General features: G+C 45.2%; 1 protein-coding gene across 1 annotated transcript; it reads left to right on the forward strand.

Annotated features, from left to right (window-relative positions):
• The first annotated feature begins 33,338 nt into the window (after positions 1-33,338).
• FMOD (fibromodulin) lies at positions 33,339-43,558 on the forward strand. Its single transcript, XM_043484728.1, has 3 exons — positions 33,339-33,645; positions 36,322-37,309; positions 41,956-43,558. The coding sequence occupies exons 2-3, from the start codon at positions 36,331-36,333 to the stop codon at positions 42,105-42,107; spliced, it is 1,131 nt and encodes a 376-aa protein (XP_043340663.1). The 5' UTR covers positions 33,339-33,645; positions 36,322-36,330; the 3' UTR covers positions 42,108-43,558.
• The last annotated feature ends 28,531 nt before the right edge of the window (positions 43,559-72,089 follow it).

Genomic DNA, 72,089 nt, shown 5'->3' on the forward strand with positions numbered 1-72,089 from the left:
AGGCATAAGGAAAAAAGGACATGCACAGTGAGAGAGAGAGAGAGAAGTGACTGAATCCCAATAGCCTTCTGGTTTCAGAATAACCACCAGCTTGTCTTTGCCCTAAAGTGGCTTGAATGAACTCTCTGCTATTGAAAGACCTCTTAGAATACCAAAGTTTTCAAATTATTTACATTTGTAATATTATGGTAGAATTAAAACACAGAATCAAATTTTTCCTATAATAAGTCTTTTGTTGATTTCTGTTCCAAAATGCCATTTTGGGTGGGGGAAATGTTAGTAAAAGTAGGCAAATTTCATGTAACATGAGATTTATCTTATCTGTGCTTATAGTAACTACATCTCATACACATTAATAGTTGTGACAAATACAGTTTATTGTAGGGCTTTATTTCTCTGAAAAATTGTTTTAGGTATTATAAAAATTTGGTTTATCACTCATTAAAATGTCATCCATTACAATTTGTAGAGTGTGGCAGTGGGAAATGGATGGGAACCACTGAGGGGTATTCTTACATGCCTTTTCACAGACAGTCAAATTGGAACTCAAAAGGTTAAGTTTCCTACCCAAGATCATGCAGCTAGAACATGTCAGAGGCAGGACACAAATTTAAATCTTGACTTCATATGGACTAAAAATTCTGAAGGTTTCTGCTACAAAACAACTAGATCCTATACAAACACAGTTGTTATTTTATTGCAGATTCATGATGAATAACTCTACAAGGACCAAAGCAGGCCTTAAAAGTCATGAACTAAAACCAATATTGTGAATGGTAAGCATAAGTAAAAGGTTGTCCAGAGGACAAATGCTGGTATGATGGCTTCAGTTAGGAGACTAAGTCTTTGGCCATCACCAGAGTGTGGGAGCTGAACCTAAGACCCCGCAGTTAAGCCAAGGATCCACTAGGGTATAAAGCTTTCCATGGTCAGGAGTGCTTCCAGTAAAAGCCCAAATGCAAATTCTAGTTGAGGAAAGAATAATTTTAGTTCTCCAGGTTTTTCAGAAATAAAAATCAAATATGACCTCACTACCAAAGATCTAGAGATCTCTTCAAGAAAATTGGAGATATCAAGGGAACATTTCATGCAACGATGGACACGGTAAAGGACAGAAGGAAGACAAGGACATAACAGAAGCAGAAGAGATTAAGAAGAGGTGGCGAGAATACAAAAGAACTGTACAAAAAAGGTCGTAATGACCCTGATAACCACAGTGGTGTGGTCACTCACCTAAACATCTGGCAGTGTGAAGTTAAGTGGGTCTTAGGAAGCATTACTTATGAACAAAGCTAGTGGAGGTGATGGAATTCCACCCGAGCTGTTGAAAACCCCAAAGATGATGCTGTTAAAGTGCTGCACTCAATATGTCAGCAAATTTGGAAAACTCAGCAGTGGACCCAAGACTGGAAAAAAGTCAGTTTTCATTCCAATCCCAAAGAAGGGCAATGTCAAAGAATGTTCAAACTATCATACAATTGTGTTCATTTCACATGCTAGCAAGGTTATACTCAAAATATTTCAGCTAGGCTTTAGCTGTACAAGAACTGAGAACTTCCAGATGTACAAACTGGGTTTTGAAGAGGCTGAGGAACCAGAGATCAAACTGCCAACATTCATTGGATCATGGAGAAAGCAAGGAAATTTCAGAAAAACATCTACTTCTGTTTCACTGATGATGCTAAAGCCTTCAACTGTGTGGATCACACCCAACTGTGGAAAATTCTTAAAGAGATGGGAGTACCAGACCACCCTACCCATCACCTAAGAAACCTGTATGTAGGTCAAGAATTAACAAAATCAGACATAGAACAATGGACTGGTTCCAAATTGGGAAAGTAGTTCATCAAGGCTATATATTGTCACCCTACTTATTTACCTTATATGCAGAGTACATCATGAGAAATGCCAGGCTAGATAAATCACAGGCTGGAATCAAGATTGCTGGGAGAAATATCAACAAACTCAGATATGCAGATGATACCACTCTAATGGCAGAAAGTGAAGAGGAACTGAAGAGCCTCTTGATGAGGGTGAAAGAGGAGAACAAAAAAGCTGGCTTGAAACTCAACATGCAAAAAACTAAGATTATGACATCTGGACCCATCACTTTATGGCAAATAGAAGGGAAAAATTGGAAACAGTGACAGATTTTTTTTTCCTCAGGCTCCAAAATCACTGCAGACACTGACTGCAGCCATGAAATTAAAAGACACTTGTTCCTTGGAAAGAAAACTGACAAACTTAGACAGCATATTTAAAGGCCAAGACATCATTTTGTCAAAAAGGGTATACACAGTCAAATCTATGTTTTTTCCAGTAGTCATGTACGGGTGTGACAGTTGGACATAAAGAATGCTGAGCACCAAAGACTTGATGTTTTCAAACTGTGGTGCTGGAGGAGACTCTTGAGAGTTCCTTGGACTGCAAGGGTATCAAACCAGTCAATCCTAAAGGAAATTGATCCTAAATATTCATTGGAAGGACTGACACTGAAACTGAAGCTCCAAAACTTTGGGCACCTATGTGAAGAGACAACTCATTGGAAAAGAGCCTGATGCTGGGAAAGATTGAAGGCAAAAGGAGAAGAGGGTGGCAGAGGATGAGATGTTGGATAGTATCACTGATTCAATGGACATGAATTTAAGCAAAATCCAGGTGATAGTGGAGGGCAAGGGAGCCTGGTGTGCTGCAGTCCATGGGCTGGAGCAAAGAGTTGCAAAGAGTTAGACACAACTTAGTGACTGAACAACAATGAACAACAACAAATCAAGGATCAGCAAACACACAAGAAAATAAACAACTACAACAGATGTAGTCCTCTGCTTCCCAACAAAGGCTTCAGGTATTGAAATGATCAGATACAGAATAAGAAGTCATGATATATGAAATGATTAAAAAATTTTGAAATAGAATGAAAAATATGAACTAGACATTACCAGAAATGACAGGCATACATATTTGAGGGCATTCCAGGGCCTAAACCCTTAGCAACTGTCCTTCATGGAAGTAAAGAAGTAAGTGTACCTATCTCCTAGCGACAGCCTATGCCTGAGTGGGAGCTGATACTAAGCAGAGGGGAAGCAGTCACGGAACTCATGGTGAAGGCCTTCCAATCCCTTCTAGACCTTTCATGCTCCCTCTGAAGCTACAGCTTGGTAAAGACTATACCCTTAAAATATTGGCGTGAACAGAACCTGCAGGCACAACAACAATCAACTCAGTGTTCCCTCTAGGCCTGGGGGCAGGGGGAGCCAAAATTTGCCTTCCATTTTCCCAAGGTCAGAAATTACTTTGTAGTTCACTTGGCTCAATTCCCTTTGGATAAGCACTAAGACAGTGTTTAACTAAAAGTTTTCTCTCCACTGAAATGTACCAAACTCAGCTAAGACTCTTGGCCTTAGATCACAAATCCCTTCCTTTTCCTTCCCTGAGAACCAGCCTTGAAGGGTGATTTATTTGCTTAACATTTGTTGGTGCAAACGTGAAAGGCAGCTGCCTCTCTTTAGCTAACATTTGCATCAATGTATGCTGTTCATGACCCAGATAATCACAATGGTGTGATCAGTCACCTAGAGCCAGACATCCTGGAATGTGAAGTCAAGCGGGCCTTAGAAAGCATCACTACGAACAAAGCTAGTGGATGTGATGGAATTCCAGTTGCGCTATTTCAAATCCTGAAAGATGATGCTGTGAAAGTGCTGCACTCAATATGCCAGCAAATTTGGAAAACTCAGCAGTGACCACAGGACTGGAAAAGGTTCGTTTTCATTCAAATCCCTAAGAAAGAAAATCCCAAAGAATGCTCAAACTACCGCACAATTGCACCCATCTCACATGCTAGTAAAGTAATGCCCAGATCACCAGCCCAGATTGGATGCATGAGACAAGTGCTCAGGGCTGGTGCACTGGGAAGACCCAGAGGGATGGGATGGAGAGGGAGGTGGGAGGGGGGATCGGGATGGGGAACACATGTAAATCCATGGCTGATTCATGTCAATGTATGGCAAAAACCACTACAATATTGTAAAGTAATTAGCCTCCATCTAATAAAAATAAATGGAAAAAAATAATTAAAGTTAAGTAGTTAACTGGAAAAAAAAAAAAAAATTCTCCAAGCCAGTCTTCAGCAATACGTGAACCAAGAACTTCCAGATGTTCAAGCTGGTTTTAGAAAAGGTAGAGGAACCAGAGATCAAATTGCCAATATCCGCTGGATCATCAAAAAAGCAAGAGAGTTCCAGAAAAATATCTATTTCTGCTTTATTGACTATGCCAAAGCCTTCGACTGTGTGGATCACAATAAACTGTGGACAATTCTGAAGGAGATGGGAATACCAGACCACCTGACCTGCCTCTTGAGAAACCTGTATGCAGGTCAGGAAGCAACAGTTAGAACTGGACATGGAACAGCAGACTGGTTCCAAATAGGAATAGGAATACGTCAAGGCTGTACATTGTCACCCTGCTTATTTAACTTATGTGCAGAGTACATCATGAGAAACGCTGGGCTGGATGAAGCACAAGCTGAAATCAAGATTGCTGGGAGAAATATCAATAACCTCAGATATGCAAATGACACCACCGTTACGGCAGAAAGTGAAGAAGAACTAAAGGGCCTCTTGAGGAAAGTGAAAGAGGAGAGTGAAAAAGTTGGCTTAAAGCTCAACATTCAGAAAACTAAGATCATGGCATTCAGTCTCGTCACTTCATGGCAAATAGATGGGGAAACTGGCTCACTTTATTTTTCTGGGCTCCAAAATCACTGCAGATGGTGATTGCAGCCATGAAATTAAAAGATGCTTACTCCTTGGAAGGAAAATTATGACCAACCTAGATAGCATATTAAAAAGCAGAGACATTACTTTGCCAACAAAGGTCCGTCTAGTCAAGGCTATGGTTTTTCCAGTAGTCATGTATGGATGTGAGAGTTGGACTATAAAGAAAGCTGAGCGCCAAAGAATTGATGCTTTTGAACTGTGGTGTTGGAGAAGACTCTTGAGAGTCCCTTGGACTTCAAGGAGATCCAACCAGTCCACCTAGAGGAGATCAGTCCTGGGGTGTTCATTGGAAGGACTGACGCTGAAGCTGAAACTCCAATACTTTGGCCACCTCATGCGAAGAGTTGACTCATTGGAAAAGACCCTGATGCTGGGAGGGATTGGGGCAGGAGGAGAAGGGGACGACACAGGATGAGATGGCTGGATGACATCACCGACTCGATGGACATGAGTATGAGTAAACCCCGGGAATTTGTGATGGACAGGGAGGCCTGGCCTGCTGCGATTCGTGGGGTCGCAATGAGTCAGACATGACTGAAGGACTGAACTGAACTGAACTGAACTGAGCTGCTGCTCTGCCCCACCCTCATGTTCCTGGTCCTCTTCTTCCTTTGTTCCTGGACCCCTGGACAAGAAGGCTATCCTTATGTAACCTAGACCTGCCCACTGTCCCTCCTCCACGTTTAATCAGTCTCTCAGGCTTGGGTCTCTGAAGTCCTACTCCGACTCCTAAGTGTTGTAACAAATAAATTCTTTGTTCAGATGGTCCACATCCCTTCCTGATTGCTAACAAGATGCAAATACATTCAAATCCCCTCCTCAGGTATGTTGCCCTAGGTAACAAAGTATACAGTTAAGCCAGCCTTGAGGGGCAGGAGCAATAGGACAAGAATACCCAGTGCCTAAACCTGAAATAGGCAACAATCAGCCTCGCAAAGTTTAGAGTCCTTGCTATTTGTTGGAAGCACCCAAAGGGATTGATAAAAATTACAAATTCCTGAGCCAATTAGAATATCCTGAAATAGACTCTCTGTGGTGGCACCAATAGCCCTTTGGTGATCCAGATACACACAGAAGTTTGGGGGCTACCGGTTTAGGGGTATGAGTTCTATGGAATCCGGAATGAGAGATACTCCAAAGAGCCTCTGAGATACATAATTTAGAATCCTGTAACAATATTATTAGAGGTGGAAGTAGTAATGATTACTAGCATTTACAACTGCTCTTCACATGCCAGGTGCTATTTCTAAGTGCTTTATATGTTATTTCCTTCCCACAGAAACCCTCTGTAAGTTAGCACTGCTATTATCTCCATTTTATAGATTAGGAAACTGATGTCTAGAGAGGGATTTCCTAAGGTTACATAGCTAGTAAGTAGCAAAGCTTAAATTTGATCTCAGGAAGCCTTACTCTAAAATTCTCCTCTGAGCATTTATGCCGTACGATCACCCCATCCTAACTGTCCCTCTCTCCTTTTTCAGTAGGTGTGGGGTTGAAAAGGGAGAGGGAGTCTAGAGACTAACTGAGAGGAAAGTGGAGAGCCCACTGGGCCCCCTCCCCACCTGTCACCAGCCCCACCACGTTAACAAGAGGAGGACAACGAGGGGGTCCGGGGGTCCGAGAGGGTGAGGAGAAAGAAAGGCCTCCCCATCCAGCCTGAGCACTCAGCTAGTGACTTCCTGCTAGCCTGTCCATGTGTCTGAGGAGTGGCCAAGTCTGCTCCCTCTGTCTGCCTTGTCTTTCTCTGCATCAGCATCTGATAAGATCCTCCTGATCCTTCAAGGCTCTCTGGAAAAGCCTTCAGGAACCCTCCACCCTGACCAGGCTTATGATGACAGCCATTTCTGAGATGATAAACGTTCACCTCTTTCTCTAGGTGTGTATTCCTTAAAAGCAGGGGTCCACAGTCCTCTTCCTCACTGTAGTTCCCATCCTTGGCGCTTACGGACACAATAATGTTGAGCAGAAATGAATGAGGGACCTACGATGTGCACACACCACTAAATCCCACGCATCTAGGAGGACTTTGCATCGTCCCTGATTGCAGGGAACGTGTGACCCCGGTAAGAGGAGCAGCTGGGCTCCTAAATGCTGCTGGCCAGCTACATCACTGTGAGTCACCACTGCCTGGGAGAAAGTCTTTCCTGGTAGAAAAAGATTTATAAAACCTCTGGAGATGTTTTCTGCAGTTCTGTTACCTCTTGTTTCCACGAAGAAGAGACATCTCGAATAGAAAGACCTAGAAAGACCTGTGTGCCTGTGGTTTGCAGGTGGGAGGGAGCCCGAGAAGGGGATCGGGGATGGCAGCACCAGGAGGGGAGGGCAGCAGGTGGCCCTCTGTGGAGGAGAGGGGAGCTGACGGCCCTGGGAAGAGAGGGGGCCGCCTCAGGGGCAGCCTGGGTGGGGGCCATGCCCCTAGGTACGGCCGGTCTGGGTGCCAGTCAGAGGCGGCTCTGCACAGTCTGGGTCTTGCAGTGGGGTGGAAGGAGCTAGCTTCCTATTGCCCCCTCTCCTCAGCCAGCCCGACTCAGAGTCTGGGAACCCTCAGGCCACACTGGCTCCCGCAGGCCTCACAAAACATTAGTTTGGGCCTTGCATACTAACTGGGTTCCAGGGCTTAATTGTGAGCCCGTCACGACCCCTTCTGTCCTCAGATAGGAATGTGCACAGACTGTCAGCAGAAACTGGGGCCGCACCAGTACAGGAGGCTGGAGCGGGGCTGGCGGGGATCTTGAGTGTTAAGCTTTGCCCGAATGGATGAGTGGCCATCCCCTAAAGGGTGAGAGGAAACAAGATCAGGAGACCCAGCCAGCGCCACAGAGGTCAGGAAGGAGGCAGTGGCCTCCTGTGAATTTCCCTAGTGGAAAACCCAGGGTCAGAACCCAGGGTGGAGAGTTAATGCATCTCCCAGATATGGGCTACTTTCTCTCTCTTCTGATCCTAGATGTTTCCCAGATGATTTGTCCAGGCCTGGCCGGCAAAGCCTGGCCTCAGCAGAACCTGGATGGATGAAGTTAGGGCAGAGAGGTCAGCACTGCCAACAGTATTCAGGAGCCCCAAATCAGCCTTCTTTCCAGAGTGAGTCAGTCCAGGCTGCCCTAGCAGACTACCTCCCCTGGTCCCCACTGCAGGGGCCCAGCACCGTCTGGGGTTCCAGGCCTGGACCTGGGCAAGAAGGACTAAAGGTGTTGAAGCTCTGAATTTGCGCATCAAGCCCCTGCCCGTTCATCTACCTCTAACTTCAGACCTTAGTTCTGACAACAAGCTTTCTCCCTTATTTTTGAGGCCCAGTTCCTCACACCCTGAAGATCTCGGCCTCTCTGCCAGTCTTTTAGTAAAGACCTAGTCGGGTAAACCCCTGCCTCTGGGGAATGCCAGCTACCAAATCCTCCTGTTCTTGTCCAGGCACAGCAAATCTTCTCTAGGCACCCACGGTAGCCACTGTTATTGAATTGCATTACTCTCTCCTACTTTTTCTGCTGAGGTCAGACTTAAATCCCCCCCTTGACTCAGAACGCCAGATAGGCACTACCAATTCATCAGATCTGGCATGGGAATTCCCATTCCCTCCTAATCTCAGAGAGATACTGACATTATTCTACCTAGTTTAGGAAGAGGAGAATTTGGGAAAGAAAGAGGATACAAGAATCTTCTCTGGTTCTTAATCCAAAGTGGGAAATATGCTCTAATGAGACTGAACAAAAGTTCCAGAATGTCACAGGGACCACTAGCTTTATCCAATGTTCCCCTCATTAAAAAAGCAAAGTGCATGATCTCCATTTACCTCAGGGGAAGTCTTACCTTTCATTCAGCAATAAACTCTCATCTCACACCTCTTTTATGCTGTTTGTTGTCAAGTACATACAGAGATGTCTATGCATATGACTGTCTTTGCCCAACTGGACTCAAAGTCCACTTCCTCAGTATTCCCTGAGTGTGTCTTTGGGAATCTTAAGCTCTGACTTGCAACGTCGATCTAAGGCGTTGGTTTCCTAAACCTTGCGCTTCAGAATCACTTGCAAGTTTGTTAAAAATACAGATGCCTGAGCTCTACCTTATTCACACTAAGAATCTCCTGGATTAGGGCTGGAGATTCTGGTCCTATACCAGTATTTTAAAGGGTAGCCCACAGAGCGCTGGCATTATGAATACACGAGAACTTCTGATAAATACAAATTCTCCCTCTCTATCACAGACTCTGGAGATGGGGCCCAGCAATCTGTGTTTAACAGCCCTTCAGGTGATTCTGGTGAATACAAAAGTCTAAGAATCACTGCATTAGGTGGTTCTGAGATAGATTCAAGTTTGAGCACCATTGATCCAAGGGGACTTCCAGAATTCTGACTCAAGCTGCTATTCCTTTGGGCATATCTGGTGCAGCCCAATGGATAGGGAGGAAACACCGGAGGATCTTTTGTCTTTTCTAGGGGACTGGCATGTTGCAAGGGAGAGGCTGGAGGAGACAACTTCTCCAGGCTATTGCTGTACCTGGCATTAGTTTCTACTGGCTGTTAGACCACTAGCCAGCCAAAGGCCCTTCTGAAAGGTTCTATTCAGAGTTGTTAAATGAGTAAACACCATCACTTTTTTCCTTTTCCCTGCACCTGGAGCTGTGACCAGAAGTGTTGGCAACTGTACCTGTGGCCCCAGAAAAGGGTCAGAGCAAAAGAAGATGAATCCTTTCCTGTGGGGGAGCTGGGTTGCTGGGAAGGAGCTAGCCAGCGGGCTAGGAAGAGAGCATGTCTACTGGAAAATTGGGGCAATTCCTTGGAGTGGGAAAACCAACCCTTAACTATATAGAACTTATAGGAATATTCCCAGCACAGTATGTACATTTGAAAGGTGCCTGAATGCTGGGCTGTGCTACACACTTAACAGACGGTCTCTAGGGGTCTCTCAACCTGAGGGGGACACACGGACAGGCCAACCCCCACAGACAATCCAACAGCAGCGTTAAAACCAAGGCTGGAACCTGCGCCGCAGCACAGTCAGAGGTCAGGGCACTGGGACGGAAGCTGCGGACCCTTCTAGCTGCAGACAGCACAGAGGTTTAAATCCATCCTGTCCTCCACGGCCTGCATCACAGGGCCAACTCGGGGCTCTGTGAGGAGCCGGCCGCTGAGTGGAGGGATTACATAGCCATGCATCCTCTCTCAGGGGTCCACACTCATAATCATTTCCACAGTGCAGTGTAAGTCCATAGTTTTGAGGTCAACTACAGTTAATTTTTTAACTTCCCATCCTTTGATTCACTCAGGACCAGGAACAAATCCTCTGGTATTCTATAAAATCATACAGCTTTGACTTGTTGATTCTGAGCCCCAGAAGGGGTCAAATGCCCTTCCTCTCCACTCCCGAAATCTCTTCTTACTAGCAGTGGCATCAGGAAACTTCCATGCCCTTTCCCAGCCTCAATCTTTTTATCAGCAAAATAGGGACGACATTGTCAACCTCACAGTGCCCTTATATCATGCTACAGGCAATGAACAAATTCTAATTTCCTACTCACTTTCTTTGGGCTGAAGAAGCTGATACCCAAGCCCCAAAGTGGTAGAAGTGAGGCTTGAGTTTGGTTTCTCCATCTCTCCATCCAGGATTCCATTGCAAATAGTTGCACATACCCTCAAAAGGAATGTTGTAGTCCTAATCCCTGGTATGTGAGTGCGTGCATGCTCAGTCACTCAGGTGTGTCTGACTCTTTGCAATCCCATGAACTGTAGCCCACCAGGCTCCTCTGTCCATGGAATACTGGACAAGAATACTGGAGTGGATTGCCATTTCCTCCTCCAGGGATCTTCCCTACCCAGGGATCGAAACCACATCTCCTGCAGTTCCTGCATTGGCAGGTGGATTCTTTACCACTGAGCCTCAAGGAAGCTGAGAATACGACCTCAGGGTCTTTGCAGATGTAATCAAGTTAAGATGAAGTCATATTGGACTAGAGTTGGCCCTAAGTTCAATAATTTATATCTTTATAAAAGAAAGGAGACTGAAACTTGGATTCAGAGTCACACACAAAAAAAGATAGTGTAAAAATGAAGGCAGAGATGGGAATGATGTAGCTATCAGCTAAGAAATGCCAAGAATGACTGGGAGCCACAGGAAGGTAGGATGAGGCAAGGAGAGACTCTTCCCTGGGGTCTTCACAGGGACTGCAGCCCTGCCAATACCTTGATCTCAGACATCTAGACCAGAAAACTGTGGAAGAATAAATTTCTACTGTTTTAAGCCAGCTAGTTTGTGGCAGTTTGTTCTGACAACTTTAGGAAACTAATACCTGCGTCCTTCCCTCAGACCCTAAGCATGGCTGCTGACCTTCCCTTGGCTGGCCCAGTTCCCGTCAGCAGTCTCTGCTCTCCTGCTCATCTCCACCCTTATCTGATTTTCCATAGGAATCTTGCTGCATAGTTTACAGGGCATCAACAACATACAACTTTTCACTCAACTCTCACAGTCACCCTGAGAGATTTAAGGTTGTTGACTTAAGATATAGTCAAACCTAACAGTTGAGAGTTATATTTTATTCAGTGGGAATTTTTAGAAGCTCAAGCCTGGGAGACAGCCTTTCAAGTAACCCTGAGAGAACCTCTCTGAGGCAGTAGGGGTAGGGGAGGAGTCAGGTTATACGAAGTTTGCAACAAAGGGCAGGTACTCTGAACATCAGAAGATTATTGTTAATTATGGAAAACCAGATATCTCAAGTTAAGGAATTTAGAACTTTTCTATCCTGGGATGATGCAAGAGTCTGGCTCACTGAAATCATTCCTTCCATATACATTTCAGCTCTCTGGGGCCAGTATCCTGCTATTATTTTTCACATCCTTAGTTCCTTGCTCCCTATAGGGAGTGGGGGCAGCCTCGTGGCTGCCAGATAACAGGCATTGATCTTCCTGTGTGCCCTTGGGGCTCAGAAAATCACATATGGATGGCTAGAATTGCTGATGACTATGATATCCTTGTTTATGGCAGGAAATACTACATTTCTCAAGGTTTGGTGAATCCATTTTATAGATGTGGAAACCGAAGACTAGAGAGATTAAAAATGACTATATTATGATCTCTTGACAAATAAGTGGAAAAGCCAAGGATGAACCTCTATATTCTGATTCTTAAGCCAAGACTCTTTAAGTTTGTTTGTTGTGAAATTTAACAATATACATAAAGATGCACAAAACACAAGTGTATAGCTCAAGGTCAGCAATATCCACATAACCATTAAGTAGGTCAAGGAATTGCCAGGTCCCAGAAATCCTCTGCCAATCACTCCTCCTTCCTTCCACCCAAGGTAGTCACTGCCCCTCTCCAGGCCAGTGCTCTCTGTTCCATTCTGACTTTTGCATCATTAAGAATCAACAGAAAACACAGGAAAAGACAGAAACCTATGTAAGTCCTCTCAACTTTTTCCCCAAGGCCCAGGAGTTCCCTGACACCAGGACAGTCTAAGGCTTTTCCCCATCCTAGTCTTTAGGTGAAAAGCAAAAACAAAACTCCCAACTGGCCTTGACATTTCAGAACCACAAAATCTGGGAGTGGTTGCCACTTTTTGAAAGCAGTCAAACCACAGACTTAACAGAGAGAGGGAGGGGGGAAGGCAGAGGACAGGCTCAAGAGCTGTGATCATAGACAAGTTAAAGAAACAAAACATAATTAGCCTCCAATTAAAATAAATAAATTAATTTTTAAAAAAGCAAAACAAAAATTACAAAGTCCCCCAGAACCCTCTAACTGGCACTGCTCTCTCCCCATCCCATCAGAGATGCCTCTGCTATACTTGCAGAGGTTAGCTAGATCCACTGGATTTCAACCTAATCTTACTTGGAGTCAGGGGTGAATCACATGGATTCTTGAACCTTTCCTGCCTGAGTTCATGACACCTCTCTTCTCCAGAAGTCTGTGCTCTGCTTCTTGGTATCATCGGGCAGGGCAGGATATGAGGAGAGTAAGAGAATGGGGGCTGATCAGAAAGCTCCAGCCAAGAATTTGTACTGTCCTTCCCTTTCCTGACTTCTGGAAATTCACTTAACGTTTCTGGGCTGCAGATCCAGTCTTCTGATGTGAGAGCACCGGTCAAGTCCCTTTGGGGAGTTAATGTTGATGCAGACATGAAATGCTCAAGCAGGTTCCCAAATGAGGAGGGACAGGCAGAGGGATTCTCTGTGTGGGGTGAGCCTCTGGGTCACCCGCACACCCCCTCCCCGATCTGTGGAGGTCCATTGTAACTATTTCTGCAGAGGGACTGAAGGCAGGAACACCAGGGGCTCTGGAGGGACCCAGGGGCTCAGGGGAAGCCGCAGCACAGTGGCTGTCAGCGACACTTGGTGAGGCCCCCTCCCTGCCATCAGGCCGCTGCTGCAGAGCTGAGGCCCTGGCGGAGGCAGGACAGCGTGAAGGGCTGGGAGCGCAGGGTGGCGGCCTCCCTGCTCAGGGCTCCTGTCTCTTTCCTTGGCCCAGGGCAGGGCAGGCCCCTGAGCCCAAGCGGAAATTCACACTATTAGATTTCCCCCCCCTAGGGAAAAGCCATGGCTTGAGTTCCTGAAATCTGTTTGAAAAAGACTGGCTCTGTGGTCTAAAATTGGAAGCCCTGGGTTTACTTAAAATCCTGTGATATATAGGGAGCTTGAGCCAGTCGCTTGAACTCTCTGAGCCTCAGTTTCTGCATCTCATAATAATAATAATATTTTAAATTTATTGAGCACTTAGTATGTGCTAGATAATGACCTAAATGCTTAATATGCAGTCTCTCTGATATCTGCGCTGTCCACCTCACAGGGGAGTATCAAATAAAAAATATACTTCCTCAAAAAGTTAGGCATAGAATTGTGTTTACCATATTGTTGCAGGAAGGGGGGCCCCTTCCAGGGCCTGGAACTGGGCTCTTGTCTAACACTCAGAAATGAATTGTCCGAAGAGACACATGTGCTGACAAAGCAAGAGACTTTATTGGAAAAGGCACCTGGGTGGAGCGCAGGAGGGCAAGGGAACCCAGGAGGACTGCTCTGCCACGTGGCTCGCAGTCTTGGGTTTTATGGTGATGGGATTAGTTTCTGGGTTGTCCTTAGCCAATCATTTTGACTCAGAGTCCTTCCTGGTGGTGTGCATCTTGTTTAGCCAAGATGGAAGCCAGAGAGAAGGATTCTGGGAGGTGGTCGGACAGGTGGTGTCTCCTTTGGACCTTTCCCGAACTCTTCTGGTTCGTGGTGGCTTATTAGTTCCATGTTCCTTACCAGGACCTCCTGTCATAAAATAACTCATGCAAATGGTTACTATGGTGCCTGGCCAGGGTGGGCAGTTTCAGTGTGTTTCCCCTGACAACTCCCCTCTGAGAGACTTCATACTCAAGATACTTCTTGGGAATTGGGGTTGAGGTCTCTTTCTCCTGTAACTTCTTCCTGCTGTGCATGGGCATAGGCCTGCCTAGCAGAGCAGAAGTCTCTCTCTACCTAGTCTAAGTCAAGGTATTTTTTGCCTTGACTGAAACCAGCATTCACCCTTGTAATAGTAGAACTTTAGTTTGAAACTGTTGACTCCTCTCAGAGAGGAAATAGACAGGGGCCAAACAGGAGACCTAACAGGATGATCATCATTGGTCCCCAGAAACAGGAGGCAACATTTGGGGTGATGGCTGCAGGGTCTGTGACTTTTTTTTTTTTTTTTGATTGGTTGGTGGTGAAGCAAGAGGGCTGTGCTCCAGGAATCTTGTGTTTAGTCTGAAGTTACCATCTTCCACCTGGGTGGGCACTCCAGTTCTGTAGAAGAACTCAAAGACATTGTTATACATATTTATTTGAGTAGGAACCAGGACCCTGTCTCAAGGCTGTACCACCATTTAATTGTTTCTCCTCTGTTTCTGTATCCCCTCCCTTCCCTGATTAGCAATTGTTTGAATCCACCCTTTGGAACTCAGGAAAGGTCAAGGAGCTGAATGAAGCCCATATCCTACAGACAAGAAATGGAGAACACAGAACAGATCTGTACTCCAGAGCCCCACAGAGTCCTGCTCAGTTTTAATTTGGGGGATTGGGCAACTATGACTGTGATAACTTCCTGTGAAAATGGGGCATAGGACTGCCTCAGATTGGAGAATAGACACTGAATTGGAAGTGTTCCTGAGTTCCAAGACCTAGATCTGAGCCTTGTATGATTAGAATCTCAATCCCTTGGTCTGCCATTTTGTTGTAACAGACCCAATTAGAAGTAGCTGGAGGAGGGATAACTGGAATTTTAATAGACAAAATAAATCTCATTTCTTTTTAGAAGAATAGGCCTGAAACCCAGTCTGGACCTGGCACCTTGGGGAGACTTGTAGCCAGGTAGCCAGTTGCCTAGTTTTATAAAAAGTAAGGTTGCAGTTACTAGCTTCCAGCAGACATTGTTTTGAGAATGGTGGCATCTAAGACTGCCATGACCCAGAAAACTCAAGTGTTTAGCAATACAATGTCTAATCTAAAATTACACCCATAGTATCACCTAGTTATTTCCCAGGATGTCTGAACCATAGCTATTCTATTTTGACTTTTAATTGTAAAATTTTCCTTAATAACCAAAGCAGATGTCACCATTAATGACATCAGTGTTTCTCTAGGTATGAGAAGATGCAAGAATTGGAACTCATAAAATCTTCTCCTGAAGAGATCTAACTATCTGAAGCCCTGTTCTGCCAGTTTTTCCCAGAGCACAGAGTGCCTCATTCCTGATTTTCACCCTGAACTCCTTTCAGGGGCATTGAAAGTCAGCAGTTGCTGTGGCCATGATTTAATCTTTGTAGACATAGATGGCAAGTGCCAGTTTTCAGTTGGCAGAGCCCCTTTTTGCTCATAAACTTGACCATGATTTTGAGGGGGGCATTTCATGACCATTTTATCCCCTGGTGCTGAGAGTGTCCATTCTGAGGTTTGGCAAAGATTTTGCTGATAAGGCACTCAATGTGCTGTGACTGGACTAGGCCATAAAATAGTATCCAAAATTCTCTGGACCACCTGTCTTACTAGCCTCTTGGTCCAGGAAAAAATTCCCTCTTGTTGCTTCTTTCCATATGTAGAGTTACACTGTTACCATCATCAATCTCATATGGAACCATATATTATTCTATCAGAGGCCTCAACGCACATTTGGCAGTGTTCAGTTGAGTTCAGTTCAGTCGCTCAGTCGTGTCTGACTCTTTGCGACCCCATGAATCACAGCACGCCAGGCCTCCCTGTCCATCACCAACTCCCGGAGTTTACTCATACTCATGTCCATTGAGTCAGTGATGCCATCCAGCCATCTCATCCTCTGTCGTCCCCTTCTCCTCCTGCCCCCAATCCCTCCAAGCACCAGGGTCTTTTCCAATGAATCAACTCTCCGCATGAGGTGGCCAAAATATTGGAGTTTCAGCTTCAACATCAGTTCTTCCAATGAACACCCAGGACTGATCTCCTTCAGGATGGACTGATTGGATCTCCTTGCAGTCCAAGGGACTCTCAAGAGTCTTCTCCAACACCACAGTTCAAAAGCATCAATTCTTCGGTACTCAGCTTTCTTCACTGCCCAACTCTCACATCCATACATGACTACTGGAAAAACCATAGCCTTGACTAGATGGACCTTTGTTGGCAAAGTAATGTCTCTGCTTTTTAATATACTATCTAGGTTGGTCATAATTTTCCTTCCAAGGAGTAAGCGTCTTTCAATTTCACGGCTGCAATCACCATCTGCAGTGATTTTGGAGCCCAGAAAAATAAAGTCAGCCACTGTTTCCCCATCTATTTGCCATGAAGTGATGGGATCCAGATGCCATGATCTTAGTTTTCTGAATGTTAAGCTTTAAGCCAACTTTTTCACTCTCCTCTTTCACTTTCATCAAGAGGCCCTTAGTTCTCCTTCACTTTCTGCCATAACGGTGGTGTCATTTGCATATCTGAGGTTATTGATATTTCTCCCAGCAATCTTGATTCCAGCTTGTGCTTCATCCAGCCCGGCGTTTCTCATGATGTATTCTGCATATAAGTTAAATAATCAGGGTGACAATATACAGCCTTGACATACTCCTTTTTCTATTTGGAACCAGTCTGTTGTTCCATGTCCAGTTCTAACTGTTGCTTCTTGACCTGCATACAGGTTTCTCAAGAGGCAGGTCAGGTGGTCCGGTATTCCCATCTCTTTCAGAATTTCCAGTTTATTGTGATCCACACAGTCAAAGGCTTTGGCGTAGTCAATAAAGCAGAAATAGATGTTTTTCTGGAACTTTCTTGCTTTTTCAATGATCCAGGGGTTGTTGGCAATTTGATCTCTGGTTCTTCTGCCTTTTCTAAAACCAGCTTGAACATCTGGAAGTTCATGGTTCACGTATTGCTGATGCCTGGGTTGGAGAATTTTAAGCATTATTTCACTAGCGTGTGCAGTAGTTTGAGCATTCTTTGGCCTTTCCTTTCTTTGAGATTGGAATGAAAACTGACCTTTTTCAGTCCTGCAGCCACTGCTGAGTTTTCCAAATTTGCTGGCATATTGAGTGCAGCACTTTCACAGCATCATCTTTCAGGAGTTGAAATGGCTCTACCGGAATTCCATCATCTCCACTAGCTTTATTTATAGTGATGCTTCCTAAAGCCCACTTGACTTCACATTCTAGGATGTCTGGCTCTAGGTGAGTGATCACACCATCATGATTATCTGGGTTTTGAAGATCTTTTTTGTACAGTTCTTCTGGGCATTCTTGCCACCTATTCTTAATATCTTCTGCTTCTGTTAGGTCCATACCATTTCTGTCCTTTATTGAGCCATCTTTGCATGAAATGTTCCCTTGGTATCTCTAATTACTTGAAGAGATTTCTAGTCTTTCCCATTGTATTGTTTTCCTCTATTTCTTTGCATTGATCGCTGAGGAAGGCTTTCTTATCTCTCCTTGCTATTCTTTGGAACTCTACATTCAAATGGGTATATCTTTCCTTTTCTCCTTTGCTTTTTGCTTCCCTTCTTTTCACAGCTATTAGTAAGGCCTCCTCAGACAGCCATTTTGCTTTTTTGCATTTCTTTTTCTTGGGGATGGTCTTGATTCCTGTCTCCTGTAAAATGTCACGAACCTCTGTCCATATTTCACCAGGCACTCTGTCTATCAGATCTAGTCCCTTAAATCTATTTCTCACTTCCACTGTATAGTCATAAGGGATTTGATTTAGGTCATACCTGAATGGTGTAGTGGTTTTCTCCACTTTCTTCAATTTCAGTCTGAATTTGGCAATAAGGAATTCATGATCTGAACCACAGTCAGCTCCCAGTCTTGTTTTTGCTGACTGTATAGAGCTTCTCCATCTTTGGCTGCAATGAATATAATCAATCTGATTTCAGTGTCGATCATCTGGTGATGTCCACGTGGTCGACCAACTGGTGATATCCAGGTTGGAGACAGTCCCTTAAATTATGTCTTTTTCCAGTCCTGGTTGCACATCCTGAGGCATCTGATTTTCATCCAAAGATACATTATTGAGATAAACTTCAGAAACAAACTTAGGGTGTTCTTTAAGAATACAATTAAATTTTACATTAATATCACATAACAGCAAAGAACTATCCAAGAAATTAGTCTTACTAGATGCAGACCTCCATTAACAAACTGGGATTTAACACTTATTGAAACATCTTTTTCTCCCTAAAATTACCCTCATTTTCATCAAATAAAACCAAATTAAGGCTAGTTTGTTTGCAAAATAGGTCTGTTCTCACTAATTTTGTTCTGATGATTTATATAACCATAATTGATCTCAGTCATTTTATTTTGCATTTATAGTCTCAGACTGAACTTTTAAAATAAAACAGGGCTGGGAAACTCACACCTAAGGCTTATCACAGATTTTGTCTAACAAATCTAGGTGAATTCTTCCTTTTTTAAGGTCTGAAAAATTCCTTGAGATTTTTGTACCTGTTAGTGAGATAACCTTCCTAACTCATTTGATAAACTTACTGGAAACCTAAGAGTTTCAAATTTCTGGAGGAGTCAGATAGAGAGAAAATATAATTGCTTTGTTTATAACATGTAGTTTTATCAAACTATTGTCATAATTAGTTTGAGAGGAAGGTTTTCCCTACTCCCAGAAAACACAAGTTTCAAATCTGTACTTTTTCAGATAGAAACCATAAAAGTTATAAGCATATTATCTGGTTCATTCAATCCTTTGTTAACTTTTGTGAAGTCATCAGGTTTTTCATTAGAATATCAGGATATATCAGAATGTTAAGAGCTCCATATAATTTCTAAGATGTCTATATTAGTAATATTTACAATACATTATAACATGAGAGGATTTATTACTCATTTGATAATATTTTTCATGTAATTTAACCAATCAAATAATACAGTTTAATATCTCTCTTTGGGATATTTCAGGGGCCCTTTGAAGCACCCCAAAGTTGGTTAGAGGTCAAAGGAACTTCAAAAGAATTCGATTTAGAAAGTTTTGTCAAAAAATCAATTAAAAGGATTTAGAACATTTGGTCAGATTTAGTCAATGTTGATGGGTGTATCATTTAGCTTGTTGATATGTCACGATGCACGATGTACGTATATGCTGAGGTCAAGGTCTAGTGAAAGTTGACTCTGCCATCTTGGACCTAACCAGTTTTGGCTCTAACCAGTTTTCCTATGGCTGTGTCATTCCTAACAAAATCCATTTATCTAACTAATTGTAATCCAGTTTTTAAAAAATCCTGATCATGCATAACTCTTTTTAGTATTTTTTCATAATTTCTTTTACCGAAAGCACACTTCCTACTTTCCTTCAGCAACCAAGAACTAACTTAGCATTTTATGGATTGGTGAGCATAAACACCAGTGATAATTTCTTTTCTTTTCTTTTTTTTTTAACCAGTGATAATTTCTAAAACCCTTGTTTTCTTAAAACATTTTAGGATGGCACCAAACATTATTCATTTATAGTCCCAAATCTGTTTAGTTTTTCTGTAAAAGGAAATCAGTGTTTAGTAGTAAATGTTTCAAAATCTTATTTTATTTGGAAATGACCTAATTATTCAATAGATTTCCAATACTTAACTTAGCACAACCCTTAGAAATTCATGTTACCCCAATCTGGAGAGACTATTTTAGACAGATATTCCTAAAGCATAATTATTCATAATAGAGCTTATCTAAAAGCTCATATCTCATTTACATTTTTTTAGAAGTTTCTTCACTAGAGGTAATGTCCTTGTTGATAAACTTGTAACAGATATGATAATAATTAACTTATATTAAACCTAGGTATAATGAAAATATTCTACTTAATGTTAATTACTCTAGGACATGTCTATATTAAATAGGTCAACAAACAAACATTAATATCAGGTATTTAATACTGAATATTTACCAGTTTACATGAACCTGGAATTTATTGTTTACTTTAGAATTATTTGATTTGTAAGTGCTTACCTTACTTCAAGCTGATTAAATAGAGCTCATTTACAAATTAACCTCAAAAATATTATCCAGAGACAAAGACATACCAAGACATATTTAGACAGACACAGTGCAAGATCTAGCTTTATTTTCTAAGTTTAGTCATGAATTAGATATTATAATATAAAATTTACTAGTTTATAAAAACAAGTTGGAATAAATAAAAATTTTAAAGGCTTTTTTCCATTTTCCCTCAGTCTCAGGAGTTAGAGATGGTCTAGATAAGTGTTCCTGAGAGCCCTGGTCTCAAGGCACAGGGAAAGAAAATCAAGTTCTTAGAAAATGGTGGCACGTCTAAAACAAATGGTGGCCAGACAAAGCAAAATGGCCGTCACGAATCACAACACAGAACACAGAGTTAAAACACACACCTACGTACCTGGCAGTCCTCATCAGACACTCTTTTACATACAAGGTTACAGCCTCTCAGAAAACCTCCTATAGGACACAGAACTTTGGATCCAAGTACTAACAGACTAAAGGAAAATATCTCAGATCTTCAAAGATTTCAAAGGGAGGAAAGGAAGCCAGGTTGAAAGAAGAAGGGGGAGGAGGTGGGAGAGGGGGGCAAAAGGGGTGGCCTTACAGACGTCTCCTGCCACCTGCAGATTCCCAGGCATTATAGGACTTTACCCTGGGCCTCCAGAGAAGGAAGGACTGGAACTCAGCCCTACCAGAAACCAGACCAGAACAGAATCAGAATTCAAACTAGAAACCAGACCAGAACAGAACCAGAATTCAAGTTCTCTGCCAAGAGGAGGTGATCAGTCTCCAATCTTCAGCTCAGGCTGAGGCCCTTCAACCAGAGTCCTGCGTCCAGGACCAGGGGACTAGAAAAACAGGGAAGGATAGGAACGGCTAAGGAGAGGAAAGAGAGAGGGAAGAAGAGAAGTCAATAAAGTCTCTTGTTCCTTACCGGTAGGGGCACTCTGGCCAGTTGTTCATGTCAGGAGGAGATCAGGGACAAAAGGGTCCCAGTTGCGGCCACTGGGTCTGGTCCATTGGCAGGCAAGCTGGCCCTTGAGTACCCCAAGTGGTCAGGATGTCAGTCTCAGCAAAGAAGAGTCCTGCCAGAATCGCCATTTGTTGCAGAAAGGGGGACCCCTTCCAGGGCCCGAAACTGGGCTCTTGTCTAACACTCAGAAATGAGTTGTCCGAGGAGACACACGTGCTGACAAAGCAAGAGACTTTATTGGGAAAGGCACCTGGGTGGAGCGCAGTAGGCAAGGGAACCCAGGAGGACTGCTCTGCCACGTGGCTCGCAGTCTTGGGTTTTATGGTGATGGGATTAGTTTCCGGGTTGTCTTTAGCCAATCATTCTGACTCAGAGTCCTTCCTGGTGGTACACGTCTTGTTCAGCCAAGATGGAAGCCAGAGAGAAGGATTCTGGGAGGTGGTCGGACAGGTGGTGTCTCCTTTGGACCTTTCCCGAACTCTTCTGGTTGGCGGTGGCTTATTAGTTCCATGTGCCTTACCAGGACCTCCTGTCATAAAACAACTCATGGAAATGGTTATCTGGCCAGGGTGGGCAGTTTCAATCAGTGTGCTTCCCCTAAACAATATGATCCAGCTATCCACTGCTAGGTATATTCCCCAAAGAACTGAAAACAGGTACTCAAACAAATAATTGTTCACAAACATTCATAGCAACACTATCCACAATAGCTAAAAGGTTGTTACAACCCAAATGTTTATCAGTGGATGAATGGATAAACAAATTGTAGTATATACATACAAGGGATTATTATTCAGACATAAAAAGCAGTGGAGTCCTGATAGATGCTACAACTTTGGATGAAACTTGAAGACATTGTACTAAGTGAAAGAGGGCAAAGAATCACACATTGTATGATTTTTTTTTATATGAAAAATTCAGAATAGGCAAATCCATAGAGATAGAAACCAGATTTTTGGTTGCCAGGGACTGAAGGGGAAGAAAGAATAGGGAGTGATTGCTTAATGTGTGAAGGGTATTCTTCAGGAGTGACAAAAATCTTTTGAAATCAGAAAAATCTTTTGAAATTAGCTTCATAACGTTGCAAATGCACTAGATGACACTGCATTGCACATGTAAATGGCTAATTGTATTTTTATTTCAATAAAATATGTACATATTTATGGAAGTCTGGCAGTGTGTGAAGCCTTTGGTGTTTATGACCACTGACTTACTTTCTCCTCTAAAATGAGAAGAGATGAGGGCAGCTTGCCTTAACTCTCCTCTAAAGCATATTGCAACCACACTCCACTACATATGGTTCAGTTCAGCCTCGCAGGTCAGTGTTGCTGCCAGACTCTGTGGGCATATGTTATCATGCATGCACTGATGTGCCCACAGGTGGTGGGGCTCTGAGGAAAACACAGTTCCTGCCTGGAGCACCCATCCCTCCGCAGCAAGCAAATATGTCCTAATTTACCCCTCTCAGGTGGAGAATTGTCAGCGAATCCAATGAGTTCCTATTTTCATTGAGCTCTTCACACATAGCAGTGCCCAATAAAGGCAAGAGAGACTCCAGAGGCAATAGCCAGAGGGAGACTGTGGGCAGCTGAAGGCAATGTGCAGGCGGGGTTTGCTTTTCGCTGATGAATAACACACCACACTCCTCTGAGGCCATCCCCAAGCACGTAAACGGTGCTGCTTTCCTTCGGGAGGGCCCCTGTAGAGGCAGGGGCCAGCAGGGACCCTGAGCCTGTAGGGTTGGATGTGCACCGTGTTGAAGGAGTATGGCCAGATTGCTGCTGCTCCAGGAACTCCGGGTTGGTACCCAAGCCTTGTGTGCTGTTAGGGCTGGCCCTTAGGCCTGGGCTTATTACTCTGTGTGAAGATCCCAGGAGGGCTGGGTGGGTAGGACAGTGTGTGTGAGGTGGTGAGAGAACATTCTTGGGTGCTGGGTCCTCAGCAGGAAGGCTGCTTGCTTAGCCTCCCAAACAGGAGGGCCTCCAGCTCTCCTCATCCACCCATGCCCGGGGATGCAGAGGTCCAGCAGGAGCATGATCACCAACCTCTAGAGGAGCCGCCTGTCTGCCCTTGAGGCCATATCCCTAATGACCTCAGGTGAGTGGAGCCAGGTGACCTCCCTGAATCCCAGAGCTTAAAGTGGAAGTGACTTCATGCTGCTGGGCTCCTTTGCATTGGTTGGCGGGTTGGAGGGGCAGTTACTACGTGAGCTGCCAGAGGTCCTGCCAGGAGCACTCAAGGCTCTCTCTACCTGGTGGCCTGTCTCACCCAACCGCCGGAAGCCGGAAGTCTTAGGTAACGGTTCCTGGCTGTTTCCTTGCATTTCCCCAGTCCTGAGATGTACTGGGCTTTAGGAGAAGCTGCTGGCAGCCCAGGACACAGACAGCAGTCTGCAGGAGGTTTTGCGGGAAGTCAGAGGGAGCCTGGACAGCCAGGCAAGCCATGTGCAGCGATCGCTCTCCCAGGGCACATGGACCTGCTCATACATAGGCATTCATGGGCATAAGAAGCAAGAGAGTGAGTAATGCAGAAGGGAGGAGGTTTGTCAGAAGTTGATCCTCTGTAGTTGGAGAGGCATCCAGCCAGCAAAGAAAGAAAGAATGGCAAAATCTGACTTTCCTTTACCTACAACCAGCTGGTGCTCTCTTCCTATCCCCCCGCTACGTTAAATTAGGAGAGGGCCTCATGCAGCGGAGGATAGGACACTAATTAAAGCATCACTTTGCACCTGAACCCCGGTCACTTTTTCCACTCACTTAAAATGCCTCCTGATGAAATCCGTACACAGTTCAGAGCCTCCATGGGGCTCCCAGCCCTGGGCTGCAGACATAGGTCTCTAAGAACAACAGTACGACTAAGCAAGAACACGTCTCAGCTACTAACCTTTCAAACCTTCCTTCCCTTCCAAGTAGCAGCACTTGTTCACATCAAATCCCACCAGCTGCTGACACTAGCTGCTCTGCTCCAGCGAACCCACAGCAGCCAACTGCAGACCGAAGCCTGACTGACTCTGGGCCCCCTCCTGCTCGTTTCCCAACCTCTGCCTCCTCTCCTCTCTTCCTTGTCCTGTCTGGCTCTCTCCCCTTCTGCTGAGGCAAGATGTTACTTCTGGCCCCTGGCAGCTCAGTGCACTTTCTCAAACCCTGACTGAACGAATATGCACGATGCCCCAGGCCCAAATGCAGAGTCAGAGGAGCTGTTCCTTCAGCAATGTCAGTACATACAAGGCCCCGAGTCAAAGAAAACTAGGCCAGAACACAGAAAAAGAAAGAGAAAGAGTCAAAGAGCCCCTTGACTTCTGCCCCCTTCAGGCGTAGTTCTCATGGAAGCCTGAAGAAGAAAGAGACGGGGAAGGAAGAAAAAGAGAAAGAAGCTGGGTGTCCTGCAGCAGGTCAGGGGGCTTCCCACAGCTCTGGACCCTGTGCTAGAGACCCTAGGAACTGATCTTCTGGAGTTGGGGCTTTCTAGAAGTTCCTTCTCCTTCTAGGAGAAGCCCTATATACCATTTACTTGTGTTTAAATCTCAGTTCACTTCTTTGAGGCTCAATATGCTAAATATGTGTTAAATAGAGATAATTGTAGCTGTGTTCCAGAGTGCTGGGCTTCCCTGGTGATTCCGATGGTAAAGAATCTGCTACAACGCAGGAGACCCGAGTTCAATCCCTGGGTTGGGAAGAATCCCTGGAGAAGGAACTGGCTGGCTACCCACTCCAGTATCCTTGCCTGGGAAATCCCATGGACAGAGGAGCCTGGTGGACTACAGTCCATGGGGTTGCAGAGTTAGTCTCAAATGAGTGAGCAACACTTTCACTTTCTTTCCAGAGTTTTATAAAGTTTAATGAAATGATGTGTGAGAACTTAGCCTTAAAAATATTAATTCCCTCTGTTTCCTTTTTCTAGGTCTCCAGAAAGAAGGCAGATCCTTCTAATCCTGCACCCTACATCCCAGTTATACCCTCAAACCAGAATATGTTTGCTCCTGGAAGATGTTGTTTTATTGATCTATGAAATGAGATGTTGGAGGAGGGGAGGGGCAGGTCCAAGGGAATGTAGCAGGCCAGACAGAAATGTCTCAAGGTGAGTGAACTTTTTGTGAGGCTGGCTGCTGGCAGGGAGGTGAAGGAGAGAGCAAATTGTCTCATAAGGATGTGTTTCCTAAACCGGCTGGAAACTGAAGAAGCAAAAGAAGAGGGAAGAGAGTGAGTCTTTCTGCATCTTGATTGAAAATGAAAACGATTTCTGTTCTTGTAAATTCCTTTAGAAATGTGGCCTCATGAGGATTGGGGAAGGAATTCACTTCTTCACAAACCTTTACCAAGCTGCCTTTACCAAACAGGCCATTTGGCAGTTTCTCTAGTAAGAAAGCTGTGGAGGAAGCAGCAATGTCCCTCCTCAGGCTACACAGCAGACTGCAGGGGGCTGGGCCAGTCAGTTCCTGCTTTGGGTGACCTCACGGCCAGCATACCTCCCCGAGATGCAAAGGGGCACCCCTGCACCCCCACCCCTACCATCACCAGCTGCTCCTCCAGTGACTGAGGTGCTCACCAGCCAAGGTGACCTAAAACTGTGCTATTCAATTTGGGATTCCTGGGATTCACGAGGCCCTGGAAAAGCAAGGTGTATCTGAAGCATCATTTTTACTAAAGGAGATTTTTGGGGGGGGGGTGTGATGTGCTCAGTCGTGTATGACTCTTTGCAACTCCATGGACTGTAACCCACCAACCTCTTCTGTCCACGAACTTTTCCAGGCAAGAATACCAGAGCAGATTGCCGTTTCCTACTCCAGGGGATCTCCCCAACCCAGGGATCATACCCACATCTCCCGAGTCTCCTGCACTGGCAGGTGGATTCTTTACCACTGTGCCACCTGGGAAGGCAATTTTTTTTTTTTTTTTGATGGGGGGGGGTAATTTCTACTGAAATAAACATGAATGTTTTATGGAACAAAATCCAGGTGATTTTTTAACATCAGATGTGAGATCAGTTTGAATGAGATGCTTTGGATTATGTTCCTTAATCACTGGAGAGTACACATTCATTCTCTCCTTTTCTGGGTACTTCATTTAAAAAAATGTTTGAAAAGCCCTTCTATTTGGAGCTAGATGTTAGGATGATCTCTATCTTAAAATTCATCATGATCATCCGCCTGCCTCTAGAGAGCACTCTCAAACCTGGTTACACACTAAAACCATCAATCAATTCACAAAAAGACATCAGATCCCATCTGCAGAAATTCTGCCTCATTTGCCTAGAATGGGGCCCGGGGCTGGGTTTGTTCCACTCCCCAGTGGCTCCCACGTGCAGTAGGGGCTGAGAACCACTTTTCTGACTGAGTGCTGCATTGTCAGAACCCTAGATCCATTGGGCCTTTGTTCTGTTTTTTTCTTGTGTGTCTCTGTTTTCTTTCCAGGCTGTCATCAACTACAGTCCTACTAAGATTATCTCCCCTCTGATCTTCCCATAGGTTAAGACATAGGTCCTCCTTGTTAACCAGTTCCTGGACAAACATCCAAGGGAAGGAAAGGAATGACATTTTCTAAGTATCTCCTATGTGCCAGGTGCTGTGCTAGACACTTAAAAATTTTTTAAAACTACCCCAAGAGCTAGGTGTTAACATTTCATGCTAATAGATAAGGAATCTGAAGACCAAGGAAATTAAGTGGTATGCTCTAGATTCTGGGATTGAAAGTCATTCTTTCTGACTCAAAATCCCTGCCCTTTCCAAGACAATGACAATATATTGCCCTTCCTTTTTGTTTTTAAGGGATTTTTCTTAATTATTTTTTTAAATTGTTAAACTATTGCTTTATTACAGGAGCCATAGAATGAACTAGAGTCCTAGATATCTCACATGGTACTAGGGATCCTTATTTCTGGTCTTTGCAGACCTAATAGAACTAGACCTAAGTCCAAAGACCTTTGGATGGACTCACAGGAGCTGTTTCCAGTTCTTGCTTTGAGAATTCAGCCTTGTCCATCTCCAGGTAGGAGTTAGCCACTCTTCACAGCCCAAAGGTATTCAGAATGCTGCCACCAGTTAGGTGGTATTCTCTCCCCAGCCCAAACCTGATTCTTATACTCCTGTGTGGGAAGGAGCTGAGGCATCTCCCTTTCTGGACTGGTCTGTACATGGCTCTTGAATCCTGACTTTTCCATGACCCCCTGGGTAAGATATTTCCCCTATCTATCCCCCAAAGACATTTGTATATGTCTGTGGAGGTTTCTACACTGATGTTATAGTCACCTCTGTTGTCCTTCCTTGGGGCAGTTCAATAATTTCAGCCCTAAAATTCCCACCTCTATCCTCAGCTAACTTCTCTCTGATTGGTTTAAGTTACCAAAGTATGTTTACTACCCTTTAGTAAAATCAGCTTCCTCACCACTCATTTATTCATAAGGTTTAGAAAAGGCCTAAGATGTGCCAGGCACTTGGCCAAGCATTGTGCTAAAGGAGGCACAACAACATTGCCTCCTTCCTCAGGGAGCTTGCAATCTACTAAAATATCAAAGGATGCAGCCATTTATTGAAGGCCCACATGTGGCAGGCTCCCTACTAGGAGTCTATGTCCTGTACGTCATTTAGTCCTCCCAACATCTCATGAGTTTAGGGTTATTGCCCCCACTTTACAAACGAGAGCTCCAAATCTCACTGATGCTTAAGCAATGCTCAAAGTCACAGAGACTTCGCTTTAATAAGTGGTAGAGCTGGAATCTGAACATATACCTGTGTTCTCAACATGCTTTTTCCTTTACTCTGGAGATTCTATAGAGCATAGTGGTCAGAAACCCAGACTCTAGAGGTGGACAGGCTTAAGTTTAAAACCCCAGCTCTGCCACTTTTAATTGCTATACAATCTTGAAAATATTAATTCCTGTCTCAGAGGCTGTGATGAGAATTCAGAAATGGTAGGTGGCATTTTAGAGCTAGTATCCAGGCCTGGTCTCACCTACAGCCAGGTCACGTCGCGGCGGACCCTAGCATGTGGGCACTGGCCTGTCCTACACCTGTTCTCTCCAATAGCCCCAAGCACAGTCCGAGAGGCGCCACCAGCTCATTTGCAGAGCAAAGACAGATGTCACATACTTAGTTACTGAAAGACCAAACCCTCTAGGCTTCAAATTTCACTCTGTCGCCTCTGCCTCCTTCCTCATTTAGGTGTCACTCTCTGAACCATCCTCCCTTTCCTGACTCAAATACACTCATACTTTCCAGAAGATGATTTTCTGGAATCCATCATGTACGTCATCACTATGTGAATAAAGACAAGTGTGCAGTAAATACATAGTAAAAACAAGAGATGCTATCCATTAAATAATAAAGGTTGTTTTCTGTCTTATTTTTAAAGAACTTATTAGAAGGAAATTTCAAAGCCCTCAATGCATTTCCCAGAACTTGGAACTTGAGATCTGTTTCTTCTTGCATTTGAAAGAAAACTAGCCTCCCCACCCAGCTCCAACATCTTTGTCTCCTCTTTGGGAAAGAGGAGACTATCCATGGTGAGAACTTACAACAACCACTCAGTGTCAAGGGAATAAGGGAGAACATCTCCCTTGGAAACTCTGGGACACCATTTTTGGGTACCCATATAACAAGGACTTTCCATCAAAACCTCAGACTAGTAAACAATCCCTCTCTGGCATCAAGAGTTTTCAGAATGGGCAAGCAGCAGGACCTGGCTGGTAATGCAGGACCATGATCATCTTTCTACCAACCTCTTTGTATCCAACTCAATAATTTTGTTTGGGTGGATTTCTAGTCTTACCCTTCATTCCTTGGTTGTTTGGGATCAGAAGTGGTGTTATAAAAACAGTGACTTTGGGTCTTATGAAGGTTGAAGAGGAAGGGTTTGGCAGTCACAGGCACATATCTCTCTTTGCTGAGAGGAATTTGAATCAGGAGGCACTTCAGCCCTTCCAGACAGAGTGGGTCCAAACATCAAAGGCAATTAGTTTTGCCCAGTGGTTGTGGCTTAACCTGCACTTTTTCTGGGTGGGGAGGAAATAGCAATGACATGAGCCCCTGGAAAATATAACTGACCTGAAGGCCGAAGGGTTTTCCTGGCCTGGTTGGTGGTTATTCCACCAAACATTGGGTTCTGAGGACAGGCAAACTCCGTAGAGAGCCAAAAATACAGTTCATTTTATAACCCACCTACTAAACGCCAAGCATTATATGCCCAGCTGGGGACAGGGGTTACAGAAGCAAGTAATAGTCTCTCTCTTTAGCTTGTTTGCCGTCTAGTAACTGGGCAGTGCTGCTGGCCTGACGCCTCTCAGGAAGCACCAGTGTCCCACGTGAACTTCCTTTATGCGCTGGTTCCTTTGACAATCTGCAGACATCAGGATCCCTTACTTGGTGTCCCATACTGAAACCAAGTTCTGAGGGCCGAGATCCAGAACCGGGCAGACTGAGAGGCAGTAGTCAAAATGGAGGCTAGAGTTCACTGACAAAGGAATTTGTGAGCAGTGAATGGTTTGCTGAAACTCTCCTCTCGACCTGATCCTGCTCATCCCCTCCCTCTTTCCTTTCTCCCCAGCCTACCTTGCAACAGAACAGATGACTAAAGACTTAGTGCAAACCCCACCAGGGGATACTGTGTTTTTTGGTAGATCTTAGTTGGAAAGAATCCCAATCAATGTTTGGCCCCTAGACTCTACTGACTTCCATTGTTAAGTGTTATTAAGTGTGGGGATATAAAAGTCGTTCCTTTCTCAAGGCCCTGTTTTCTGGAGACTGTCCTGTCTTACCCTTTCATTACATACTCTTTCTCATGCTCTTAAGACAGATACCGTGGCTGATATGTCGGTCTCAGCAGATGTTCTGCATGCAGAGCGAACTTCCTTATCTTCAAAGCCTTACTATTGCCTTGCTGAGCCCTGTTACTGAATTCCAGATATGTCCTCAACGAATATGCACTCAGTGTTTTCTCGGGGAGTTCTCTTTCGCGAGCTCTCCCTGTGCTGTCTCTCATAATCCTGTGTGGTTGTGAGAATTAATTCAGTGCAACACTGCCACGTTTAAGTATGCTAGAATTTAAAAAAGTTAACATCTGTACCTAATGGGTAGATTTGTCCAGGCTATCTAGATCTAGCTATGAAGTGTCTCTTATGTCATGTTGCCAAAACTAGTGTTTTCCATTGTAAAGTGATTGATTTCTGGATTCAAAAATGATGAGAAAGTTATCTGTGCATTATTTATAACCATCTTCACATTAAGGCCATTCTGCCTCACTCATGAAACCAGATTTTGCTCCTTATGTGCGCTCAGTTGCTCAGTCGTGTCCAACTCTTCGCCACCCCACAGACTGTAGCCTGCCAGGCCATCCATGGGATTTTCCCAGCAAGAATATTGGAGTAGATTGCCATTTTCTTCTCCACGGTGGCTTCCCAGCCCAGGGATCAAACTCTTTTGCAGCTCCTGCACTGGCAGGCAGATTCTTTACCCCGGAGCCACCTCAGAATCCCTTGCTGCTTATATACCTGATTTATTTTCAGCAGGTAATCTAGCAAACCTTCTTTGTGTTTCCATCTCTTAAGTGCATGCCAGACATAGAGTAGATGCTCACATGTATTAAATTGAAATGAACTATGTCTGGAGTCAGGAAACAAAACCCAGTATCCCAGACCCCTCTCATCCTTACAATCCCCTGCCACAGATTCAAGCAGATTGGAGCACTGTAATTAGTTAGATTCCATATTAATTGAGTTCAACCCTGACAATAAGGTGGTCACCATCCGCTCCACTGGTCCTCTTGCCTTGTGTTGTGAGAAAGTGTTAGGTCTTTGGAGTCATGTAGGTCAAGGTTCGAATCCTTGTTTTACAGTTTAATTGCTGTATACCTGCGATTCTCTATTTTCAACACAAAGTATCTGCTGTGATTACTAATGAGATAACATCCGTAAACCATCTAGTTTATAGTAGGTGGTCAGCAAAGGCCCATTCATTGTATTTAATCTTTTTAAAAACTTTGAAATTTCTGAGGAGATTGGGTCCCTAACAAGGACTTTTCATATTATGTCAACAGTTCAAAACCTACTGGAGCAACTGAAAGTTCCATTGTTTAAAATTCAAATCCTAAATTCTTCAAATTCAAATTTGAGGCTTTCTTAATTGGTATTTTTTAAAAAAAACAGGAGTGAGTGTTTCAAATTCAAACCCTTGTTTATTGTTGATGGAAATGTAAAATGATATGACTACACTTTGAAAAACAATATGGAAGTTCCTTAAAAAAGATACAAACAGATTACCATACGATCCAACAACTCCATTTCTGGACATATAAGCAAAAAGTAATTAGAAGTAGGCTCTCAAAGAGATATTTGTACACCAATGTTCATAGCAGCATTATTTGCAAAAGCTAATGTAAGCAACTCAAATGTACATTGAAAGATAAATGGATAAGCAAAATATAGTATATACATACAATAGAGTGTTATTCAGTCTTTAAAAGGAAGGAAATTCTGACACCCGCTACAACATGGATGAACTTTGAGGACATTATGCTAAGTAAGGAAGCCAGTCTCAAAAAGATAAATGCTGTATGATTCCATTTGTGTGAGTCATGTAGAGCAGTCGAATTCACAGGGGGAGAAAGTAGTTCTTTCTATTTTGGTGGTTGCCAGGGGCTGGGGGAGGGTGAAACGGAGCATTTTTGTTTAGTGAATACAAATTTAAAGTTTTAAAAGATGAACAAGTTCTGAAGACTGGTTGTATAGCAATACTTAAACCTTCTGAACTGTGAAAATTGTTAAGATAGTAAATTTTATGTTATGTGTAATTTACCACAGTTTTAAAAAGAATTTAAAGGGGTGTTTCTTGGATGTTAGCAGGAGGCAATTAGTTTAAGAAAGAGCATTTCAGAAGCATGGGTTCATCTAAGCTACTGAGATTCTGGGTATCCAGATTCTTCTAGTGCCTGACCTTCCAGTTTATCCTGATATATCTAACTGCCTGCGTGCATCTGCACTGGAATGCCTAACAGGCATCTCTAACTTAGGCTCTGTCCCTCCCCATCTTTCTAAGGTCAGGAAATGGTCCTACCACCCACCCAGTTGCTCAAACTCAAAATCAAGGACTCATCCTTCACTTTCCCTAACCTCTTCTCTGGTCCATCTTCAAGACTTTTCAACTCCTTGTCTAAACATACATTGTTCCCTCTTTCACTGCACTGGCCCAATCTGCCATTATCTCTCAACAGAGGACAGCTAGAGCTCCTGCTTCCACTCTTTTCTCCTTTTTACCACACAGCAGTCTCTCCCATGGACTTTTTAAAATGTAGGTCAGATCTTTTCACTTTCTCTCCTTAAAACAAGTTTTTTAAATGCATTCAGAATAAAAGTTAAATCCATTCCATGGTCTAAAAGTCCTTTCATGGTCTAGTTCTTGCCTGCTTCGACGACCTCATCCTCCCCTTGCTCAGAGTCTCGACATCTGTAAAATGGGTATAAGAGCAATCATCTCTACCACAGACTGAGTGAGCATTAGCTGTGTGCTGGGCCAGGGACCTCACACAAACTACCTCAGAGAGACCTTACTACAACTCAACAAGGTAGTATTGTTAACCTGAGGGTCATCATGAGATTAGGTAGGTGTGCACGATGTTAGTGCCCAGCAAAGTGAAAGTGAAAGTCACTCAGTCGTATCTGACTCTTTGCAACCCCATGGACTATACAGTCCATGGAATTCTCCAGGCCAGAATACTGGAGTGGGTAGCCTTTCCCTTCTCCGGGGGATCTTCCCCACCCAGGACTCAAAGCGGGGTCTCCTGCATTGCAGGCGGATTCTTTACCAACTGAGATATGAAGGAAGCCCTAGTGCACAGTAAGTTACTAACAAATATGAGAGTCCCTTTCTTCCCTTTGATTCCAGTGGGGAGAGAGAAATCCTACAGCCCAGACACGTCTACACTGGTCAGGGATGGAACTGGAGCCAGAGCCAGCTATCCTGTGTCCTCTCCCTTGTCCGTTAGCCTAACCACTTGCCCACAGAGGGCGCTGGAGCCCAGAAAGGTGAGCACTCGCTCTCCAGTGGGACCCTGGGTTGCTGAAAGAGTTAAGATGCCCCTTGGCAAATCCTGGCCCTCCCTATCCCTGCATCTGCCCTGTGGGTTTAATGAGAAATCCAGGCCTTTGTAAGAGACTGTACAAATAACCTCCAGAGCGCCACTAACTCATTCAGCAGAAAGAGACCCCAAGCTGCCAATGCTTCAGGGAAGATAAGTGAGTGGAAAGAAGGTGGTTTTTATAGCAATTTTGAGCGGTTGAGTGTGAGCTCCGCCTCTGCAGCAGCACTGAAAAAGCCAGGATCTGGGCTCCTCAACCTCTCTCTTCACGACGTCTGATTAGGAATTTGGGGGCGGGCCCTGGCCTGGCACAGGCGCGCACACTCTCAGTAGACACACTCACTCCTCTCCTGCTCACACGCTCTCCAACCAAGGAGGCCAGACAGAGGGACGTGGTCACTCTCTCAAAGATTCAACTTCAAGGTAAGTCGGTCATTTTCCTTCAGATTTTGTCCCTGGTAGTTCCATTAAAGGAGCAAAGGAAAGAGGCTGGGGAGAGGGGACAGGGCCCAGGGCAGAAGGAGCAATTCCTCCTTCCCCATCTGGACCGTGTCCCAGGATGCTAGAGCAGCGAAAGGGGGTAGAAGGAGGGGGTTCCCACACACCACCTTTGTCCACTGTAAGACAATCCTTTCTGACTGTTGGGGAGCCTTCAGCTTTCAGGCATGAAAAAGGGAAGGGTCAGGTATGTGGGGAAGCCAGCTCTGCCCCACTACTACTCAGAAGGTCCCCCATCCTAGACCTGTGCCCTGCAGTCTCTTCAGAGGGGCTGAGGCACCTAAATGCTCTTACATGAGAGGAGAGGGAATTTTGTGTAGTGCATGTGTTTGTGTGTGTGTGTGTGCTTGTGTGTTGCTGGGGTGAAAGGGAAAAAACACACAGCAGTGTTGAGAGTTGACCAGGTCCAAGGAACTGTGAAATGGGGACCTAACTCAGGTTACAAAGCAGCTTTTGGTTTGACCTCCTGGGCTCTGATAGGAAGAAGATATGGTTCTCTAGAATGGAGAAATGAAAGAACAGCAGTAACTCCTGAGTAAGCTCCCCCCAACTCAGAAAGTACCAATCCTAGAAGCTTTCCACCTCACAAAACTTTGAGCACAGGAATGTCTCTAGCATTGGGGGTGGGGTGGAGAGGATTTAAGAGTATAAAGCCTGGAGCAACATTGCTAAGAGATGGGGGAGGGGTAAAGAGAGGCAGAAAGTCCCCAACAACCCCTTTCAGCAGTCATGACACGAAAGAGAGTCAAGTGGGCAGCATGCACAGCCCTGGAAGGCTTGAAGAGGAGGGCTGCTCTTGCCTGCCAAGGTGCCTAGTTTGGAAGGAGAAATGGAGACAGAGGCTCACTGTGCCAACCTCCAGACAGCCACCCTGGTCCTGCAGCAGTCCAGAGCTGAGCACGGAAAAATGTGCTGCTGGCAGTCAGCCACTCTATCCGTTTTCTCCTGGGCAGCGCCAGGGCCCAGCCAGAGTGCCCAGGCCGTGGGTGGCTGGGGAGGCTCCCCAGGATCACTGTGGGCTCTTTGTCCGAGGCTGCTGAAGATGAGTGAGGCACCTCGCCTCTGGAGCCCGCGGGCTACTGGGATGAAGCAGGCCTGAGGGACTCGCTCGCAGAGGACAGAGAGGTCTGAGGGAGATGGTGGCCAGAAAGGGACCAGACTGACTGTCACCCCCAGGGGCCTTCTCATCAGCTCATGGCTTCGACGTTGGCTTTTAGAGCCCTTGCTTTCTCTTGTCCCCAGCAAGGGCCAATGGCAACGTGAACAGCATATGTGACTATGCCCAGATCAAGAAAGGTTGTAAAGTTTCTCTACCCAAGGGGGACACTCACCCCTCTGGAAGGTGCCAATTGCTCACTGGGGCTGTGCGGTGCTCTGGCTGTGGGTATCCAGAGTAAGACATCCAGCCGGACAGGCCGCCCTCCTCTTCCACGCCTTCAACTTCCCTCTCGGGGATATCAGACTCACACTTCTCTCCAAGCCTCGCCTGCTCTCATCTCACTAGCACACAAGGGCAAAAGCTGTGAGCTGCCAGGCAATGTGGGGCCCAGCTACGGAGACTGGTAATCCAGAGGTCATCACCGAGGGCTTTGGATGGGAGAGCAGGACGCCAGAATCCCATTCTAAAGTCATGTTCCCCTGGGCACACTCAAGAGTCTTCAATTCCTGTTTCATTGTTTGATGGTCCTCTTGACCCTTGCTGGCTCTGGCATAATGTCCATGGTGGAGCATGAGGAGCACTTTACTAGACACCATGGAAGACAGCCCAGGGTGCTAAGACTTCATGCTCTCAGTACCCCCTCTAGAACACAAGGTCCACACTGGGGGCCACAGCCCCTCTGAAGGGAATCTGTAACTGCTGTATAATGGCCCTTGCCAGCCAAGTTGCAAGTATAGTCACAAACTGCCAACCAGAGAGTTTCCTCACTAGTAGACCGTTACAGGTTCTGGCACTGTTACAGATGCTGGTACCACAAGCCCCAGCCTTGTGATGGCTGCAGGGGACCACACCCTTCCCCAAAGACTCAAAGCCAGAACTTCCCAAGTAGTTCAGATCTTCCCCTTTGAGACCTCAAGCCACTCCTGGGTGTTTCCCAGAGATATAGGAAGACCCAGAGGGTTTTTTCCTTAGACTCTTGGCAAACATTATTCCCTGGGGAGTTCACACTGGCTGTAAAGTCAGGCACAAATAGAACCCACCACCACTCCCACTCCCATCGAAGTTGCTGTGGGCTTTCTAGCTTCCCTAACAGTACCTTCAGGTTGCTAGAGGCTCCTATGGGCCTGCTCTCTGAAAAAAAATAAAAAATGCAATACCTCCATTCAAGCCCCCTCTGATCTCAAAGGCTATGTTTCTGTGAGTCTGTGAGCAGAGGGAAATGCACCTAGCTCCCCCAGGGAGCCAAGGCCCATCTGGACCAGCTTGTAGAGGCAGCGCTGGGAGAGGCCCAGAGGAGGTGGCAGCAAGGACTCTGCTCAGAGCTGCTTTCTGCTGAAGGTCAGGTCTGCAGAGCTCAAAGCCCAAGACTCACCTCTTCTGCCTCTCTGACTCCCGGAGTCTCCTTCGCACCTGATTCCTCTATGTTCTCTCCCTTCTTGCAGAAACACAAAATGCAGTGGGCTTCCATCCTGCTGCTGGCGGGGCTCTGCTCCCTCTCCCGGGCCCAGTATGAGGAAGACTCTCACTGGTGGTTTCAATTCCTCCGCAACCAGCAATCCACCTATGACGATCCCTATGACCCTTACCCCTATGAGCCTTACGAGCCTTACCCCTACGGGGGAGAGGAAGGTCCAGCTTATGCCTACGGCTCTCCACCCCCACCAGAGCCCCGAGACTGCCCTCAGGAGTGCGACTGTCCCCCCAACTTCCCCACAGCCATGTACTGCGACAACCGCAATCTCAAGTACCTGCCCTTTGTCCCCTCCCGCATGAAGTATGTCTACTTCCAGAACAACCAGATCTCTTCCATCCAGGAGGGTGTCTTCGACAATGCCACTGGGCTGCTCTGGATTGCTCTCCATGGCAACCAGATCACCAGTGATAAGGTGGGCAAGAAGGTTTTCTCCAAGCTGAGGCACCTGGAGAGGCTGTATCTGGACCACAACAACCTGACCCGGATACCCAGCCCACTGCCCCGATCCCTGAGAGAGCTCCATCTTGACCACAACCAGATCTCAAGGGTCCCCAACAATGCGCTGGAGGGGCTGGAGAACCTCACAGCCTTGTACCTTCATCACAACGAGATCCAGGAAGTGGGCAGTTCGATGAGAGGCCTCCGATCACTGATCTTGCTGGATCTGAGCTACAACCATCTGAGGAAGGTACCTGATGGACTGCCCTCAGCCCTTGAGCAGTTGTACCTAGAGCACAACAACGTCTTCTCAGTCCCCGACAGCTACTTCCGGGGCTCCCCCAAGCTGCTGTATGTGCGGCTATCCCACAACAGCCTCACCAACAACGGCCTGGCCTCGAATACCTTCAATTCCAGCAGCCTCCTTGAGCTTGACCTCTCCTACAATCAGCTGCAGAAGATCCCCCCAGTCAGCACCAACCTGGAGAACCTCTACCTCCAAGGCAACAGGATCAATGGTGAGACGCTGGCAAAGGGGAGTGGGGAGTGCTGTCTGTTGCATTGGAAAGATCTGATCCCAAGTGCTGGGGGCAACACAGAAGAATTAGAAGTAGGAGAACCAAAGAATATTGATGAAGCAAGTTGAGAACCCTGCCACATCCCCGTACAAAATGGTCCAGAGTGGCATACTCTTAGACTACATGGCAGGGCTAGGAAAAGTCACTGGGGAGTGGGTTGGTATGGAAGAAGAATTCTCAGAAGAGGTAAGCCTAAATTTAGGTCCCGAAAAATAAATGGGTATGGGCTGGAGGAACACAGGACTGAGCCATCCTTAGAGATGCCATCGCCACAAAAGGACCAGTCATTTACCAGGTCACTTTGAGGGGACAGCTAGGAGACTGCTGTGTCTAACAGGAAGGGTTCATGTGTCAAGCTATGAGAAATGAGTTTGGAGAGGTTTGGGAGGGGGTGGTTCGTAGACAAGGGCATTTAAGTTGAGGAGGAAAGTGGGCTGCTAAGAAACCACTGTATCTGTACTTTCTCACTGACTCCAGGGGGGACGAGCTCTCTGTCCCCACCCCTCATCAGCCTGGTCTTATGCTTGGATGCTTGTGTTTTAAACATGCAGCCGGTGGACGGGAGTTTGCAGCCCCGCCGAGCTGCGAGCAGCACTTGCTCTGGCTGGCTCTCCAGGAGCATGAGGAGCCCCTGGTGGTGGGGCAGAGGGTCCCTGGGTGACACGAGCTTGGCCCCGACCAAACCCTGCAGTGGCGAGCAAGCACAAGGCCTCCTGTTTCCCAAACACTCCCCACAAGGCCCAACGGCCGGCCGGTCTGTCTGCGAGAACCAAAGTCTCCATTTCCGATTGGACTGTCTAGGTGCCTCTCAGTCCCTCTCTGGGTCTTGTGTTCAGAATGTGCTTACACTGCGCCAGAGCCTCTGATGTCTCAGCCCAGTTGGAAGGCGCTGAGCCAGCATTAACTTCTCCTCCTCCGCAGCAACGCACCTCTCCCCCTGGGGGAGGAAGGACTCATTAGTGGCCATTGGCAGAGGGCTTTGAAGTAGAGCCTGCTGAGAGCAAACAGCACCGTCCCAGCATCAAAGCACAGATAGGACTGAGGCCACAGCCTCTCCATGGATCTCTCTCTCCCTGTGCTCACAGAACAGATCACTCATTTGGCAAGATGTTAACAAGCCAGGCAGCCCCCCGAGTGAGAGACGCACCAGTCCCAGAGGTGGACCATGGGGTGGGCAAGCTGAAAAGGTCTCTGGTTCTCTACTTTGAAGTGCAAGACACCATCATACACACAGCAAACTGTTCTGTGTTTAAAGTCTCTCTTTCTTTGGGGAAGGTCTTCCTGTTCCCAACGCAGGGTTCTCTAATCTCTCACATGTTGCATGATGTAAAAGCTTTGACATTTACTTGTAGCTGTCTATCATCTCACCCAGAAGTCACCACTACTTACCTGCTACCCACTCTGAATCCAAGAGGAGTGTCACAACAGAAATGTCATATAGTATGCTGTGCTTTATCAGAGTTTGACCTTGAAAATGTGACAGCAAAGAGCATCTGTCACGGGAGAGAAGCCAATAGTTACTGCCTAACTGTACAACCAGTGAAACCTGGGGTGGGAAAGACTCCATCACAGCATCTTGTCACTCTGCCTTCTTGCAGAACCACATATGTTGTTTAAATATAAGGTAGTTCACTTCTTCCAAAAGCTCTGCCAAAGATAAAATCACGTTAGTCAAGAGTCCTGAGGTCTTGCAAGAAAGTTTTTCCTAAGTCAAACCTAAAAATGTTCAGTATCTACCCCAAATCCCTTCTTGTGCAGTTTAAGCCAAAGCTCCTCTATCTGGTTGTCTCCCTCTTAGTCCTCGTTTTGGGGGTAAATAACAACAACACCTTATTTTTCTTAATTAGTGCATTAGTACATCAAAAGCTTTGGTTCTGGACCTGGCACACAACTGAAAAAGCACTTGCTTTTCAACACACAGTAACTATATTATAAACTTTCCCCCTCTTTCCTACTTTGACGTTGCCAGATACGGTTTTATTTTATCTTTTGCATTGCATAGATAGGGAAACTGAGACACAGAGAAGGAAAAGCAATCTCTTCAGGTCACCCAGACCATGTAATATAGCCTCTGCCTTTAACATCAAAGAACTGAGGGCCAGGCTTCTCTGGCTGAGAAAGGAGGGAGTACATCTCTGATTCATTCCACCAGCAGGAAAGTGAGTTCCCCAAGCTCAGCCACTCACCTAGGCAAATGTGAAGGAGGTCTCCCTGCAGGGGACCCAGAGAAGGGGTGGGTAATGAAGGTAGGATTGAAGCAACCCTTTGAGAAGAGAGCTAAAAGGACAGGAGCTGAGTGCAGGGGAATTAAGGCTCTCTCCCTCCCTACTTCTTTCTTCCACTAGCATCTCCCTCAGTTTTTCCAGCCTGGCAACAGCAGGAAACACAGCTCAGAATGTTATTCAGTAGCTCTGGGATCCAGTGGAGAAGGGCCAGCACACCAGAAGGAATTTGGAAAAACTTATGTCAAAATTTAATCTGGGATGGAAAGTGCCCTCCAGCATCTCCAAGCAGGAGCCCCTGTCCTATGCATGAACTTAGAGAGGACTAACACGGGGGCTCACAGTGCTCAACGTGTGGATAAAATCTATATATGCTGAGTGCTGAGCAACTCCTAAATATGTCCCATATTTATACTCGCACCGTTGGGAGCCAGGACTTCAGCAGACAGTCTGAAAGCCCCAGGCTGCTGTAGAGAATCCATTGTGGAACCTCTAAGTGCAGCCCCCCAGTACAGCTGGAAGTGATATTCAAGCCAGGCCACTTCGTTTTTCTCTCCAGCCCAACCCACTCTGCCTGTTCCATGCAGACACCATAGACCCAGACTTGACTCAGCTTCGACTCACCCCCAAACTGTCCACTTGGACGTCACTTGATCTGTTCCCTAGGTCCAGAAAGGGAACATCCAAAAGCATTCCGGGTCTCCACCCGACCCTCCCCGAGTGCTCTCTAAACAAGGATATTTCCCATTCTTCTCATTATTTTTTGGTTTTTCTGTCTTACATTTGTAGCACATGTTAATTGGCTGCAGACTTACCCCATGTCCTTTTGGTCAGTTCTTAACAGAGACTGAAAATAATCACTAGTGCTAATTTCAAAAACAATTTCTTCATCTATCTAAGCTTTCTATAGAGAGCTTACTTTTCATACTCATAACCACAATGCCTTTGACAGTCACCCCAGGAAGAGAATCAGGAAAGCCTTCCTCCCATTCCTCCTGCCCAGCTCCAGGCTGACACACAGCTCCTGACCACTGTGGCAAGCAGAGGAATGCCTCTGGTGGAAGCAAAAGCAAGCCAAGCTCTGAGTCTGCCTAAGTGTTACAGCCCTCCAGATGTAGCCTACCAAGTCCCAACAAATAACCTCACCCAAAGTCCCTTTTGACCTGAGCCATCTTTCTGATGCTCTCACATACCATATTGAAGGCAGCCTCTATGGGCGGCAGCAGCTTTTTGGTGGTAACTTTTGCTGTCCCTGCTGGAGTTTTGGGGCTTCCCTGGTGGTGCTAGTGGTAAAGAATCTGCCTGCTAATGCAGGAGACATAAAAGATGTGGGTTCAATCCCTGGGTTGGGAAGATCCCCTGGAGGAGGGTATGGCAACCCACTCCTGGAGAATCCCACGGACAGAGGAGCCTGGTGGGCTATAGACCATGGAGTTGCAAAGAGTCAGACGTGACTGAAGCAACTTAGCACGCACACAGGCTGGAGTTCTAGCTGAGCTCTTGTTTCAATCCTTCAAGTTTCTGACCCAGTAGGATAGAGACAGAGGTAGTTGATTTGTCTAAGAGAACAAGCAGAGGGAGAACCGGGTGAGTGGTAGCTGAAGGACTTGTGTTTAAACCAAACAGAATGATTGTATCTATTAAGATTACAGGACTTGGAGGGTTGGGGGAGAATCTTCAAACTTCTTTTGAGATTACAAAAATGGAGAGTAAACTAATCATATTAAATGCAGGAGGCAAGGAAATTGTTTGACTTTTGAGCTCCATGGCAGCTTTGTTCATCTATCTCCTTAAACCTCAGGGCCTAGATCACTCCTTTGTCTGAACTCAGAATGTACATGGAACAATCCCCTCAAAGCTCTGCACTCAGAGGCACTTGTTTCTCAGTCCAAGTTTTCTCTCTTTAATTTCTTTCCACTTTCTCTATCTGCAAACTGTTAGGAAATATTCAAGATTTAAGTCTTTCCACCTACCCTGTCTTCCTTCTCAACCCAATTGGGAAATGCCCTCCCCTTCAAACGCCGAACTTCAAAGCTGCTAGGGTTGTCTTTGACTGCCTTCTGCTGCCACCTGCTGCCCACAGAGGGGAAAAGACCAAGGAAGGCCTGCCAGGAAGGACCTTCCAGGGTTTTGGGGGGTGGGGGGCGTGGGTAGGAGGTGGAGCTATGCAGGCGGAGACCTCACTCTATCCCTGGCTCTGCTCCCCAACGGGTGCAAGTTTGACTCCGATCCTGGGAAGCGCCTGCCCCACCCAGCCAAGCTTCCCCCTCCCTTTAGAAGCTTCACAGACTCCGTAGGGCTTTCCTGAGGTCCCAGGCCCCTGATCTGGGTTTCTCCCCACCCCTTCCCCTCTTGTCCCCACAGAGTTCTCCATCAGCAGCTTCTGCACCGTGGTGGATGTCATGAACTTCTCCAAGCTGCAGGTGCTGCGCCTGGACGGCAACGAGATCAAGCGCAGCGCCATGCCCGCCGACGCGCCCCTCTGCCTGCGCCTGGCCAGCCTCATTGAGATCTGAGCGCCACCGGGCGCAGGGCTATGCCCCCACGCCTCTTTGCATTTGGCTTGATGGTTTGGTTTGGCTTTTGCTGGAAGGTCTGGGACAGACCGTGTGACAGAGGTCCATGGGCTCTCTCTCTAGTCTTCTTCCCTGTAGGCAGTTTTAGGCGGAGTCAGGGGACAGGCAGCCTTCTGCTGAGGGACACGAAATGCCCGTTTCCAAGACAGAAGTGGTTGGCAGAAGGTGTGAACCCTGAAGTCCCAGTCCCCGAAATCTCATTACCCTCAAGGTCTTCACAGTGATCCGGTGTCCTGAACCATTACCCGAGCAATAGAATAACTGTGCTTTTGAAGTAATACCTGACTCTGAGGGCAGCACCTGACTGCTCCCCCGCGTGCTGGGCTGGTCGTGCCGATACTCTGGGCTCCCACTTGCTGCTTCTCAGATATACCTCTTGCCCAACTGCTGCCTCCTCAGTCCACCTCATCCACTCAACCATGACCCACAGACATCTTAGGTAGAGGCAGGAGAAGCCAAGGCGTATGCACAACTGCCCAGTGACTGCTCAGAGAATGCACATTGGTGGCTGAGATTGGAAGGACACCAAGAATCACCAGAGGTCACCAGTGTGATGACAATATTCCTGGTTTGATATGGGAGGAGACAGCCAACCTCAGACTTAGCTAAATGTGTGGGGCTATATTGTAGCAACTGGGCAGTTCTTTGAAGGTGGGTCAGACTTCAGAAAAGGAAAGCGACCTGATGCTGCTTATCATCAGTGTCCGTAATGGAGGCAAATACGCCTTGAACTGGCTGAACTGAGGACGCAGCCCCAGTAGTGTCGTTCTTGCCCAGCACTCTCTGCATTCCCCGCAGCTCCCTACTTGAGTTTTTATCTTCAAAGGCAGAGGTTCTCAAAGTATGAGAGGTAATTTGTCCTCTTATGCAAGCAGAAAGGTCGATAACCTGATTGGAGAGATAGACTCCAACCAGCCCTGGACTTGCCACCCTCATTACTGAAGCTGGCTGTCGCTTTACAGCTTGGCTGGAGAGCAATTAATCTTTCCCATTTCTGAAAGTAGTGCTGCCTGGGGACCTAAACCCTGCTTTGTGGGGTACCACTGGGATGGGGCCATCGGGGCAGCCATGGGCAGAGACCGGTTGAGGAGAGCTCCCTGCACAGATGCCGTTGCTTCCCTGATACCGTGTATGCTTTGAAGCAGTTCCCTGAAGAAAGAAGAGGGGATCCTTGAACTATGTTCTTGGCTCCAGAACCTCAAATCCACAAAAGCCAAACCAGCTCATTTCAACAAAGAAGCTCTGATGTGAGGGGCAAGGCTGCCCCTTGCCCCAGGGCTCTTCAGAAAGCATCTGCATGTGGACACCATCATGCCTCTATAAAGGATCCTTATTACAGGAAAAGCATGAGTGGTGGCTAACCCAACCAATAAAGTTATTTTACAATTGCACGTGCAAGAATGGAGTCATTTAAGGCAAACACAGAGAAAGGTTACTTTAAGGGGACCTACCGGCATCACACAGGCCTCAGACTGGAGGAGCCCACATTCTCGTCTATTCTGCTTGGGCAGATGTAGCTAAGGGTTTTTGTTTTTGTAGGTCACCTGTATAAAATCTCTACAGCAAACTTTGTGCTCTGCAAGTTCTTCTTTAAATATAACTTCAATTCCACTAGCTTCATATTTTCTTCCGTTTGGTCCCCAAGAGATAAAGAAAAACTGTTTTGCTTTCCACCCCCAGTCATTCTAACATTTTTCTCCTTCAACCATTCTCCCTTGTCTACCCAGTAATTCTGGCACTGGTGGGTCTAGGGTGTTGTCTTAAGTGCCCCTGCCCTCTAGTGGCAACTATGTAGAACTGAGGGCAGTCAAGTACTGCAAAGCCCAGTTGTGCCTCAAAGAGTAAACTAACCAGTCAGTAGCGTGGTTCCATTCCTGAGTCAGGAAGATCATGGCAACCCACTCCAGTATTGATGCCTGGAGCATCCCATGGACAGAGGAGCCTGGCAGGCTACAGTCCAAAGGGTCACGAAGAATCGGACATGATTCACAGAGAACCTAGCACAGCACGGCACAACCCATCTGCTCTTTCGTTCAACCTCTCAATGCACATTACTTGAAAGCCTTTAAAAACATGGTGCTTAGCAACTGTTATATAAGTCAGGAGTGTGGGCTAGGCTTGTGCTTTTAGGACAAATCATCATTCTCTAATAGAGAAATAATCACAACTGATACTTATTGAGCTGAATATACTATTTACTGAATATATTCACTAATGAATTCCGTGAAATTCTGTGCCAACCGTGTTACAAATGATACAACTTCATCTGAAGCCAGAGTGAGCTAATTTGATTATAATCCTCTGGAGCAAGAGTTAAGCAGGAATTTGAGAATGCAAAAAGATGCGTCACAACTTTAGCCATACACCTCTCTTCAAGCAAGTTCGGCACATCTGCCTTGGTGCTCCAGTTCAGGGAGATGTCACATGAAGGAGGTGGAGACACAGACACACAGAAGGGGGTCCAGCCAAGCTGCAAGGAGGAATCCCTTGCCTCTCAGTTTTGCTTTTTAGCAGTTCTCATGAATATCCCAACCAAGACAGCGGGGGAAGAATCCAGAGCCAGGCTCAGCCATGATGCAAGACTTCCCTGATTTCTAAATCTGCTTCTCAAGTTGGTAGCAGGACTGGATTATCCATCAGGCTCAGTCAACTCTTTTCCTTTAAGCTACCACTTATTATGGGTTAGGTGTTAGCATTCTATGCCAGAGGTACTATTATTTTCAATATTTTATAGGTGGAAAGGCGGGCACAAAGAGGCTGAAGTCACCCAGGAAGGAAGCATCAAGCCCAGGATCTGAGCCCAGGCCATCCCCAGCTGCCAGTCTTGCTATCCTGTCTCCATTGCTCTAGCGCGAACACCTCTCAGTTACTGGTGTATGCAGAACTACTGGAGGATGGAGGAGACTTGAGGGCAGATGGGGTGTCATAAGTTGGGGGAGGCCATCTGACTTTATTTTTGTGGACCTAAATTCACTCTGCTAGTAGTCACAGTCCTTTAATGATTTTTCCAATTAAAATTCATTCTTCATCAATAAATATTTACCACGAGCCCTTGGTCAGGCACTGGAGATACTGTAGACAACAAAAGCAAGCCTTCCCTGTCACTGAGGATTTACAATCCAGTGCGGTGACAAGCACTGAACTAAAGAAGCACCTGAAGACCACATAGTTACAAACGAGAAAGGGCTGTAAAGATGAGGACGGGTTTACATGAGGAGTATCTAGAGGCCTGGCCTAGACTGGAGGACGGGGGCAGATACTCAGACATGAAGGGAGATGAAGAGATGAGAGGAGAGTCCAGCACAGCTAACAGAATACACAGACTTCCTAATGCAGGGAGTCCCCTAGACACCGAAAGACAACAAAAATGACTGGGGGCACAATGACAAGGAACAATGAGCCTAGAGCTGTAGGCAGGGCTAAAACCATCTACTGCCTTTATTCTATTTCAGACACAAGTAACAGACACTTTACTAACATTCCGAAGCCCCAGCTCAATCTCACATTTCTGTCTTCCAGAAACTAGTAGGTAGCATCTCATTTCACACCATCAGACCCTTTCCAGAAATCTTTAAAGGCAGCAATCTATTCCTACTTTCTCCTATCTGGCCCAGATCAGTACATTGGACATGTAACAAATAGTCAAAGCATCAGAAGGTAGGTGTAACCAGGGAGTCTTGACCTTTGTGGCAGTCTGCCAAAGCCTATGGACCTCTTCTCAAAATGTTTTTAAAGGCATAAAATAAAATCCATCGGATTCCAAAGAAAACCAATTACATCGAAATACAGTTATCAAAATATAAAATATATAAATATTTTAGATCACACACAGATGCTTGATTATTCATGTAATAAATAACAAGATCCAGCAACAGGTCCAACTACAGTCATTTCACAGTGCTGACGAGCACAAACAGCATTTCTAAGCATCTTCAGTAACTGTAATGTGATATGCAAATACACCTAATTTCAGTTGGTAACAAAGCTTCAGCTTGCTAATATTGCTATAACTTGGTACCTTCATAATTGAAATGCTAAACTTCAGTTAGCAACATGAAAAACAAAGATTCAGTGTTTTATCATCCAAGTTCCAGGACCCTCTCTAAACTGAGCCATGGAAAGACAGGCAGAAAGGCAGATCACAGAGGGAAGGTAAGAAAAGAAGGTAAATCATTGTCTTGTCTTTCTAGCAGCACAGCTCAATCATTCAACAAATTTTTTCTTTATGCAAAACCCCGAGACAGATAATATTAATTGCTGGTGCATTTAGTATGCACCTTTACATTCATGAAAGAAAGAATGTAAAGGTCTCCAGGTACTTGCTGTGGAATTTGGTGAAGACAACACTAACTAACCTGTATGACATCCACATGTGAAGTAGAGAATTGTCTGTCTTTAAACTTCACACAGTGGCACTTTCTGTACTACTCTGCTTCTTTCAGTGAACAGTGTGTCCAAGATTTATCCATATTAATTCTTGTAAATTCCAGTTCATTCATTAACCATGTTAGGGAAATACTTAAATTTATTTCTCTATTCTCCTTTTGAGGGACATTTAGATTATTTTCAATACTGTAATGTTAGAAACAAATAATGCAGTAAACCTCCTTTTATCTGTCTCTTTGAGACTGCATTTGAGAGTCTCTCTAGAGTTTACATCAGGATTCCTTGACGGTATGCTACTGGCATTTGCATCTGAATAATCTTTTGTTGAGAAGGGGTGGGGGGACAGAGTGGACTGCCTGTAGAATGTTTAGCAGCATCCCTGGCCACTATCCACTAGATGCCAGTAACATCTGTCTCCTTCTGAGTCCAAATCAAAAATATTTCCAGAGTTGCCAAATGTCCCCTGGTGGTGGCAGGGGGTGGGGGGGCACCACCAGTTAACAACTACTGGTCTATATGCCCAGGAGGGAACTGCTAAGTTGCGAAGTACGAACAAATTTTCCTCTACTTGATGCTGTCAAACCATTCTCCAAAGTGTTAGTCCCTCAGTCTTGTTCTACTCTTTGCAACCCTAAGGATTGTAGCCCATCAGGTTCTTCTGTCCATGGAATTCTTCAGGCAAGAATACTGAAGAATACTGGAGTAGTTAGCCAGTCCCTTCTCCAAGGAATCTTCCCGACCGACCTAGAGATCAAACCTGGGTCTCCCGTATTATGGGCAGATTTTTACCATCTAAGCCACCATGTGCACTCACACCAGTTGTACCTGAGTCCCCACTTTTCCACATCCCCATGATGCCAGTAGCTTCAGACTTTAGTAATTTGGACAGTCTGATGGATGAGACTTGGTACTGGTATTTATTTTAATTTGCATGCCCATCTTTTATTGTCAAAGATCTACTCCTTCTTAGAGGCTATGCTGAGGCTTTGTTGACAGTCCCCAAAAAGAAAAGGTGCTAAACCTGCTGGTCCAGCACTGAGAATCTGGAGCTGCAGTCTGTCTGCTGAGCATGCAGCAACAGAACTGGTCCTCCACACAATCGAAGATTAGCTCCCTCCACCAAGAAGGCTGAGGGAGTCCACGAAGAGGATTCTGTGCTGTGGGGAAAGGTAAGCAACTTGCATCTTTTCTAGTCTACCTGGCCTGGGGAGCAAACAGAGATTAGAAGGTGTATACTAGCACCATTCTTCTTGCAGAAAGGGAAAGGAAATGGCCTCTTTTGCCGAGCACAGAGGAAGAACACCCCAGTGCCCACCCGAAGCCCACTCCAGAGCTGCTGTCGTAGCCTCAGTGACTGTGATGGCACTCCACAGCAGTTGTGTAAGCAGTGTAAGCAGTGTTAGTGGGCAGGTACAGGTGGGAAAGCATCAGGAACACAAAGTGTAAGTGAAGGGCAGCATCAAACATGAGCAGGAGAGGAGGCCTCTGTGAATACACTGGCATCTCCCCTAATTCAGGTCACAAAGCATCAGGCCATGGCTGGTGAACACTGGTGAAGGCAGCAGAGAGGCTGGTTTGTAAGACCCCATGCCCCACCAAGGATGGAAAGAGAGAGGTTAGAGGCCAGCAGATGTGCTGGTTGGAGTGAGGCACAACCACGTATTGGCTACATTGTAACACCACCAGCTCACCCTCACTGTAAGACAGAAGAGGTGGGGTCCCACAGTTAGCACCCACATCACTTCACGTGTCAGCTGAGCAACCTGGTTAGATTGTAAATTCTTTAGAGGTAGAAATTGTGTCATATACCCCGTAACAGCACAAAGCTGGGTTCAGAAGACTTAATAACAACTGTCAGAACATATTTTGGGGGGCCAAATGGAAATAGTGGCATAAAATGGATTTAATAGCCTGTTACACACACACACAACCATTTCCCCCCCCCCCCCAAAATATAAAGTACCTTCAACAGTATACTCTATTTCCCCCAAATATCTATAAACTAAGAAGACAGGTCTGATTCACCCATTCTACAGATAGGGTAGATGAGAATAAACACTTTATTGACTTGCCCCTAATGGCACAGACTCAACACTGAAACCCAGGTCTACTGGCTTCCCACTGAATCGCACCCCAGTGCTCTGTGTTGCGTCCTGGTGTACCTTGCATCCTCCCTGTCCCCAGCATTTGGCACTGCTGAGATGTCCCAGACATGATTGCTTTTGTTCTTAACAACACAACACATCAACAAAGGTCACTTCTGACATCAACAGGGCACAGCAGGTGATGGGACATGGCAGGATGACCACCAGGGGTCTGTGAGCTGTGAATTGCCAGTCTTTGTGTTCACTGACGAAAATCTATGGACCAGTGTGTAGCATTTCGAGGAGAGGCAAAGACTGCAGAAGAGATGAGTTTCTGATAAGACAAGAAAGGACTTCAGTAGAAGAGGTTTAGGAAAAAACAATCAAATCTTGGTGTTAATGTAAGTATATAGAGAGATCAGGTAGGGCACTTCAGAAGTCCATGAAAAAAGGAGAATGTTAAATTCTATAAAATGGGATTATTATAAATCTTCAGATGCTGCTGTTCTAAAGTTTTTGAGAGGGACGAATTTGAATAAAAGTTCTTGAGGAGAAAAATAACCCTATCTTGCCAATAGGTCTCTCCCTTTATAAAATTCATGAGCTAAAAGCAGGATTCATGTGAAGGCTGGGGACAATGAGAATGTGCTAAGTGTTAACCTGAATCTTAAATTGCTTTAATGATAGAAATTTTACATGTCTAGAATCTAGTTGTTAGCTCTAGCACCTAAACCAAGAATGGAGGACTGAGAGTAAATATGGGAAAGGAATACTCCTTCCTTCGTTATTAATACCTAAAATAATTTATTAGGCATTATGTCAGACATTTTGTCATAATAATGCTAGGAAGTAGGTGCTACCATCAGTAGCATTTTTCATTAGTAGAAGCTGAGGTTCAGAGAGGTTAAGAATCTGCTCAAGGTCACGCAGCCAGTAAAAGGCAGATCTGGAATGTACCCTGTCTCCGTCTCTAGAGTCTTGATCTTGTTGCAACTGTACTAAATTCTTTCAATCTGTACGTGTGTGTATGTTTGTGTGCACTGAGGTGGGGAACAAGGTTATTAGAAGATTCATCTTACCGAGTTCACAGTGTATATCCTCAGAAATGCATATTCTACTGTCTAAGAGGCTGCTGCCAATAAGGTACTGTGTAATAAAACGGATGGTTAATTTGGTTTTAGAAGGTGGGTGAGACACAGGAGGGCGTGAGCACATACAGGTAAGAAGACAGGAGGGCCCTACTGACAAATGTGGGAAAACAAATGCTCAGATCCAGAGGGGCTTTGGAAAGACGGCCGAGGAGTTTCCCGAAACCCAGAACCTCCAGAACGACTCAAAACACCCTGCACCAGCCTTGCCGTTGGTCAGGCTGTGGGGGAGGTCTGAGAAATGAGGGAGAGACCTTCAGACTGAAGAACCTGAGACGCTCAGGCGGCAGCGGCGGGAGGGAGGGGGCGGGCACAGCGGCCGCCCGCCGGCCCCGCCCGCGCCGCCCTCCTTCTCCCTCTCTGGTAGCGCCTCTCCCAGGCCGCGGGCGCCGGGGAGGGTTTTGATTGGTTCGCTCTGCCCCCGGCCAGCCAATCAGCAGCTTGTTGCCGAGCTTCCCAGAGTGGGCGGAAGCTGCGGCGCTAGTCCTGTTGCCAAACTAGGAAAACCGAGTAGCGAGCGCGTTTAGCAGCGTGTCTAGGTCTTAGCCAACTCCTCGTAGGCATGGAGGGACGTGGTGAGTGGCCGCGGGCTCCTCCCTCGCCCCACATCCGGGAGGAAGGTAGGCAGACACCTGCCGGCCCTCACGCCCGCGCCTGGCCGCAGCTCGCCCTCGCTGGGGATGTGTGAGTCCGCGCAGCCCTCGCAGGTCGTCCGCGGCTGTCCCTGGCTGACAGGCGTCGCCTTGTCCCCGGCGTGTTGAGAGTGGAGAACTGCCTCGCTGGAAGGTGCAGAAAGCAGCCCACCCCCCACGTTTGAGGCTGGCCACACCGAGAAGTGAGGACAGGCTGAGGTACATTACACTGTACCCCACGGTGACCAAGGGACCCCCTCGTTCCTTGTGCCTTTGTGGCCTCGGCGGGGCTAATGAGAGGGAGAAGAGCCTCGGGAAGCAGAATTATATCTCAGGTCCCCTAGCCATTTGAATTTGTCACCCCATCAATAAATTACTGCTAACAATAATGCTCAAACTGCCACAAAGTAAGGGTCTGAACCAGAGGGTATCAGAGGCCCAGACCTGGAGCTGTGTACTCGTCCTGGTGAAGGTGGAAGGGGGTGCAGGTGGGACAGGGGGGCTACCCAAACAAAACTACTATTTTATCAATAGCAAAAACCACACTTCCAACCATAGCTCATTACAGATGGGAGAACGGGCAGAGGCAAATAACGCCTTCATCAAATTACCTGTTTCACTCAGTTCCCGTTGTGTAGCCTGTATGAATGCCTCCTGATCTGGTAATGGTAGTGAAAATAATATTTAATAACATTTACTGTGTGCTTACGAAGAGCCAGACATTCTTCTAAGTGCTTTAGCTATATTAATGCCCTCAACCATACTGATGTAACAATTTTTTATCCTCATTGTAAAGATGAGAAAACGGGCATTGAGAAATAACTTACTTGTGGCCTCAGAGCTAGTACAAGGCAAAGCTGAATTCAAATTGCATCTAACTAGTATGTTTCTTCCTAGGGACCTAGGGAGCCTATGTTCTTGGGGACATATACTGCCTTTTGAAGCAGTGTGTGCTCCCAGAAGCAGGACCTACAATTATTTGCTTTCTCAGTATTTAGATAGAATCACTGTATGGTCTCACTTTATAAAAATGAAACTAGATAAAATGGTGAATTTTGTTGTAGATTTTTACCAAAGAAAGAAAGGAAAAATCCTCCTATCCATATGCCTAGTCCTGGTCACCACTGAACCAATCTGGAGTATCCCTAAGTGCTATTGCTGCTGCTGCTGCTAAGTCGCTTCAGTCATGTCCAACTCTGTGCGACCCCATAGATGGCAGCCCGCCAGGCTCCACTCCGCTGTCCCTGGGATTCTCCAGGCAAGAACACTGGAGTGGGCTGCCATTTCCTTCTCCAATGTGTGAGAGTGAAAAGTGAAAGTGAAGTCGCTCAGTCATGTCCGACTCTTAGTGACCTCATGGACTGCAGCCTACCAGGCTCCTCTGTCCATGGGATTTTCCAGGCAAGAGTACTGGAGTGGACTAAGTGCTAGTAGGTTGGTGCAAACATAATCACAGTTTTGGACTGTGAATTTTAAATCATTATAACTAGGCTTAAGCATATCTTTATTAATCAAAATAGGAACCATTATAATCAACACATTTTTGCTAATGAGAAATGTTTGTTTATTCCTGTAGCATAAAAATCCGTGCTTTAGGATTTCATGATCTTTTGGAAAGCATTTTCTGCATCCTGCTAGTTGTAGAAGCATTTTCTTTGCAAAAAGTTGTTAAGATGCTTGAAGAAGTGGTAGTCAATTGGCAAGAGGTCAGGTGAATGTGGCAGATGAGGCAAACTCTGTAGCCCAATTTGTTCAACTTTTGAAGCACTGGTTGTGCAACATGTGGTTGGATGTTTTTCTGGAGAAAAATTGGGCCCTTCTGTTGACCAATGCTAGCTGCAGGCATTGCAGGTTTTGGTGCATCTCATTGATTTGTTAAGCATACTTCTCAGATGTAATGGTTTTGCTGGAATTCAGGCAGCCCTAGTGGATCAGACTGGCAGCAGACCCAGCAGACCACCAAACAGTGACCATGACGCTTTTTTGGTGCAAGTTTGGCTTTAGGAAGTGCTTTGGAGCTTCTTCTTGGTCCAGCAACTGAGTCAGTTGGTGCTGGTTGTCATATAAAATCCACTTTTTGTTGCATATCACCATCTGATCAAGAAATGTTTTGTTGTTGTTTCATAGAATAACAGATGACACTTCAAAAAAATGATTTTTTAAAATTTGTGGTCAGCTCATGAGGCATCCACTTATCAAGCTTTTTCACCTTTCCAATTTGCTTCAAATGCTGAATGACAGTAGAATGGTCAACATTGAGTTCTTTGGCAACTTCTCACGTAGTTATGAAAGGATCAGCTCTGATGATTCTGGGAACTGTTTGCTGTCAACTGCTGATGGCCCGCCACTATGCTTCTCATCTTCAAGGTTCTCATCTCCTTTGCAAAACTTCTTGAACCACCACTACACTGTATGTTCATTAGCAGTTCCTGGGCCAAATGCGTTGTTGATGTTGCAAGTTGTCTCCACTGCTTTATGATCCATTTTGAGCTTAAGAAAATTGCTTGTATTTGCTTTTTGTCTAACTTCATTTCCCTAGTCTAAAATAAATATAAAATAAACAGCAAATAATGTCATTAGCAAAAAAGCATAAAGTGAGAAATGTGCATTAAAATGATGTATAACATAACCACATTTATTTAAGAATGTATTCCAGAGGAGGAGAAAAAGATGGCAGAGGAGTAGGTGGACGTGGAGCACATCTCTCACCACAGATCCATCAGGAACACACCTTCAGACACAGACGTACATGCAGAACACCAGCTGAGAGCGGACAGGAGTACATGACCACTGGAAAAGAATATATAGAACCATGCAAAACTCCATAGGACAAAGGAACTAGGGGGGATAAATGGGAGTGTTAGTAAAACTGGACCTGCCCTCGGTGGGAGGGGTTCAATCTCCACATCAGGGCAACTGTCTGGTTCAGAAGAGAAACACTTAAGCCTGAGAGTGAAACATCTTATCTGTGGCAGCCTAAATGGAATGAGAACCAGACAGTCCTGGCTGCAGCCATACATACACTGGACAGGAATGCTGGTCTCCTGAAAGGCCCAGCGGCTGGGAGCTGGAGTTTAGGGATTGTTGAGCAATCCCAGGGTGAGGGCTGCTGTTGGCTGTGGAGAGATGGATCGAGGGGATATGAGGGAGGAGACTGTGGTGGGAAATGCCTGTGGAGGAAAGTCAGAAAGCCATGGGAGCAAGGCGATACCGCTAAGTCATGTGTAGGGGGTAGCCTCTCTCTCCCCACACACCAGCATCAGCAGCTGAACAATAGAGGCTGGCCCATCAGATGTCTGACACACTGATCTACAGAGCAGGACTCTACCCAGGTGCCCCTTTAGTGCCTGATGCGCCAAACTACAGAGCAGGACCCCAGCCAGGGTGCCCCTTTAAGTGCCTGATGGGCAAAACTGCAGAGTAGGGCCCCAGCCAGGGTGCCCCTTTAAGTGCCTGATGCGCCAAACTACAGAGCAGGACCCCAGCCAGGGGGTCCTTTAGTGCCTGATGTGCCAAACTACAGGGTAGGACCCCAGCCAGGATGCCCCTTTAAGTGCCTGATGCGCCAAACTACAGGGTAGGACCCCAGCCAGGGCGCCCCTTTAGTGACTGATGCACCAATCTACAGAGTAGGACCCCAGCCAGGGTGCCCCTTTAGTGCCTGATGCGCCAAACTGCAGAGCAGGACCCCAGCCGGGGTGCCCCTTTAAGTGCCTGATGCACCAATCTACAGAGTAGGACCCCAGCTGGGGTGCCCCTTTAAGTGCCTGATGCGCCAAACTACAGAGTAGGACCTCAGCCAGGGAGCCCCTTTAGTGACTGATGCGCCAAACTACAGAGCAGGACCCCAGTCGGGGGCCCCTTCTATGTGCCTGATGCTGAACACTAGAGAGGTACCCCAGGCAAGGGAGACCTTTAAGTGCCTGAATGGGCAGAGCTACGGAGAAAGACTTGCCAAAGAGGCCTTCTGATTGCTAGCTACCAGAGGCTTGAAAAATGACTCCAATAGGGCGGTAACTCCTGTGGTGGAGGCAGTCCGTGTCCCTGCATACTTGGCTCCACCAGGGTCCCCGCGACCCAAGCAGCTGCACCATCTACATGCTCACAGGGGCAGAGCTGCCACAAGCAAAAAAAGTCCTCTGTCTATGCACACTGTGTCACTTCGGTCTTAGTCAACTCTTTACGACCCTGTGGACTTTGGCCTGCCAGGCTTCTCTGTCAGTGGGCTTCTCCAGGCAAGAATACTGGAGTGTATTGTCCAATACTGGTTGCCATACTCTCCTAGAGCGCTATATTTCCTGCTGTCCTAACTGCCAACTCCCCTGGGTACCTGGTGCTGCCAGAACCCCTGGGACCCAAGCAGCTGCACCACCTCCACACCTGGCCCTCACAGGGGCAAACCCAAGCCATCCAGGACAGCCTCAGGAGCAAACCCCAGTGGATGACCCACATGTAGAGGTGGGAATAAAACCGTGATTGAAACCCAGGGGTGGTGTGACTAAGGAAGAAGATCCAAAACCTTCCCACCAGTTGCACAAGTAGCAGATCAACTAGGCAGACTCTGTGTCCATGGAATATATAAAAGGACACGAGAGTTCTCACAAAAGAAAACACACTAGCTCTGATAGCTGTGGACATTGGAGGCAAGAACACATAGGAGTAGGACCAGATTAGAATCTGAGCTGCCCCCACAGCAGGTCCAGAGACCAGGACAGTGTTGGAGGGCATCCTAGGGAGGCGAGGTGGACTGTGACTGCCAGCGAGGGAAAGGATCCTGACAGCAGTGACTCAAGAAAAACATTTACTATTCATATATTTTGACTTGTTCTGCAGTTTCTTTAGGATTTTTTTTCTTTTTCTGTTTATTTCCTCTGTTGTAGTTGTTGATTTTATTAGCACTATGGAATCTAATTAAGATTTTGAGTTTTTTTTAATTACACTTTTTCTTGTTATTATAAACCTCTGCCTCTACATTGGCCTTTTGCAGTTGTATGGAGTTTTCCTTTTTGTTTTTTTTTCCTTAATTTTTTCTCTTTCTACATTTTAATTTAAAATTTTTTAACCTATTATTTTTTCTACATTTATTCCTTTGTTTGCTTTTCCTACTGTTCTTTTCCCCTTGCAGTTAATCTTTAATGTATATAACTTTTCTTTATCTACCTCTATTTAACTTTGCATATCTATTCTTTCTTTACTTTCTTTCCTTTCCTCTCAACATATTTGTTAGGTGTTTTTTTTGTTTTTTTTTTTTTAAATTGCTTTATTCCCCACTTGGCACCTTGCTTTAGGTTTTCCAGTTTGTGCTTTAGTTAGTTTTGTTCTTAACTGGTAGGTATCATTTTTGGTTTCTTTTGTTTGCTGGGTCAATCTCTTGTACTTTATTTTTGTTAGGCTGTTTTGATTTTGTTTATGGGTGTATATGTATATGTGTATATTCCATTATTTTAATTATTACTTGCCTGATTTTATTACTGCCATTTGTCTGGGGTTCACTTTGGTTTCTCGTTTTTAGGTATTTGTTTTAATCTCACTTAATGTCATAACAAACCACTTATGGAATTTTCATTCCTGACCAGAGACCAAGCCCTGAGCACTGACTCCAAGACCCTAGACTACCAGAGAACTAACCATAGGGAGTATCAAATAGTGAGAACTTCCACAAAGGAAACTAGTTGAATACAAGACCTGACATCACCCAACCAAAAGTAGCACTGTGTGCAGGATTCCTCATCCAAAGAAGAAACACAACAAAAATACAAACCCGATCATCAGCAGACAGGATTATCACCTCACTCAGCCCTGCCCATGAGAGGGAAAACAAACAAACAAAAAAAAAACTCAGCACAAACCTCACCCTCTACAAAGTTTACACAAACCACTGGACCAACTTTAGGAGGGCAGAAACCAAAAGGAAGAAAGAATTCAACCTTTAAGCCTGGGAAAAGGAGACCTCAAACACAATAAGTTTAAAAAATGAAAAGGCAGAGAAATACAGCACAAATGATGGAACAAACTAGAAGCACAGAAGCCCAGATAAATGAGGAAATATGCAAACTACCTGAAAAAGAATTCAGATTAATGATAGTAAAAATGATCAAAACCCTTGAAAACAGAACGGAGAAAATGCAAGAATCAATTAACAAAGACCTAGAGGAATTAAAGAAGAAACATACACAGACAAACAATGCAATTACTGAAATTTAAAATACTCTGAAAGGAATCAATAACAGAATATCTGAAGTAGAAGAACAGATCAGTGAGCTGAAAGATAAAATGGTGGAAATAACTGCTGAGGAGCAGAATAAAGTAAAAAGAATGAAAGGAACTGAGCACAGTCTCAGAGACCTCTGGGACAATGTTAAACACACCAACATTTAAATTATAGGGATCCCAGAAGAAGAGAGAAAGAAAGGATATGAGAAAATTTTTGAAGAGAGTTGAAAATTTCCCCAACACGGAAAAAGAAATCGTCAATCAAGTACAAGAGGCACAAAAAGTCACATACAGGATAAACCCAAGGAGAAAAACACGTCAAGACACATACTAATCAAACGGATAAGATTAAACACAAAGAATATTAAAAGCAGCAAGGGAAAAGCAACAAGTAACATACAAGGTAAACCCCATATGTTTAACAGCTGATCTTTCAGCAGAAACTCTGCACACCAGAAGGGGATGACAGGATATATTTAAAGTACTGAAAGGGAAAAATTTACAACCTGGATTACTGAACCTGGCAAGGATCTCATTCAAAATTGATGGAGAAATCAAAAGCTTTTCAGACAAGCAAAAGTTAGGAGGATTCAGTACCACCAAACCAGCTTTACAACAAATGTTAAAGGGACTTACATAGTCAGGAAGTACAAGAGAAGAAAAAGATCTACAAAAACAAACCCCAAACAATTTTTTTTAAAATGGCAATAGGAACATATACATCAATAATTACTTTAAATGTAAATGGATTAAATGCTCCAACCAAAAGACACGGATTGACTGAGTGGATACAAAAATAAGACCCATATATATGCTGTCTACAAGAAACCCACTTCAGACCTAAAGACACAGATAGACTGAAAGTGAGAGGTTGGAAAAATATATTCCATGCAAATGGGAAGCAAAAGAAAGCTGGAGTAGCAATCCTCATATCAGACAAACTAGACCTTAAAATAAAGAAGATTGTAAGAGATAAGGAAGGACACTGCATAAAGACCAAGGGATCAATCCAAAAGGAAGACATAGCAATTGTAAATATCTATGCACCCAACATAGGAGCACCCCAATACATAAGACAAACACTAACAGACATAAAGGAGAAATTGACAGTAACACAATAATAGTAGGAGACTTTAATACCACACTAACACCAATGACAGATCATCAACCCAGAAAATTAGTAAGGAAGCACATCTTAAATGATACATTAGATGAGATGGATCTCATTGATATCTTCAGGACATTCCATCCAAATGCAGAAGAATCCACCTTCTTCTCAAGTGCACATGGAACATTCTCCAGGACAGACCACCTCTTGGGTGACAAATCAAATCTCAGTAAATTTAAGATAATTGCAATTATAGCAAATATCTTTTCCAACTTCAACACTATGAGACTAGATATCAATTACAAGAAAAAAAAGTGTAAAAAACACAAGCACATGGAGATCAAACAATACGTTTCTAGATAATGAACAGCTTACTGAAGAAATCAAAAGGGGAATCAAATAATTCCTAGAAACAAATGACAGTGAAAACACAACTCAAAACCTGTGGGGTACAACAAAAGCAGTTCTAAGAGGGAAGTTTATAACAATACAATCCTACCTCAAGAAACAAGAAAAACATCGAATAGACAACCTAACTTTACACCTAAAACAACTGGGAAAAGAAGAAGAAGAAGAACAACAACAACAACAACAAAAAAAAAACAAAATTAGAAGAAGGAAACAAATCATAAAGATCAGAACAGAAATAAGTGAAAAAGAAATAAAAGAAAAAATAGTAAAGATTAATAAAACTAAAATATGGTTCTTTGAGAAGATAAACAAAATTGACAAACCTTTAGCCAGATTCATCAAGAAAAAAAGAGAGAATAAAATCAACAAAATTAGAATTGAAAAAGGAGAGGTTACAACAGACAATGCAGAAACACAAAGGATTATAAGAGACTATTATGAACAACTGTATGACAATAAAATGGATAATTGGAAGAAATGGACAGATTCTTAGAAAAGTTCAATCTTCCAAGACTGAACCAGGAAGAAATAGAAATTATGAACAACCCAATTACAAGCACTGAAAGTGAAGCTGTGATCAAAAGTCTCCCAAAAAACAAAAACCCAGGACCAGATGGCTTCACAGGTGAATTCTATCAAACATTTGGAGTTGAGTTAATTCCTATCCTTCTAAAAGTCTTTCAAAAATTGCAGAGGAAGAAACACTTCCAAACTCACTCTATGAGGCCACCATCACCCTGATACCAAAACCAGACAAAGACAACTCAAAAAAAGAAAACTACAGGTCAGTGTCACTGATGACCATAGGTGCAAAAATCCTCAACAAAATTTTAGCAAACAGAATTCAACAACACATTGAAAAGCTCATACACCATGATCAAGTTGGGTTTATTCCAGGGATGCAAGGATTCTTCACTATATGCAAATAAATCAATGTGATACACCATATTAACAAATTGAAAGATAAAAATCATATGATAATCCCAATAGATGCAGAAAAAGCCTTTGACAAAATTCAGCACTCATTTATGATTAAAGCTCTTCAAAAAATGGGCATAGAATGAATCTGCCTCAACATAGTAAAGGCCATATATGATAAGCCCACAGCAAGCAAACATTATTCTCAATGGTAAAAACTGAAAGCATTCCCTCTAAGATTAGGAACAAGGCAAGGGTGTCCAATTTCACCACTACTATTCAACATAGCTTTGGAAGTCCTAGTTACAGTAATCAGAGAAGAAAAAGAAATAAAGGGATCCAGATCAGAAAAGAAGAAGTAAAGCTCTCACTGTTTGCAGATGACATGATACTGTACATAGAAAACCCTAAAGATATTATCAGAAAATTACTAGAGCTAATCAGTGAATTTAGCAAAGTCACAGGATACAAAATCAGTACACAGAAATCACTTGCATTCCCATATACTAACAATGACAAATCAAAAAGTGAAATTAAGGAATCAATCCCATTCACCATTGCAACAAAAAAAATTAAATATCTAGGAATAAACTCACCTAAGGAGAGAAAAGAACTGTACACAGAAAATTATAACACACTGATGAAAGAAATCAAAGATGACATAAACAGATGGAGAGATATTCCTGGGTAGGAAGAATCAATATTATAAAAATGACTATACTACCAAATGTAATCTACAGATTCAATGTGATCCCTATCAAATTACCAATGGCATTTTTCACAAAACTAGAACAAAAAATTTCACAGTTCATATGGAAACACAAAAGACCTGAATAGCCAAAGCAGTCTTGAGAAAGAAGAATGGAGCTGGAGGAATCAGCCTTCCTGACTTCAGATTATACTACAAAGCTACAGTCATCAAGGCAGTATGGTACTGGCACAGAACAGAAATATAGACCAAGAAAACAAGATAGAAAGCCCATAAATAAACCCATGCACCTATGGGTACCTTATTTTTGACAAGGCAGGCAAGAATATATAATGGGACAAAGACAGCCTCTTCAATAAGTGGTGCTGGGAAAACCAGATAGCTACATGTAAAAGAATGAAATTAGAACACTTCCTAACACCATACACAAAGATAAACTCAGAATGGATTAAAGACATAAGTGTAAGACCAGAAACTATAAAACTCTCAGAGGAAAACATAGGCAGAACACTCGATGAAATAAATCAAAGCAAGATCCTCTATCATCCACCTGCTAGAGTAATGGAAATAAAAACAAAAGTAAACAAGTGGGACCTAATTAAACGCTTTTGCACAGCAAAGAAAACTATAAGCAAGGGGAAAAGACAACCCTCAGAATGGGGGAAAATAATAGCAAATGAAACAACTGACAAAGGATTAATTTCCAAAATATACAAGCAGCTCATACAACTCAATACCAGAAAAACAAACAGCCCAATCAAAAAGTGGGAAAACAACCTAAACAGACATTTCTCCAAAGACATACAGATGGTTAACAAACACATGAAAAAATGCTCAACATTGCTCATTATTAGAAAAATGCAAGTCAAAACTGCAATGAGATATCACCTTACACTGGTCAGGATGGCCATTAACCAAAAGTCTACAAACAATAAATGCTGGAGAGGGTGTGGAGAACAAGGGAATGCTCTTGCACTGTTGGTGGCAATGTAAATTGATACAGCCACTATGGAAGATGATATGGAGATTCCTTAAAAAGCCGGGAATAAAACCACCATAAGACCCAGCAATCCCACTACTGGGCATATACCCTGAGGAAACCAAAATTGAAAGAGACACATGTATCCCGTTGTTCATTGCAGCGCTATTTACAATAGCCAGAACATGGAAGCAGCCTAGATGTCCATCGACAGATGACTGGATAAAAAAGCTGTGGTACATATACACAATGGAATATTATTCAGCCATAGAAAAGGAATGCATTTGCATTAGTTCTAATGAAGTGTAACAGATGGAGAGATATTTCATGTTCCTGGGTAGGAAGAATCAATATTATGAAAACGACTATACTACCAAATGCAATCCACAGATTCAATGTGATTCCTATCAAATTACCAATGGCATTTTTCACAGAACCAGAATAAAAAAATTTCACACACTAGAGCCTGTTATACAGAGTGAAGTAAGTCAGAAAGAGAAAGATAAATAATCATATAATAACACATATATATATGGAATCTAGAAAGACGGTACCAAAGAATTTATTTGCAGGGCAGCAAAGGAGAAACATACATGGAGAACAGACTTACGGACATGGGGAGAGGGTGAGCTGTATGGAGAGAGTTACATGGAAACTTACGTTACCATATGTGAAATAGATAGCCAACGGGAATTTGCCGTGTGGCTCAGGAAACTCAAACAAGGGCTCTGTATCAACTTAGAGGGGTGAGATGGGAGGGAGATGGGAGGGAGGTTCAAGAGGGAGGGAACATATGTATACCTGTGGCTGATTAATGTTGAGGTTTGACAGAAGACAACAAAATTCTGTAAAGCAGTTATCCTTCAGTTAAAAATTTAATTAATTAAAAAAATAAAATAGAAAAAAAAAGAATGTATTCCAATATCAAATGGCAAATTTCAACTGTTGAAACCGCAATTATTTTTGCACCAACTTAACAGAGAAGGGGGTAATCCCCTTCACAGTTTTGTTGTGTGTTTCCAAAATGTATACCTCTTAGGGCTGATACGAATTTTGAAGTTGAGGAGTGGTGGGCAGGAGGGCAGAAAGGAGAGAGACCTGCTCCCAGTTGGTGTAGGGAAAGGCTATGTGCAGGGCCTGCTTGGGTCTGGAGGGCAATCTCTGTTTCCCTTCCCCTCCCCTATTCTCTGACCTCTGGTTCAGCCCTCCTAAACTCTCCTACCCCCACCCTCACCCATCCTGCACCTGGTCCCCAGGTTCCCAGCAGCTTGGGCACACCATCTGCCTATTCCCCTCCCCCCCCCCCCCAGGGTTTTGGTTCCTTTTATTGAGACCTTTAAATAATTAAATGCCCTAAAGCCTTTCACATACTGATCCCAGCCCCTGACCTGGGGTGTTATTCAAAGACCAGGAGCTGGGCTGAAAGACTGCCAACCCCACCACCTCTATTCAGTTCCCTTTTTTTTCTCCTGCTCAGCTGCTGGGTGGCTAATGGGTCTTTCCTCATGCTCTGACCGCTCCAGCTGCCAGGCCTTGTATGCAGAAACCAAACAGAAACAAAAAATCTGTAAGGGCGGTGCCACCTCAACCTGGGAAACGAATAGGAAGCGAGGGTAGACAGAGAGACAGAAAAGACCCGGGCAGCTCTTCCTGCTCCTCATCCCTGCCAAGGAGCTGGGGCCACCTCCTCTAACCCTGGGGAGCTGCTTGGCCAAAGCGGAGGTGAAGGGGTGTGTGAACGGGGAAGGGGGCTGGGGTCGTCAGTCACTATGGTGTCTGGGGGCTTGGGCAGCTTCCTTGTGTCAATCACCCTGATGAATCACTGAAAGTTTGCTCCAGACACAAAGCAGCTGCCCGACCACAGTCCCCTCCCGCAGCCAACCAAACAAAAGGCCGGAGCCCAGTGGTGCGTGAAGGAGTGAATGGGCAAGGCCATCCGCGCAGCCTCCCACCAGACAGATGGCAGCAGTGGCCCCTCGCGGGCTGCAAGCCTCCTTTCATCCATCTGCCAGTCATAATGGAGAACAGCCTCCGTCCCTCCAGAGTGTATCAGCTCCTCAGAGCTGGCCCAAAGACAGACGGGGGGCGGGGGGCAGCGGGGGAGAGAGGCTGCCGGGAAGCCGGAGGTGAGAGGGGAACGGACCCTGGATGTGTGGCTGGAAAAGAAAAGCGTCATTCAGAGTGCTGTCGCTGCGGCCAGCCAGCCCGTCTGCGCTCCTTTGGGGTGCTCTACCCCACGCTCCTCCTCGGCTTCTGGCCAGTTCTGTGCAGGGTCGGGCCTTGGAAGGGAGACCTCGTTTTGGGGCAGCAGGGCTACACTGAGGCAGCTTGGAGCTTTGTGCTTGGAAGGCTTTCGTTCAGTAAAAATCCCTTGACTGGGCATTGTTTTGCCTCTTAAAAAATAGAGCTGAATGGAAAAATCCAAGACTTTGGGAACAGGTGGAGAATGGTGGGATCTGGGTACTCTGTCATTAAGTAATATAGTTTGAGTTGTTCTAAAGTGGGATCCTATCGAAATAACCCATGCATGCTTTCAAACATTAAGAGGCTAGGTGAAAAGCAGTGGACCAAGAATCAGGAGACCTGGCTTCCACGCTCAACTTATCATTTGCCTGCTATATAATTCTGGGCAAGTCATTGAGCTTGTCTAAGCCTCAGTTTCCTCTCCATAAATGGAGATAAAATTACCTGCCACCTGTATATCAAAAGTAAGCTGATATGCAATCCAATGTTCTATAAATAGCAGAGGCTGCACAAATAGGAGGCTTTGTTTTCTTTCTTCCTTCCTTCCTTTCCCTCTTTTTCTTTCTTTTTTTTTTTTTTCCCTGGTGTGTAGCATGTGGGATCTTAGTTCGCCAGCCAGGGATCTAACCTGTGCCCCCTGCAGTGGAAGCATAGAGTCTTAACCACTGGACCACCAGAGAAGTCCCCCATGGAGGCTTTACTTTGAATTTCCGAACAACTATAACTCCCAGGAGGTGGAGTGGGCAAGGCACTTTAAACATTTTTCAAAGTGCTTCACATCTATTATTTTGTGAGGCAATTGAGACCAGAAAGGTCCAGGCAATGCAAAGATCTTTTTTTAAAGAGTAGGAGTGAAGGGTGCTCCTGTCCCCTAATCTCCTGAATTTCTGATTTTTGTCTCCTTTCTCCCTCCACCCTCCAACATCAATCCAGTCTGGTTTGGGAGGATTAATGGGAACTCTAGGTTAAGGTCCAGGTTAAGGGATCTTAATAAATCCAGAATAAAAGGCCATCATTACCTGTGTCTTAAAACAGTAAAAAGGTATATCATACGCAAAGTTATGATTCTGAGGCCATGGTCTGCACTCTCTGGGCTGAATGCCCCAGGTTGCTCTTTCTGCTCAAGAACTGAGCTGTAGTGCTGGAGTGAGGGGCTGGGGGGTGGGGTGTGTAGAGTGGCTCAGAGTGCTCAGAGAACAGAGCTCACTGCTCTCCTCTTACCTGGCTCCTCCACCCACCCACCTCATTAGTGCTGGCCAAGGTGCCTGTGCTCAGAATTGCGTGGGGTTTCTTCTCTCTGTCATAAGATAACAAAGGCATTTCTCAAAACATCTCTCTCTCTCTCAACCCTTGCTCAATCTAATCTCACTCATTTCTAATCTTTTCCATTTGTCTAGCAACCATCTAAGCATTTATTTGTGTATAATATTTCATTCTATATAGTTTCATTAGTTTATATTTAATCCCATACTGGTGTTTTATGTAGTCACATTTATAATTATCCCATCAAGTCCTTTGGTCTGGCAACACCCTGTGGACAAAACCTCACTTCTGCCCACTCCTACACTGTATTTCTCACAAGGACCCATCTCTGGACATAAGAGACACATAAATGCCAGGACACATAATTGTCTGCCTGCCAAACAGAAAACTGAAAACTCAACACCATAAAAATGTCCTTCAAGCTGCGTGTACAACTGGCCCTGTGCTGGAGCCTGGCTATAGACCCTGGATTCCAAGACCTACATTGACCCATTTTAATCCCTCACACTATAATCAAGTGCATTTATACCCTGTTCCACTCTCCTGGGTATCTTTGAATCTCATCCCAGGACACAATCAGTGTTCCATTTTTTTTTTTTCTCCCCCCTGGAAGGTGCCATGGGAAAAGTCTATTGGTGATTATGACAGGGAGATTATTTCCTTTTGCAGAAACAAGAGAAGCCACAGAGACCTAAGCCTCCACCCTGAGCAGGTCCTAGTAAGAAAGGAAGTGGGTCACAATGAAGACAAGGAGTTCCTGTCTTTTAGTACAAGAGCTGGGAAGTCAGCAGCTGAGGATGAAGCAGTCCATTGGTCTCTACTGGACTGGGATTTCTCCAGCTGGATCGAGGCAAAGGGAAAAGAGGGGAGAGAGGGAGAGAGAGGGAGGCAGAGCAAGAGGCATCACTGTGCAGTTGGGGGAACTTCACTGAAGGGCATAGACTAGACTACTCGATCCTCCAGCCTTTACTGTGCTCAGGCTCACACCCAGGTACTGCATCAGACCCAGATGCTGTGGTGGCTACTGAGAAATATCAGAGGTGATCTCTAGGACCTTAAATTGAAACATGACACGTAAAAAAGAAATTTGAGGAAGACATACACAAACAAAAGACCAAATACATAAATAAAGGAGGGAATGGCAACTTCTTCCTATAAGAGTTCAGAGGGTTGTTATATAGTTAGTCAAGCTTAGGATAAACAGCAGGATTTCAGAGGACAGGCAATCTGAGTTTGGACATAAAATATATGTAAGGTTGAGATTCCAGACTTACCTTTTTTGACTATTTGCAATATGAACTGTGGCTCAGTATAAAAGTTTCTGGAATCCAGAAGACCAGAGGGCTAAAGGTGACAAGGAAAATTAGAAGACAAGACACCCTGTGTCCAGTTTTACCTTAGTTTTTCTTTCTTTTTGTCCCCTCTATTCAGCCAGTCCTGGATTTTACCCAATTCTACCACTTACTAGCAGTATGCCTGAAGGTAATTTGCTTCACCTTCCCTGAGTCTTAGTCTCTTCATCTATAATCTAAGAGTAATAATGTCAACCCATGGAGTTACTCTCAGAATTTAATGAGATTATATTATCTCATTATATCTCATTTGGCCTTTTGTTTGTGTATGTCTTCCTCAAATTTCTTTTTTACCTGTCATATTTCAATTTAAGGTCCTAGAGATCACCTTTGATGTTTCTCAGTACCCACCACAGCATCTGGGTCTGATGCAGTATATATGAGGTTATATGCACTAGTGCTATTTATTGTTGTGTTATTCTGTTGCTGCTGCTGCTGCTAAGTCACGTCAGTCATGTCTGACTCTGTGTGACCCCACAGATGGCAGCCCACCAGGCTCCTCTGTCCATGGGATTCTCCAGGCGAGAATACTGGAGTGGGTTGCCATTGTCTTCTCCGGTTATTCTGTTAGCCCATTGCAAGCACAAAGGCAGAAAAGAGGGAGGCAACATTCCCATTCATTCACTTACAATATTTTTTGAGATTTTTTTTTCTTTCTGATGTGAACCATTTTTAAAGTCTATGTTGAATTTTGCAATACTGCTTCTGTTTCAAGTTTTAGTTTTTGGCCACAAGGCATGTGGGATCTTAGCTTCCCAACTAGGAATCAAACCAACTCCCTATATTGGAAGGTGAAGTCTTAACCACTGGACCACCAAAGAAGTCTCCAGAATATTGTTGAGAACCTACTAGATGCCAGGCCCTATGCAAGCACTGGAGATACAACATAGCATCAAGATAGACAGCCCAAGCTCCCAAAGCCAACAGCCTTCCTGGGAGACATAGATGGAGTAATCATCCAGATGAGTGGACCACTTCAACTAAAATGGAAAAACTTGAACTGCAAATACTGCCCTACCTCCTGGGAAGAGTGGCTAGGGAGAAACCCAAGACAGCATTTGTCTCCACACCGACTGTCTGGGGTTGGGGAGGTATGGCCGCTTCAGCTCTTCGATAAGATAACAGAGGCTCTGTCAAGATGGCGCCTTCTACGCTGGCCTGTGCCTCCAACAGCAACGCACTCCAGTTAATGGCGGGTGACCCAGCTCCCCCTGCCCTTGTCATGTGAGCACAAGTGTCAAGGGCAGCCAGGCCTTTGTCCTGTGGGCCGTGTGGCCCCACACTTTAGACCCCAGTCCCCTCCCCTGGGGAAAGGGGAATTGGGGTGGGAAACTTGGGGACATTTCCCTTGTGAAACGACCCCTCAGTTCTGACCCAGCTGAAGCTCCTGCCCGGCTCTGCTTCTCCCTCTCTGGGCTGAGCCCTGCTCCCGCTCTCTCAGGAAGGCAGGTGGCAGGAGGCAAGCGCTGCCTGCGGTCAGTCTCCCCAGATACAGGCGGCCGGGCCCACCCCCACACTGGCTGCCATTGGCTCACAGGAAGCCAAACCAGACTCCATCTCGCCGCCCACAGCCACCAAGCCAGTAAACAAAGAGCTACAGGAAACACCTGGAGGGCCTGGCAGCTGGCAGAAGACGCTCTGCCCAGGAGAAGAAAGGGTTTTCAGGATTAGTGAGGTCAGCGAGGAGCTGGGGAGGGGCGCAGCTGCTTAACCGGCCTCTGGGTACCCGCAAGCTGCTGAGAACTAATGGCTGAGTTGCTCAAGAGCATGTCACTCCCTCACCCACCCCCCCCCCCCCCCCCCCCCCCCCCCCCCCCCCCCCCCCCCCCCCCCCACACACACACGAAAGGGATCAACTCTCTCCAGCACCAGCTTTCCTGGAACTAGGGCAAAAACACTCAAAAAGAAAAGACTCCTCAGAGGGCTTGTGCCTCTGGCCCTCTCCTTCCTTCAATAGCCTCCTCAGTCTCAGCCAGAATGTTTAATCCCTTTCAGACCATGTAAATTTAAACCCATGGTCTAAGCGTGAAGACAAAATCCTTAAATGATGCATCAGCCAATGGAACGTGAAAGCATTTTCCCGAAGATGTCTCCATTTATTTCCAAACTTATATAGATGTGTCCATACCCGCCTCGTGCTCATGCATGCTCTTGCATGCTCAATCTGTTGTGCTGACTTATGCTCAGCTGTGTCTGACTCTTTGCGACCCTATGGACGGTAGCCTGCCAGGCTCCTCTAGTCCATGGGTTTTCCAAGCAAGAGTACTGGAGCGGGGTTGCCATTTCCTCCTCCAGGGTATCGTCCCCACCCAGGGATAGAACTCAAGTCTCCTGCATCTCCTGCACTGGCAGGCAGATTCTTTACCACTGAACCACCTGGGGAGCACCAAATCTGCCTACTTATTGCTTATTATTTCAAGTTATGGTTCCAGTTGTATGTGGAACAGACCTAACCGAAAAGATCAAATGAAGTCCTACCATCAGAGCTTGCTGGGTGTGTAGATCATATGTTGGGAACTGTATGTAGGCAGGGGGGCGTCTCAGCTCACAGGGCTTCCTCCCAAATTGGACAGATTCTTTTTCAGGTCCCGAGGAGGATTAGAAGAGAGCAGTGAGGAGAGGTGGCTGCCCACAGCCACCTGTGGGCACACCACAGTTCACTCAGCCCAGATCCTTTCATTCAACTGCCAGTGTACTCAGGCAGTGTGCTTGGACTATCTCATGCCAAGTTGTCAACAGCACATGGACGCATAAAAAGAAATAAAACACAATGATTCCTCCTCCAGTAACAATTGGAGACCGGATGCAAGCTTGCAAAGCCACCAGACATCAGCCAAAAGTGAAACACGAAGATGTGCTGACTCTTTGTTATGAAAGTATGAACAGTGATAAATGACACGTATGTATCATTAAGAGATTCTGAAGTAAGAAATGTGTTATAAAAGTGTACAAATATTGAAAAGCTCTGAGATGAGAATGTTTTTAAAGAGGACTAGTAGGATTATTCAGGGAAAGTATTTTGAAGAGGCAGCATAAGGAAGAAACTCTAGAGTGTCCCCTAGGCTTTAAACCTGTTTCCACTACCTCCTCCTCTAGATACTGGTGCTTTCCTCCATCTGTGAACCTGAGGTAGCAGTATCTCACGGTGTGCTTGTGGACATTTCAAGAGACATTCCATGTGTAAGGCACCAGGCAGAATGTCTGGTAATAGTTGATGCTCAGCACATAGTCAACGCTCATATTCTAGAAAAAAGTGTGTCAAAGTCCCTTCTATGAGGAGTTTTGAGCCATAATTGTCAGAGTAGAGAAACTTGCAAATGTGGACAGGACCGCAAGGAAAGGTGAGCAGGTGAGAACTGACAAGATAAGGGGTCCTGGTGCAGATAGGCCATTGCACAGTGTTTGAGGTTGGAAAGACTGGACTAAGGGAATTCAGAATGACCAAAAAAGGCAGCAGGAAGGGAATGGCATGATAAGAAAAGTTTGCACTTATCCCAGGCTGCTGACCAGGCCAGGTAGTACAGCAGGTAGAAGGCTGTTGTGTTATTTCAGTTGTGACACGTCCAGAGCACAGACTTGGACTCTGTGCTGGCCTAATGGGAGGGGAGGATCAGATTTTCCTGTTCAATATGGAAATGGAATGGTGAGAGGGTGACTGAGCGTAAGTAACTCATTTCACAGATGAGAAAACCGAGATTCAGAAGGGGGAAGTGACCAGTCTAAGTTGTCAAAGATGTCTATTACTAGATATTATCAGACCTGAGGCTAAAGCCCCGATTTCCCAGCTCCTAAACCTACAGTTATTTCTGCCACCCCACAGCTGTCCTCACCAGTAGACAATGGGAAGGATTTCTGCAGACAGGATCAGTGTTCAGAAATTGTGGAGTCTATTGTCTGTCCTGCCACCTCGGTCAGAATTCCTGTATGACAGCAGCCCAGCCTTTGTTTTCTCTAGGTGATTACTTTCCAGGTAAACCCATTTTGGGAGTTAATTGTTAACTGAGGCCCTCCCAAATTATGATTTAAAGTGTGTCCACCCCTCTCTAAGTGATATTTACATTTCAAGGGCAGGTGCTTAAAGATATATGAGTCTAAGAATTTTTTGTTTGTTTGTTTTAAAGAAGGAGCAATCATAGGTTGGTACTTTGAGCTGGGACCTCTCACTGAAAGACATTAAGTTTTTTCTTCTACTCCTGATCTATTAATAAATCCCTTTCATCTATTAGCCTCTGCTCTCGGCTGCTCTTGGCCTTCCTAGTAAAGCATTCACCTGCAATGCAGTAGATCCGGGTTCAATCCCTGGGTTGGAAAGATCCCCTGGAGCTAGTCCATTGGGTCACAACGAGTTGGAGACAACTGAGTGACTAACACACATACTCCTTGGCTACTCTGACATTCATTCAACCAATATTCAATAACACCTACTAGGCATCAAACAGACAGTCCTCAGATAAGGCCCTGGTCTACACTCTAGCTGTAAACTCAGGTTACAAGGACTAGGACAGTGGAAAAAACCGAGTATCCTGGGAACACAGGTCCCAGGTCTACATCTTGAGAGATAAGAGTTAACCAGATCAAGTGAGGGGTTAGGAGCAGGCAGAGCAGGCTTGAGAAGAGGCCTGGAGACCACAGTCTCAGGCACAGGTTAATGGTCACCAGTTGAGGGAAGGGAGAGCTGCTTCTAGTTGAATCCTTGGAAGGGGAAGAGGCCCCGATGCGCCCTTGTTTCTGTCAGGGGTGTTCTTTTCTAAAGACCATGGCCATTGTGGTAGTCCAGACTGGTGCCCTTAGTGCAGAGCCTCACTGTGGGGGGCAGGGGTCAGAACCCCCACATCCTAGAGGTATCATAGGTCACAAACTGGCAGCCTAGGCAGATGTAGTCTTCGTGATTAGAATTTAGGGAGATGTCAAATAGAAATCTACATTTCAGGTTTCTCTAGAAAAATGACAATAACTGGTATTACTGGTCTCCCAGGATAACTAGAGCTAATAAATGGGGTCCTTTTCAGACAAGAGTTGAGCTAGCTCTGCAAGCTCACTGCGTCCTCTGTCTAGCTATCCTCATCCATTGACTGTCTGGTCTTTCCCTCACCTCCCTGCTACCCACCAAACTTTAAAGGGTCCCTCCCTGCTGGTAAATCAAGTAGCTCTTGCTCCAGCCTGCCCAGCCATAACCTCCTGATGGGTGCTCTGAGCAACCCATCAGGTTTACTAGGCTAGGACTGAATTAAGACCCATCCTTGTTTATGGGAATGAGGGTGGGCAGTGGAATAGCCAGGGTTCTGGTGGGAACAAAATGACCTGGAGCTGATGGGAGGTCAGAGAACTGGGCTTCCCTCAGTGCCAGGGGATGGACTGGCTGCATGTGTGGAGTCCATTTGTTTGTGTAAGATCGCTATTAGCCAGCGCTCTGGGAATCTTTTAGACTAAGCTCAAACATTTTCTTGCTAGCTCTGCAAACAAATGGTGCAGAAAGAAAGGCAGAACTCTCCAGAACTCATCACCCTTGCCCTTCTCAACTTCCCCATTTCTCTGCCTTCTGGGAAGGGAGAGCAGGTAGGTGTGATTCCATAAATAGGCAGGATGGAGGTAAGCAAAGTTGCTATTGGAAAATTTCTTTCTCCACTCACTTGGTGTGTGAATGAGCATATAGCCACTTTGGTAAAAATCCACAGCAGAGCCGGAAGCCAACAGGTCAAAACTGTTTAGGGGCCAATGAGATCAGCTGTCTGGAAAGAACACTGTCCATTTCAGCAACAATGACAAAGGTCAGACATTGGTTCATTCATTCATTCATCAGGTACTTATAGAGACTGCTTGAATGGTGTTCTCTGTAGCTGCTCTCGGAGGCCCTCATAGGAACTATTACTTTTATAATGGTTTCCTTCCAGTTATCAGAATGTCAGAGTCCTTACTCATCTCAGGACCAATTCAGAGCCCTTGAAGAGATGAAGTCAATTTCTATTTAAAACTACAATTCTCATTCATTTAGTAATTAATCCTCACAACATTTTGAGATGGATTCTATTCCTAATCCTATTTCACAAATGGGGAAATGAAGGCCTGGTGAAGTAATCTGCCCCAGGTTTCACAGCCAGTAGGTGGGTGGTGGTGTTGTTCAGTTGCTAACTTGTGTCCGATTCTTTGTGATCCCATGTCACAGCATGACAGTGCTGTCCTTCACCATCTCCTGGAGCTTGCTCAAACTCATGCTATTGAGTCGGTGATGCCATCCAACCGTCTCATCCTTTGTCTCCCCCTTCTCCTCCTGCCCTCAATCTTTCCCAGCATTAGGGTCTTCCAATGAGTTGGCTCTTCACATCAGGTGGGCCAAAGTATTAGAGTTTCAGCTTCAGCATCAGCCTTCCAATTCAGGACTGATTTCCTTTAGGATGGACTGGTTTGATCTCCTTGAAGTCCAAGGAGATCTTTACAGTCCATCTCTTACATCCATACAAGATTACTGGAAAAACAA

The sequence above is a fragment of the Cervus canadensis genome, chromosome 13 (genome assembly GCF_019320065.1).
Source record: "Cervus canadensis isolate Bull #8, Minnesota chromosome 13, ASM1932006v1, whole genome shotgun sequence".
In the NCBI taxonomy this organism is placed as follows: Eukaryota; Metazoa; Chordata; class Mammalia; order Artiodactyla; family Cervidae; genus Cervus; species Cervus canadensis.

Coding starts and splice junctions, on each gene's coding strand:
- FMOD (XM_043484728.1), top strand. CDS start 36,331: ATGCAGTGGGCTTCCATCCTGCTGCTGGCGGGGCTCTGCTCCCTCTCC. Junction 37,310..41,955: donor CCAAGGCAACAGGATCAATG/GTGAGACGCTGG, acceptor TTGTCCCCACAG/AGTTCTCCATCAGCAGCTTC.